This window comes from Vigna angularis, chromosome 6 (genome assembly GCF_016808095.1).
Source record: "Vigna angularis cultivar LongXiaoDou No.4 chromosome 6, ASM1680809v1, whole genome shotgun sequence".
In the NCBI taxonomy this organism is placed as follows: domain Eukaryota; kingdom Viridiplantae; phylum Streptophyta; class Magnoliopsida; order Fabales; family Fabaceae; genus Vigna; species Vigna angularis.
This window is the reverse complement of record NC_068975.1, coordinates 10964313-11036401: the sequence shown is the minus strand read 5'-3', so window position 1 is coordinate 11036401 and position 72089 is coordinate 10964313. Positions and strand designations below refer to the sequence as shown.

Sequence of the window (72089 nt, the reverse complement as noted above, 5' to 3'; positions counted from 1 at the left end):
ATAAATGTCAGATTCTCTTTTGACGTTATATTTAAAAATATGATGAAAATATTTAGCACGAAAGTGAAAATTTACGTGACATATGAATCATGTTTTACCATCTTATTTAAAATTATTAAGTTTTTGGTTAAATTATTAATTATTAATTAAAATCATTATTATTATTATAATTACTAATTAAAAATATATAAGTTAATAATGTCTAAAATACATAAAATATATACATTCGCAATTAATATTTCTTGTAATATATTGTAATACAATGTAATAGAATATTGTAATGTAATATCTTGTGTAACAAAGAAAGGGATGTTCTTGTGTCACATATAAGAAAAGTAGATATTTAAATGTTGAAATCGTAGACTTCTATATAGTCAGATAGATTTATCCTATTAGTTTATTAGTTAAGCGAGAGAATTATTTTCCTTTTAACTTTTTTGTGTGAATTAATGAAGGAGTGTCATTTATAAAAAAAAATTATATTTTGTGTTTCTATTTTGTTACATTTATATATTTAATTGTTCTTTGAATTAATATAGTTTCATGAAATATTATTACTAAATACATCCTAGTTATAGTTTATCTCTTCTAATCAAATAATATAAATCTATATCATCAACTTAGTAATTTAGACTAAATATATGACATGAAATCAATTATTAAAATTAGTTACTTTATTGTAACATCCCAAAATACAGTAATAATCATAATCAGAATTAATTACATTTAACAGTAAAACAGTGCAGTCTTTACACTAATATAAAACTTCCAAAACCGAACGGCTTAAGTACAGATATAAAATACCACACAGCAGTATTGCAAAGTTCAGAGATGAACGGTTTTACAAACATCAACCGAATGTTCAAAAAGCTAAACAGAGAATACTAAAGACTAAAACTTAACGAGCGCTTTAGGGTTCGGCTTTAACCTCTACTTCAACCAGATTGGCGTCTTCCAAATTTTCTTCTTCCAGTGTTTCTTCAAGCAACGCCTCTCCGTCTGCTCACATCCACACGAATGATCATTGCATAGACAGGACGGACGTACAGGTACGAACGACAACACAAGGAAAGAACACAGGGTAAGCTTATTGAATTTAATTCACAAGTCATTCATACAACTAACATATCAACATTCATGATAATATCACAACACATACAATCATTTCAAACTCTCATAAGACAGACCGTTCGGACTGTATGATTCTATGTATCTACAGGCGTTCTTGCACCCAGGTGATGTAGTAACTGGAAACATTCATCAGCTGCCACCCGAGGTTAGCCCTATCAGTCCAAAGTACTCCTAAAGACTAGAACCTCCTGCCGTTCCCACACATGACCTGCTCTCCTCTATGTGAGGACGAGCACTCACGGAACATCAGGATGAACTGCCATCAGTAGCTTTACCATAGTCATACTATACAATTCCAAATGTTCAATACATGAGTCGTTCCTCCACGGAACGCTCGTCCAAATTCCACAACCATAACTTCACCTCATATACTGTTCATTATCAATAACTTCCCAACTTAACCTCATTTTCATACTCCATTTTAGTTTCATAAAAAGACGAACGTTCAGCCCCCTTCATAATGAGGACGAACGTTACCATGACATAGAGAAGTTCTCGTTTCTGAAAGAAAGGAAACGAACGTCTTTCCAAGGACGGACGTTATGACCACTTGAATCAGTTAAATGAAGTGATTCTAGAACGATTCAAATGATACTTAGAATAATTTAAGTTCAATAACTATAGATCGAATCCAAATGGATAAATACACCGTAGGGCGTTTAGATACTGATACCGAGTACGATTTAATAAAAAGACTAACCGTCAGTCAATGACCGAACGTGGTAATATATATTTATTAAATAATTGGACGAACGTTATTTACATACATTTGATAATCAAGTGTAAGGACGAGCTTCGGTATAAGACCGAGCGCCACTCATAACGAACGCTTTGGGTCGAGACCCATCGCTGATGCGAAATATTGATAGAAATAGAAATTCATAAGATAACAATAGGGAAGTGAATTATTTAGAAATGACTAAGTATAGAAATTTGTATTTTTCAAGTTTCACAATTTCTCACATAACACTCAGGGCACCTACGTTTGGCCGAACGCTCAAACGTAAGACTAATATAAGAGGGCGTTCGTTCTAAATCAGTATTCTTTCCAAATGAAAGAATTCTGTTTTTGAAGGAAATTACAAAAATACCGAACGGTCAAAGACCGTTCGATAACGAACGTTCATTATCATAGCATTTCATACTCAAAATCTCACTTATAGTAAACTCATTTTTCAGTATAAACTTTCATACATTTTACTACTCATATCATAGCACATTTCATAAATTTCATATATCATCTCATCATCCAGATCATATACCAAAGATCAATAATACAGATTTCATACTTCATAAATTCACATACGTCATACAACACAACACATACGCATGAATTAAACTTAATAAGCTTCCCTTACCTGGATCAGTAGTGAACGAACGTCCTAACGTGCAAATCTGGATTCGCCCAACTATCACTTTAACCTCAGACCACTCAACTCTTCCGAACTAAAACCATTTACAAAATCAAAATTTGATTCAGACAAAGAGAATGCAGATAAACAGATTTGGTCTTGCATGAAACCTAATAATGAACGGTTAAGGGAAGAACTTACCTAGATTCAAAACTTGAACTTGTTCGGTTTGATGGAAAGCTTATGACGTCTGGATCACTTCTACGGTCTCTGAAATTGGATCGGAGAAGAAGAAAGTGAGTTACGGTAGAGAGAAGAATGGAGGTTTCTAGAGAGAAGGTGGAGAATTGGAAATCAGAAGTTTTGGGGAAGAAGACGAAGCATGCAGAAGAGTGGGAAGAGTGTTTTTCAGAAAAATTAATTTCTCTTCCCACGTAGGACGAGCGTCCATTCTCCTGCTGCCACTTGTACTCCACTAACGATTTCGAATGTTCCAAGAGTGACACTTGGCAGTTGCATGCAGAGTGGGTGTGAGTGCGTTTTAATGGCACTGAACGTGCGGCGTGGGTGCATTAAATGGTGGTCAGAGTGTGGGGTCGGGTGCGTTTCTTAATACCAAAAATCTGAACAGGGTTTTTGACATTAATGACGTGATTTGACAAGTGGAAGATGGTTAAGTTTTCGAGACCTTACACTTTATCATTAATCATCTTTATATCTTAATTCATATTTATTTTTATTAAAATTGAATGAAAACTATTATTATTATTTATTATATTATAAAACCATGACATGTGCTCCATTGTTTCAAGTAGAATGTTAATTGAAATGATTAAGTTTATATTTAAATTATTAATTATTAATTAATATTTCATGTAATTCTAATGAAATGTAAAGGGTTGTTCTCTTGCCACGAAAATTGATGTCGCCTTTGGAAATAATGAGGTTCGTTTCTTCGTGAGAGAATGATTTATTTATTTTAATTAATGAATGAGTGTTATGTGTTAGAAATATTCTTTTTGTGCTTCTTAATTTGTTACATATAGATTTAATTATTCTTTAAATTCATATAACTAAAATTAACTGAAAATTTTAATATTAATTGGAATTATTAAATTTTTATTAATTAAATTATTACCTTTATTTATTAGTATTAAATGCCAAGTATTTCATCAATATTTATTGATTTTTGTCTTTTTATAGACAAATTGTTAGTTTTTTTAATGGGGAGCTCCCATTCTTTTTTCCCAGACCTTCCACACCAACTTTATATGTCCTAAATGTTACTAGGAAAATTGAATCCGCTTCTCTTCCAAATTTTAGTACTAGAAAAACTCGTATATAATGGTGAGAGTGTGTATATACACATAAACTAGAAGGATTAGAAATTTGATTCTCTTCCATGGCTGAACTAGTGTTCTACTCTTCAACTCTTTTCTTCTTTGTCTTCTTAACCCTTATAGTAAGAAAATTAGGAAACAAAAACAAGAAAGTTGAGGAAACACCTTATAACATGCCCCATGGACCTAGAAAGCTACCTATTATAGGAAATATGCACAATCTATTATGTTCTCTGCCCCATAGAAAATTAAGAGACCTGGCCTTAAAATACGGACCCTTGATGCATCTTCAACTTGGAGAGGTTTCTACCATTGTCATTTCATCCCCTGAGTGTGCTAAGGAAGTGTTGAAAACCCATGATATTAACTTTGCCACAAGGCCTAAAGTCCTAGCTATTGATGTAATCAATTACAACTGCACAAACATTGCTTTTGCTCCTTATGGAGATTATTGGAGGCAACTAAGAAAAATTTGCGCATTAGAGCTTTTAAGCCTAAAACGTGTCAACTCATACCAGCCAATCAGAGAAGAGGAGCTCTTCAATCTTGTCAAATGGATAGATGCGCAGAAAGGATGTCCCATTAACCTCACCGAAGCTGTTCTTTCATCAATTTATGCAATTGCTTCAAGGGCTGCCTTTGGCAAGAAATTCAAAGACCATGAAAAATTTATATCAGTGATTAACAAAATAACCAAAGTTGCTGGAGGTTTTTACATTGGAGATTTCTTTCCTTCTACTGTTTGGTTGCAACATGTCACTGGCATGAGGCATAAGCTCGAGAGGGTGCATCAAGAAGCTGATCAGATAATGGAAAACATCATCAATGAGCATAAGGAGACAAAGTCTAAGGCCAAAGGTGACCAAAGGGAAGCGACAGATCTTGTGGATGTTCTCATACAGTATGAAGATGGTAACCAACAAGATTTTTCTTTAACTAGGAACAACATCAAGGCAATAATTCTGGTATGGATCAGAACCTCTTTCAAATACATTTAATGTTCAGAACCTTTGTTATACTTGCTATGAAAGTGGAATTAGTTAGATAAGGGTGAGTTTGATTTGTATTTTCAGAAACTGGTTTTAGTTTTAAAATCTTAAGAAATTACACACTCACCAAGTACATAGGGGAAATAGAAGAGCTTGATGAGAAAATGTCTTAGATGTTTTTATTTTTGGTTTCTAAAACACTCTTTTTTGGAAGCCATAATCAAAACATAGCATATTCTAGGGGAGAAATTGATTATTCAGTAGCTGTTGGATAAACGTTAAATGGATGGGATCCACCACTATGCTGATTGAGGGATGTGTCTTCACTTTAGCTAAAGTCTTCCGGAAAGTGCTCCTTGTTTTATGGCTTTTGTATTGTGCACTGTGTTTGTCATTTGTATGAACCTCACTTATAAAAGTGTAGGAGAATAATTGTAGGATGCACCACCACCGAGAGAAAGAGAAAAGGAAGAAGGAATAAGAAAGTTTGTGTGTGCCGAGAGGAAGAGAAAAACAGAGTGATGCTTGTGAGTTTTTAGAGTGTTGTGTTTACGTACTCCTGTATTTGAAAGTTCTAAATAAGAGATATATTTTTATAGATACCAACAAATTGGTATCAGAGCTGTGAGAACTTGAGTGTCCGAGAAATAAAAAAAGAGAGTGAGAAATGGCAAACCTTGCAAACAATGTGTCCCTTCCTCAATTGACAAAGAAAGTCAACTTTGATAATTGGAGTGTGCAGATGAGAGCTCTTCTTGGATCCTAAGACGTATGGGATGTAGTGGAGAGTGGGTACAAAGAACCCACAGACGACGAAGGACAGACGGCTGCCTAACTTGCAGCGTTGAAGAAAACGCGTGTGAAGGATAAATCAGCTCTATACATTTTGTACTGAGCTGTGGATGAATCTGGCTTTGAGAAGATAGTAAATGCAAAATCTTCAAAAGAAGCGTGGCAGATTCTGGAGAAAGTATACTAAGGTGACAACCGAGTCAAGCAAGTCAGGCTCCAAACTCTTAGAGGCGAGTTTGAAAGTTTGAGAATGGAGGAAAAAGAAAGAGTAACCGAGTATATATCTCGGGTGGAAGTAGTGACAAATCAAATCTGTAGAAACGAAGAGGAGTTACCAGCCAGTCGGGTTGTGGAGAAAATTCTGAGATCGTTAACAGATGATTTTGAGAGCATTGTGTGTGCCATTGAAGAGTCAAAGTACTTGTCAAAACTCTCGGTTGAAGAGCTTGTAGGATCTTTGGAGGCGCACGAACAACGGAGAAGAAAGTTGTATCAGCCACTTGATCAGGCACTTCAGGCAAAGTTTGATCTGAGGAGAGGAGCTCGGAACACTCAAGGCCGAGGTGATCCTGGAGGAAGAGGCCAAGGATGAAGAGGTCAAGGCCAAAGTGATTATGAAGATGAGGAAGAGCAAACCGGTTGGCAGAATTGGCGTGGCCGAGGACAATGGAAAGGCCGAGGAGATCGGTCAAGTGTAGAGTGCTTTAGATGTGGTTAGCATATGACTGTAGATCGGCTGAGTGCTATAATTGTGGTAAGCCCGGTCATATAGCAAAATATTGTAGAGCTGAGAAAAAGGAGGAGATGAATCTCCATACAGAGGAAGCGGAGAAAGAAAGTGAAGAGTTAGGAATTTTGTTGATGGCAAGGAGCCCAGACGCAGCGTTGCCGAGAAAGAGCCTGGACACTGCATTGAGGAGTTGGAGATCGAATGCTGAACTGCGTCCAAGTTGCGTGAAGATGTGGAAACCAGATGCCGAGATGCGTCTGAGGTGTGAAGAGTTGTGGAGATCGGATGTCGAGACGCATCCAGATTATGCAAAGTCATGGAGATCAGAAAGTCCAGAAAGGTGTTTGGTCAGTTTGTATAGCTCGAAGGAGCTTACAGAGAGCGTGGTGGATAGCTCAACAGAAAGCACAATGGAGAGTTTGCTGATGATTTTGCCAGATAGTGTAGAGGAGCAGGTGGAGAGTCCGGAAAGTCCATCAGAGAAAGTGGGAAACTCAGATTATGTTTCAGTAGAGAAATTTCAAGAGGTTCTTGCAGAGCTGGATCGAGAGCATCGAGCCCGTGTTGCCGCGGAAAATACGATGTCCAAATTGCATGATTCATTAAAGCAATTAAAGATGATGGATCAGGATGCTACAGAGAAGCGTGATAAAATTGACCACTTGGGAGATGATATTTTTCGTGAGAAGAAAGAAATGACGAAGCAACTAGAAGAAAGTGCAACGGAAAGTGTCGCACTGCGATCGGAGGCTGAAAACTTCAGCAGTATGGCGAATAGAATAGATGAAAGTGTAGAGATGAATCCGATTAGTGAAAAATCAGTTATGGTCAAGAAGAAGAGAGTCAAGGTCAAGAAGAAGACTACCGAAGCAAAAGAGATGTTCGACAGGAAGAATCCAAGTAATAATGGAATGAGTAAATTTGGTGTAGGATGAGAAAAACTCAAGACCCATTTACATTTACGGGGGAATTTTGTTGGATAAACGTTAAATGGATGGGACCCACCACTATGCTGATTGAGGGATGTGTCTTCACTTTAGCTAAAGTCTTCCGGAAAGTGCTCCTTGTTTTATGGCTTTTGTATTGTGCACTGTGTTTGTCATTTGTATGAACCTCACTTATAAAAGTGTGGGAGAATAATTGTAGGATGCACCACCACCGAGAGAAAGAGAAAAGGAAGAAGGAATAAGAAAGTTTGTGTGTGCCGAGAGGAAGAGAAAAACAGAGTGATGCTTGTGAGTTTTTAGAGTGTTGTGTTTACGTACTTCTGTATTTGAAAGTTCTAAATAAGAGATATATTTTTATAGGTACCAACAGTAGCATGAGTCTTTGTAAAACAAATTTAAAACCAAAAAGAGAGTAGGAAATCAAAATTGTTCTAAATGTCTGACACTTTTCCCCTCTATATCTTATTTTCCATTTGTATGAGCTCTTAAGAAGTGAAACATTTTCCTAATAACTCTAGAAGCATGGTGTCTATTTGATTATTACTATTAACCTTTTAGTTTGATAAACTATTTTTAAGGACATTTTTGGTGGTGGTGGCGAGACATCATCAACAACCATAGATTGGGCAATGGCTGAAATGATGAAGGATTCAAGAATAATGAAAAAAGCACAAGCTGAGGTTAGAGAGGTATTCAACATGAAAGGAAGGGTTGATGAAAATTTTCTCGATGAACTGAAATATTTGAAAGTAGTTGTGAAAGAGACCTTGAGATTACACCCTCCAACTCCTCTTTTGCTTCCAAGAGAATGTGGTCAAACATGTGAGATACATGGCTATCACATACCTGCCAAAAGCAAAGTCATAGTCAATGCTTGGGCAATTGGAAGAGATTCAAACTATTGGACCGAACCAGAAAGGTTTTATCCTGAGAGATTCATTGATAGCAGTATTGACTACAAGGGGAGTAATTTTGAATACCTTCCTTTTGGAGGTGGAAGAAGGATATGCCCAGGCAGCACATTTGCTATTAGAAATCTTGAACTTGCCCTTGCAATGTTGTTGTATCACTTTGATTGGAAACTTCCCAGTGGAATCACAAGTGAAGAATTGAACATGAGTGAGGTGTTTGGGCTCACAATGAGAAGAAAAGATGAACTGTACCTGGTCCCTTTTCCTTATCATCCTTTGCCTGTCATATGAACTTCTCTTCAGAAACTGAAACCTTTATTGTCTCTATAATGCAGACTGCACAATAAAAATCTACTGTCAATTGAAATAAGGCTTTGTTTCACTATGCTTTGCTGTCACAGTAAATGAAAAAGTTTGTAAAATCTCTTGAATTTAATTTGGATTTCAAGCATGATTGGTGAATCTTCTTAGAATTTTGCACTCATGGGAGATTGAATTGTTTCACTATAATTCCTAACTAATTCTATAGCCACTAACTCTTTTTAACTATCATCACATCCTAACCTCAAGTCCTTTCAAATTTGTGAGATATATCCAATTTGCATGCACCACACCTGAAAATATGAAAATAGAAAGATAACATTTAACAAACTTGTAATATCAGTAAGGAGTTTTCTCCCATCCCCTAACTGCACATGCAAAACAAACTTCGAGGCTCCTTAATTTAATTATGATATAAGTTATATCATATAATAGAAGTTGTCCTTAATAAAGGATACCAAAGATTTTATGCAATTACATAAAGCTAAAATAAATTCACCCCAATTAATCAATAATTTATACTTTCCAATTATTTGTTTAAGAACATATTGCGGACAATAGTTTCTCCCTACAAGTTGAACACAACTTAATGGAAGACTGCATGATCCTACTTATCATCCTTGACATTCAAATGAATTTTGGCCTATTTTCTCGAGTGTCATGTGGAGATCACCAATATTCGCGGCCCACAGGGTTCTTTAGTCAACAAGTTTGTGGGATACCAAAAACGAATTATCCACATGGTTTCTTTTGCAACTGCACAAAAGATATCACCAACTCCACCTAACACACGATTTTAGCCTATTGAAAGGGAATTCTTGCTATAAGATGAAAACACACAATGGAGAGAAAATCATGAGAGGTGTGAGCTTTGTTCACATTCTCCATTCAATATCTCTGGAGAGAAACCCAGAGAAGCCACTAAAGAGTGTTTATGGTGAGATCAGAGAGTGAGAGTGGTGCTCTTTTTGTTTAGTTAAATATCCAATGAGGTCTTTTCTTGTGTTATTATCCACTTTGAGAGGGAAGGAATATTTTCTGTAAATCCTTGAAAGTTCAAAAAGGAGTTTTGTTGTACTTATTAATTATTATTAGTGGAAGATTTTCTTGGACTATGTTCTGTGGGTTTTTCTCCATATTCGAGTTTTCCCATGATAAAAATTCTGGTGTCTCCTAAACTCTCCCTTAACTATTTTTGTGCTCCATATTATTTATTAGCAGAAGATTTAATCTGGGTTTTGCTTCCGCTTATTATATGTAATTTATGTCATTTTCCGAACAACTGGTATCAAAGCTTCAGTTAGGAGCTTTGGTTCGTGATCTATAAATTGGCGATAGTGATGATGTTGAAACCATGATTAAATTGGATTCTACCAGTTATTCAATATGGAAATCCCAAAACTGGAAGATCTATTATTTTACAAAGATCTGTATGATCCAAAAGACTATTGGTGTGATTCGGCAAAGGATAGATCAATTTGTTTAACATCATGTATCATACGAGACTCTAGCTTAAAACTTATGGAAGAGATTATACAAGTTGTTTTAATCTAAAAATTCCTTGAATAAGGCATTCCTTATTTGGGACCTAGTAAAATTGAAATACAGGGATGATATCTCAGTAGTTGAACACTTAAATAGTTTTTAGAATGTCGTGAATCGGTTGATCACTATGGAGATTGTATTAGAAGATGAGCTACTAGCATTGTTGTTGCTTAGTTCACCAGACAACTAGCATTGTTGTTACTTAGCTCACCAGACAACTGGGAGAGACTAGTGGTATCTTTGAATAACTATGCTCCCAAAGGAAAATTGATTTTTGACATGCTCAAGGATAGGCCCTTAAATGAAGAAACTAGGAGGAAGGATAATAGTAAGGATATCTCCTCTACTCAAAATGAAGCGCTACTTATTAAGTCAATAAGAGGGAAGAAATTCTCAAAGATTTAATAGTTACTTTCAATGATTCAATGATCGTAATAATTCAAGAGGGAAGTCAAGGTCAAAGAAAGACATCATATATTTCCATTGTAATAAACCAGGACATATGATCAAAGAGTGCATAATCCTCAAGCGATAGAGATTATAGGATGAAGGAAACAATAACAATATAAGAGAAGAAAAAGATGAAACAACTATTATAGTTGTGTTTGATGGTGAAGTTGTCATAATCTATGGAGATGACTTTATTCATCTCACCAACCGAGAGTATGAATGGGTTATTAACTCTGCCACATCATTTCATGTTACACGCCATAGTGATTATTTCATATTCATAGCAGAGAAGAAAAATACTCTCTATTAGACATCAACAAAATTGTCTATGCCTCAACTAAATGCAGTTGAGGATTGTTCCATGAAACTCTAGCATAAATAGCTTGGTCACTTGAGAGGGAAATGTCTTGTTACACTTTCCAGTCAGGGTTGCTTTATATTAAAGGTATATCTCTTGAAACTTGTTCTGATTGCCTTTATGGTAAGCAACATAAAGTTTTCTTTCACACATATCCTCCACATAGAAGACTGGATGTCTTGGATTTAGTTCACCCTAATGTTTGCACTATGGATGCTAAATCTTAGTGGTTCCTCTTACTTTTCACTTTTATTTATGACCATTTTAAAAAAGTTTGGGCTTTTGTTTTGAAGTCCAAAGACCAGGTACTGGATGTGTTCAAACACTTACATGCAAGTGTTAAAAGAGAAACATGTAAGCGATTCAAATGTGTTAGAGTAGATAAAGATGAAGAGTACAAAGGTCCTTTTGAACAATACTACAAGGAGCATGACATCAAGCTTGAGAAGACAATTCCAAAGATACCTCAGCACAATGTGGTTTCCAATTGAATGAACCGTATAATTAATGACAAAATTAGATGTATTCTCTCTCATGTAAATTTTTCTAAAGCTTTTTTAGGTGAAGCATTGAGAATTGTAGTGGACTTGATTAACCTTTCACCCTCTATTCCTCTTAATGATGTCACTAAGAGGGTAAGAAAGGGGAAATAAGTCTCATACAAGCATTTGAGAGTATTTAGCTACAAAGCATTTGCCCACATCCCCAAAAAGGAAAGATCAAAGCTTGATGGTAAGTCTAAATAATGCATCTTCCTTCGTTATGGTCATGATGATTTTGGTTACAGGTTTTGGGATCTAGTTAACAAGATTGTCAGAAGTCGAGATGTTGTTTTTCTTTAGGACCTAACCATTGAAGACATTAACAAGAAAGAGAAGCCAAAATAGGTTACTCATGGGTGTATTCATGTTAAGCAAGAACCCCTTGCTAGATTTGTTAATCATAAGGGACACATGGAGGTAGATTCAAAAAATGAAGTTCATTTGCTCGAGATTGAAGTCAATGAATCAATTGAAGTTGCTCCTCTTGAACCACCTATAGAGTTTCTCTTGAGAAGATCTACCAGAGAGAGACATCCTATATAAAAATATTCCCCTCATGAGTTTGTGTTGTTGACTGATGAAGTAGAGCCTAAAAGTTATGAAGAAGCAATGTTACGTGAAGATAAAGACAAGTGGCACAAAGCCATGCAAGAGAGATGAAATCCTTGCATGAGAACTGTTGAGACTTTGGCAAGTGTACCAAATCGTTTCAAGTAATAAACCGGTAAGACCGAATATTGTTTTCCAAGAGACTCGTGTCACCAAACAATCGTATAATTGCTAACTAACTTAGACTAAAGAATGATTCCATAATTTGGGTTTTAATGCAATTAAGGTAAAATATAAGACAAGAATAGTAAAAGTGAACTTTGGTAACTCAAACACTTAGGAATGGAAAGATTAAAAATGATATGGAATGGTATTGTTGGGGGTATGATTTCACCTACTTTACTCTTATTCATGTAAAATTATAGTTTCTTCATTAACTTACTAATGTCAATCTTCTAATTTACTCAAACTCAATCCCTTGGTAGAGAGAGTCTAGACTTTCTTATTAAACTCCAATCCCTTGGAAAACCTAACAACTTAATCTGCTTTAAGAATTGAGACCTAAAGCAACCAAAATTCCAAGTTCTATCCTTAGATACAATTCCCTTTGGGTAATTTGTTCTAGTTCTAGGTTTACACAATATTTCCCAATATCAAGAAAATCAATTATCATGTCATGGGTAGCAATTTCACAACAAGCATTAAGAGAAGGAACAAATACTAGTAATCAATGAAAGAAGCATTGAATATATTCAAATCAGTAGCAATTACATAAGAGTTTAGTGGCTACATCAATCCCCTAACAATAATGAAACTAGATCTCCATAAATGGAGAGCTTGAGCTTACAACAATGGTGGAAATGGAAGAAGGGAGAGAACCCAAAGAAGAAGAAGGATTGTTCCCACAACTCCTAGCTCGCCTCCAAGTGAAAGATATGCATATAAAGGTCACGTAGCAAAAATGAAAATAGAAATTGTAAAATTGTAAAATTGAAGCTACGAACTTGAACAGATGAAACAAAATTTGAAAGAAGCAATTCGGAATCAGATAACAACCTAGCAATCAAGGAATCTAAGGACTACTTCTATTCATTTGACAATTGAAACAAATCAGCAAAGGAAATGTCAAAGCGGTGAAACAGAATGGCTAGCATAAAAATAAACCAAGAGGGTGTGAAATGGTTTCTAATCGAAAATTTGTGCCTTTAACAATTTTCTCAATATTTTAATTTCATTAGCAATTAATTAAATAATAAAAAGAGTAAGGAAGAGACAAAATTGAATAGATAATTTTTATACTAGTTCATATCACAAGGGTCCTACGTCCAGTTGCTAATCACAAACTGAGATTAGCTTTCCACCAGCACAAAACCAACAAATTGTAACAATCACAAAAAAATACAAGTTTAAGGTTTAGAAAACACCTCTCTTCCCCTGAAGGCCAAGAGGGATCAAGACCTCCTCGGAATGATTCATGAAGGATGAACATTTCATTTGAATGTTCACAAAGGATGACAGGCTTCACTCAGCAACAACAACAACACTCAATCACACTCCTAGTGAAATTTCTTGCTCTATGCCAACACAAAGTTCTCAAAACCACAACACAAGGGTTACACAAACCCTAGAACACACTTTTCACAAAACAAAATTCTCATATATGTTTTTTTTTGTATTAGAATGAGAGTTTCAAATCAATATATAAAGATCGTACTCAAGAAAACCTCCAAAAATATGTTGCCAGGTATTTAATGGGTGATAATTGATTATCCACTTATGGTTATCGATTATGCATTTAATGAATGCACAACAGCCGAAAACATACCTAAAATCTCCAACGACAAGTCATTATAATCGACTATTGTAAGTCTTAATCGATTATGGATAATCAATTATCATAGGCTGGTAATCGATTATCATAGGCTGATAATCGATTATCATAGGTTGGTAATTGATTACTCCACATATAAAATGAATTTTTAGCAAACTTAAAAACCTCTATGTGATAATCGATTATCTTAAGTTCTAATCAATTTTTTAGAGTTTTTATAACTATTAAATGAATTTTAAAGCATACAATACATCGAACCAATCATAAATACTTCTTCACTTGCATACGAATTTTTTGGATAAGAATTTCTTAATTTCAAAAAAATTCAATTATATTAAATTTAAATTAGTTTCATTTGAGTTTTTTTTTTCAAATATTTTGTTTCAATAAGAAAATTATAATTTAATGAATTTTAATTTTTTTTGTTTGGATAAATATTTCAATCACCATCAAATTAAAAGAATTATTTATATATCAAATAATTGTTAAGAAAGTTAAAAAAAATCAATCTTGATAATATTTTGTAGCTGATTTTAATTGATTTTATTTTTTTTATAGTAGTGATTTTAAATTTTTAAGTAGTTGAATTTGACTATTAAATTTTAAAATTTTAATTAATTTTCACATAGGATTTAAAATATTTTATTTAAATAAATAATTTAATATTTGTAAAGTTTTAAATTTTATGAAAGAATAATACCAAACTCCATACAAGATTAAAATGGATTATGATTAATCAAAATGAATTAAATTTAACGAAAGAACATACAAGAGAGGATAGTCACGACGTATATTAAGCATATAAAGGGACAGAAGGATCATACATTGACACTACACATCTCTCCATAGCTAAATTAGTCCTCTATATTTGATTAAAGTCATGACAAAATTCACTCTGTTTATAAACTTCCTCCATTGCAACAATATTTACTGTACACGAAATAAAGACTCCAAAATTAGAAAAATACCAAAAAATAGAACCTAAAATGATAAAAAGAATTGAAAAAATTGAAAACAAGTCAAATAATCGAACAACAAAACAAAGCAAAACTGAAACGAATTGTGAAAACTTAAAAAACTCATGTCAATGGTGGTTTGGGCCTTCAACATGCTTCGAAACAGAAGTTGAGCAAAATGAATAATGAACGACAAAGGAGAAATGACAGGTTCAGGTTCGCACAACCCTCTCTCTCGCACAACCCCCTCAAAACTCATGTCAATGGTGGTTTGAGTCTTCAACAATACTTCGAAACGACGGTTGCAGCGATACGAACTGCGAACGACGGTTGTAAGTTTGTTGAACGACGTCACACAACCCTTTCTTTCGCACAACCCCTCTATCGCAAGGAAGAATGAAATTTTGAATCCAAATACCACGATGAAAATCAAAACTCTTAAAATCTCTAATTTCTCTCTTTCCACGTTATTTTCTTTTTTTTTTTTGCCCATCTGAAACAATCACCACCTGCTGGAGTTAAAAAGTTGTAAAAAATAAGAGTAAGAGTATCATTATCTTTCAAGTTTTAGGTTTTCATTAATAAAACTAATTTAGGGTCCATGACTAAATTAGTTCTTTAGTTTTCAGTTTTTTTCTCCTATATCTTCTTAAGCATAAGATTTATCTTATTTTTCCGAGTAACACATTGAAATGGTCAAATTTATTACACCTATAACAAAATTTGACATTCCCTTTTTATTTTAAATAGTTTCCTTTCATAATTTATATTTTAATAAATTTTAAACAATAATAAAATATGTTAGAAAGTGCTAATGGCATTATTTTTTTCCTTTATTCAATCATTAGTTTGATCGTTACGAGAAGTATTAGCACTCTCTGTAATTAAAAAAATTCATCGTATAAAATAATTTGTTTTAAATAAAAGATAAAACTTGCAAAATTTGTGACTTTTCATAATCATAAGTGGAATAAAGTTTAGATTGTGTTAGAACTTGTAACCTCTTCTCTTATTACCCAATTATAAAGGTTCCCCTTTTAGGTGGAGTTTCCGATTTAGCAGTTGTAAGTTTTTGTTTTCAGTATTTCTTGTAAGATTCTTTACTATTTTGGTGAAGACATTTACTTGAACCTTCAAAACTTGATCACAAGGTTACCTAATAGTTCTCTTGAAGATGAAAATATTAAAGAACTTGCCTATTATACAGAAAGGGCAACGTTCTTTATAGGTGTAAAAAAAATATGAAAATAAATTTTGGTCTTTCATGCAGCCACCATAAGTAACGAAAACTTAACCTTCGTCAATGTACTCTGCTTTTTTGTACTTTGAAATAGAAGGAGCTTTTATTTGAATTTCAAATGAACATTCAAGTTGGTCTTATTCCTTACAAACCTTGAAGAAGGTATATAATAACATAATGTTATTGATACCATTCCTTTTTGGATCCCTCTCAAATTTTGGGTCAATAGCAAAGAACACATGTATAGTGTTTAGACGAAAGTGCATTATGTACAAATAGGAGTTCAATTCAAAAACACTTACAGACATGTCAATATCCTCTCCTGCGTAGAAACACATGTTATTAGAGTAGAACTTTTGTTTTGTGTAGTATAAAATACGATGGCACTTTCACCAGGTTTGACCCTAACCTGATACAATAAATCAACAAATTTTTAAGATAATTATTTACGTGTAAATCTCCAGTAAGTGCCAAGAATTCACCTGTAACATCATATCCATGGTTACATCTCTGATGAGTCAGTAAAATTTTAAAGACACTTCTACTGTAATAGAAGAATAAACAGCAAGGAACATACAAGTTTAAGGGGAATGGAGGGAAAGCACTTATAAATTGATAATAAACTAGGAACTAAGGAATTTGTTTCAGATATGAAGTACTGAGACTAAATTCATTTGCAGGAAATTCAAGTGGGGATAGGTCCTTGTGGGGAGCTAAGATATCCATCTTATCCTGAAAGCAATGGAACTTGGAGGTTTCCTGGCATTTAGCCCACAAACAAGATTTATTAGCACAAACAAAGATCATTGATACAATGACTCCAGAATAAGGCCTGAAAACAAACACTCCTTTATAATGCAAGAAAGTCATAACATATATCCCTTTTGAAAGGGAAAGGGAAAAACATTATTACCTTTGGGTTGCACAGTTACAGCTAAAGGAGAAGTGTTACAACAGAGTGCGACAACAGCGGCGAACCTTCAACAATAGCGCTTCGACAACGGTGAGCCTTTAACGGCTGCAAAACTGAAAACTATTATCTACTAATCACCCTCACCCTCAAACTGAAAAGAACCTAGAGTAACCAAAACTAACTCACAGAAAAACTATTATACAACTTTTTTTATAGAAAAACTAAAGGAAGGAAAAAGGGAAGGGAAAGAAAAACCCAACGAGTGACTTCGCACCAACTTTAACAAAGGTTTTGTTCGCGCCCCTCAATCAGCCCCGTTTTGCAGCCCCTTTTTGCAGCTTCAATCCTTTGTAGGCAACCTCTGGTCTATGAATCGAACCTCCTAGTGCCTCTGGTCCATGAATAGAACCTCCTAGTGCATCTTCGCCAAGGAACCATGGAACTCTCTTCGCATTTCTCTCAACCCTCTCGAACCTAGCTTCGAGGGTTTTCAATTTGGGGAGGGTTTTCAATTTGAGGATGAAATTCTCTGTTAGGGAAAAATATGTGGTTAAAAGTTAACTACACTGAAATGGTATAAAGTTCAATTTTTTTATCTGAACTATAGAATAATTTAATTAATTTTTAGTTAAAACAAGTTTAATTTTTTTAAGTATAATATAATATACTTAACTGTAGTTTGATTGAGTTATTCCCGGATCTAAAGGGAAGTTTGAATATTAAAAAAAAAAAGGAGGAAACTAGAATTGAAAGGAAGAGGCTACTGGAGAGGAGGAGAAGAAGAGGAAGTCAGGGGAAAGAAAATCAAAGAAGAAAAAGAACTTGGAAGCAAAAGGAAAGCATGAGTAGAAAAGGGGAGAATCTGAAACAAGAGAAAGAAGAAAGGTTTCAAGAGGTATGTCATGAACTTGAACTTCTATGAAACTATGTATAAGTTATGGTTCAGACTCACTTTAGTAGTTGGCATATAATTCTGTGATGTTTTGCTCATATTATTGGTTATGATTATATCATTGATTTCATTCAACACCCATCCATTAGTGTCACCCAGTTTTTCCCGCGCTCGTACACTATTACTCTATCATTCATTTTACAGTTCCATTTCATTCATCTTCAATTCCATTCAATCCATCCATAATTTCATTCACAAGATAATCAAGATAAAAAAGTCCATTTCATGTCACACAGAGGTACCAATTCATCACATGAAAAACAAATCTAAACATCTTCCATTAGTGCAATCCGAAACCCAACCCACCTTCACCCGAATCCAATCTTTCATGACTCCATAATGCATCAAGCAAAGCGTGATCTTCATTTAATCTCCAGCTCACCCTTCCCCTGCATCTAACAAACCAATGGCGACCAAATCACAAACCCCAGGCCAAAATTGGATTCAATCAGGTTCAAAGTTTCTTTCATTGCCATTCTTTAATTCAATCATAAAAGAAAAGTGCAAGATAGAGTCTTCTACTCATCTAAGGTGCCTCTCACAGCACTGTCGTCCTCACCCGCCATCATCGACATCAACTTCTCCTCCTCGCAAACCTTGCCTTCAGTTACCGCCGCACCGTGCACCGTGGATGTGAGCCGCATCACCCAACTCGTAACCAATCAACCATACCTCCCTGCCATCACTTCACCGGCATCCTTGTTTATCCACTCAAACCTGCAAGAAGAAAGTCACAAAACCAGAAATGGCTAAGCCACTGTGAACCCTTCAATCCTTTTTCAATTTGCCGAACCACCCTCATCCTCCTCTTCGAACCATCATCAGCCACCATAGCAAATTTCCTTGCCTCCATAGCAACCATGAGTCACCGGGAGTTTGAACAAACACCTGAAACACGGCAAAAACCCAGAAACCAGATTTGAGTACCATTCGGACCTCGAATCGAGAGACCAATTCACCAGATAGTTGAAGGTTGCGTTGCGAGGAAACCATTACCGTAAATTCTCAAACCTAGGTTCATTCCTCCATCATCGTGGCACCGTCTTCTCCTTCATCACGGCAGTGCCGTGAACCTCCACTCATCTCCACCGCAACTTCCACCACATTTAAGCAGCTACCGTGAATTGCGCCTCAGCATCACCATGTTCATCTGCCCTGAACCATCGCGCCTCCCCTCCGCCTTCGCCCCTTCTCCAAGCCGTCGTCAGCCGCCGTAGCGCGCCTCACTGCCTCCATTGCGTCGCCGTCTTCTCCTTCATCACAGCCGCATCGTGAATCTCCAACCCACCTCCGTTCAACTCCACCATCTACACCACCTTGAATCTCCCTTACCGCCGCCAAGAGCCACTCTCCATTATCTTGACCTTCCCTCCGAATCTCGTCCAATCGGGTTTAATCATCGTCGCTCTCGCCACCCTCGCTGCCGGAAGGTCCCCGTTGGCTTCACAACCGCGAACTCTTCCTCGCGAACACGGTCACCGGGATAGGAAGGGTTGCTTCGGATGAACCTTTCTCTCGGCGTGAATCTTGTTGCTAAAGAGGAGGATCCTTTCCCTGCGCGGCTAGCCAAGAGAAGAAGGGATGGGGCAGCTTTCTTTTCCCTGTTTCTGCTTGAGAGGAATACCCTGAAATGGCATGGGCTTAGGCTCGTTTTCAAATCCGAAAAAATCAGAAATAGTAGAGAATTGATTTTAGGTTTCAGTCCATTTTCATTTCTGGAATAAAAGCGTCCTGTTCCCTTTTTAGAAGGAAATTGGGTTCAACCCTTTTCTTTCTCCTTTTTCTGTTTTACTTCCTTTAGTTTTGTTTTTGGTAGGTTTCTTTGTATATATTAATCCCCTCCTATATTCCAGACTCTCCTTTTGTGGGCCAAAAATATTCAATTCCTTCCCCTAGTCAGAAATCAGAAAGCATGTGATTAAAGGTAGGCACCGTGGCAGCCATCACGGATGTGGGAGACACACCTTAGTGTGCCACAATGAATGAAGTTGGCGGTCTTTCCTTAATAATAAAAAGGCTTAATACCTTATGCTCCCTACTTTCGTCAAGTGTATGATGGTTTCTATTTTCGTCAGGTGTAGTCAATTTTTTTATTTAATATTGTTTTAAAAAAGGTAATTTATGTTTAATTTAGTCATTTTTACAAACGACATTTAAATAGTTAACAACAAATAGTCTAAGTGTGCAAAACCCAAATAAGATGATATTTAACTCCTGACGTGGACACCTTAAAATTTAGTGAGTGGATTTTATGTTTTTTGAAAATGTATTTATGATATTTAATGAAACTCATCACTCTCCTATACTAACCAAACCCCAATCCTCTGTCCTCTTCCGCTTCAACTTCTCTAACTTGAGCCCGCCACCTCAAACACTGCCAAAATGCTCCCTCAGTTGCCACAACCCAAATCTACCCAAAAAGTTATGATGGTTACTCCATAGATCTCAACTTTGGAACTCCACCCCAAACCTCCCCCTTCATTCTTGACACAGGAAGTAGCCTCATCTGATTCCCCTACACTCTCCGCTACATCTGCTCTCACTGTCTCTTCCCAAACATTGACCCCATTAAAAAATTCCTCCACCGCCAAACTTCTCGGTTGCAGAACCCTAAAAATTGATATTAAAAGCATTCGAATGCACATTTTTTCAATGCTTTGATAACTGGGACAACAGCTCTGTCAAAGAAGGGGCCTGATAAGCGAAAGCAGCATAATGACTGGGGAAAAAAATGTAAACAAAAGAATGTATGGTGATTATGAAGTATTAATAGATTAGATGTTAGGCTGAAGTTCAAAATGGAATATTGATTACAAAGGAGATGTTATGGACATAAAAGGGCATTCTAATTTGATGAATTGAGATTAAACATAAAGAAATAAGGACATAAAGAAATGGGATCCCAATTAAAGATTTTAAACTCTAGGAAATTAAAGGGATGTATTGATTAATTTAATGTAGTTTATATTGTTTAGATGTAACTGGAAATTAGTTTTGTACCCATTTTCGTTTATGTGTTCAGAGGCAGCAATGCTAAACTGTAAATTCTTTGACAAATTACAATCTTCTGGGTTGTTTGCTGCAATCAAATTCTAGGTTGACATTGATGCTAAAGGAACCTCGTATGTTAAGCTTAAGTTATTTTTCCCTCTTCTCAAATTAATTTTCAATTATTTAATTATTTTAGACTTCACAGACCCAGTTTACTTGGAAAGAATGGAAAGTTAAGTCCTTAAAAATCATCATCCTTCCCTTGTGCAGACTCTAAGACCCCATCAAACCCAGAATTTCAATTCAACAAGCACTGGACAGTTCACCATACCCAAGCAGATGCAAAGTTGTCCCTAGAATCACGATTTTAGTTATAATCAATCCATTTTCTCTACAAAGCTAACTTTCGTCAAATTTAATCCTAATTTTGTTGGTTTCCTACACGATTTAGTTCTCTCTTAATCATGATTTCATTACACAGAAAACAAGCATCTATCAACTACTTGAGGAACGAGCATGACACTGACGGTGATTCCAGCCATGAATCCAGCGTAGGCAAGGGAGGAAGATCTTAAGCCACTCGAGCCATGTCATCTGCCTGAGCTTCACGGTCCATCGTGCGAAGGCGACGTTCGCCGGCGGAGACGAGGACGAGGTGGCGGTCCACCGCGTCATTAAATAAAGGACATTTATTTTTAAATCCAGCTCACTTTGTGTGAAGGAATCCACATATGCATTTAAATTTCATCTCATTACTCTTTTGCATACCTCGATGGTCTATAGTTAACTATTTAAACTCTGTTTGAAAAAAAAAACTAAACTTAACATAAATTATATTTTTTTATGGATATCAAGCCTAATAAAAAATTTAGGATAATGATACTTTGACAACATCTTTTTGATAATATTTTAATATTATCTACGTGTTATTCTATAATTGGTCCATGTTTGTGTTTATGATTATTATTATTGATATTGGAATAATTTTGGACCAATCACAGAATAACACGTAAATGAGGTTAAAATGTTATCAAAAAATGTTGTCTAAGTATCATTATCCAAAAATTTATTTACAGAATAATGTGTAGAGGACAGGGTGGGTGAAGAATCTCTCCTCTTCTTTTCAATATTTTATATTTTTTAATTTTATTTTTTTTTTGTTTTTATTTTATATTTGTTATTTTGACTTTTTGGTTTACTTAAAAGAGACAAAAAATAAAATGAAATAAAATAAAAACAAAAAAGAAAAATAAAGATAAAATAAAATTTAAAGAAAATCAAAATTTATTTATTAAGTATTATTTTATTGATTTTTTTGTGTGAAAATAAAATAAAAATGGAAATAAAGATGAAAACATAAAAAGTTTCACACATTATATTTTTTATTTTATTCAACCCGACAAAATTTGTGGGGTGTTGACAGGGTAAAATGTGTTTTAAGTATGAAGAAAACTTATTTTAGTCCATATTTGAAGTTAAATAATTATAATAATATAGATGGATGGAGAGTTGGGACACTGAACCAATATCCTGGGAGTAGATAACTAGTTCTGCTGGATGGTGGAAAAGATGTATAAAAAAGAGAGGTGGGAAAATGTGTTTGAAAGAGAAAAAAAGGGAAATAAGCCTGGTGTGTTTTGGAAGAGGTTTGGGTTGTAAAGTTAGAAGATGTGAAATAGAAGAAGAAATAAGGTGGAGCAGGGGCAAGAGTGGGTTGGTTTTTCGCACAAGAAAGTGTTGGTGGTGTAAGAAAGGAAAAACCAGTAGGGAATAAGGGGATAGAAATATAAAAAAGAAGTTTTGGTAGGTTTGCTGCAGAACCAAAAATGTAGTGAGTTTAACAATAGAAAGGAATATTTGGTGGAAGTATGGTGTGTATGAGAGAGAAAATGCGGAGAGAGAGACACCTTGCTACTTTGTTTGGAGGACTCACGTGAAAACTGAATCCAGGAGAAGATGTTACGCCGATAATTTTGGTTTGGTGAGTTTTGTTTAGTTTCTATAAAGTGTAAGGATCATAACCTCTTTCAAATACATTTTATGCTAATAATATTGTGTTCATAATTTTATCGTCTTTGATTGATAAACACTTTTTAAGGACACTTTTGGTACTGGAGGTGAGACATCTGCAACAACCATAGATTGGGTGATGATTGAAATGATGAAGAATGAAAAAAGCACAAGCTGAGAGGTTAAAGGGGTATTCAACGAGGAAGGAAGGGTTGCTGAACATTCTCTCGACGAACAATATTTGAAACTTGTATTGAAAGAGACCTTGAGATTACACCCTCCACTTCCTCTTTTGCTCCCAAGGGAATGTTGTGAAGCATGTGAGATACATGACTATAACATACCAGCCAAAAGCAAGGTCATAGTCAATGCTTGGGCAATTGGAAGAGATTCAAGCTACTGGACTGAGAACCAGAGAGGTTTTATCCCGAGAGATTCATCGACAGCAGTATTGACAACAAAGGGAATAATTTTGAGTACATTCCTTTTGGAGCTGGAAGAAGGATATGTCCTGGAAGCTCATTTGCGTCCAGAGTTGTGGAACTGGCCCTTGCAATGTTGCTGTATCACTTTGATTGGAAGCTTCCAAGTGGAATGATAAGTGAAGAATTGGACATGACTGAATTGTTTGGAGTGACAGTTCGAAGAAAGCATGATTTGTTCTTGCTTGCTTTTCCTTATCATCCTTTGCCTGTCACATGAACTTCTCCTTCAGAAACTGAAACCTTTGCTATCTTTATAATGCATACTGCACAATAAAAATATATTGTCAATTGAAATAAGGCTTTCTTTCACTATGCTTGGCTGTCACTGAAAATGAAAATTCTGTAACAATTCCATAGTATAAAACTGTTTTATTTTTCTTACCTTTGTGGCCCAGAAAGACTATAATGCTATTTACTCTTATGTTTATAACTTTCAGGTATTTTTGGTTTAATTAATATATTACTTTTAAATTAGTCTCCACAATTAAACGAAGGTTGTGCTAAAAATTCATAAATTTATTATTTTAAGATTATTTTATTAGAAATAGTGTCAAATCTCTTACTTGAATCTCATTTGAATTTCAAGCATGGTTGTTGAATCTCCTTAATTTGTACTTTTTGGAGATTCAGTTTCTTCCTTCGCCTATAGTTTCTAATTAATTCTACAGCTAACAACTTTTTGGTAACTATCACATTCTAACCCCAAGTTCTTTCTTTCAGTAGATATCCGTCCTGCATGTATTAGACCTGAAAACATATAGATAAGATAACATTTAACAAACTTGTAAGAATCAGGAAGTAATTTTAGTAAAGAGCTCCTTGTCTTTTTCATTATGGCACCATTAGAAAAGGTACAATTAATTGGCTAACAAAAATTGACATGGCTATAAACTTTATTTCTTATTAGCTACATTAGAATAATTTTAGTGAAAAGCTCCTTGTCTTTTTCATTTTTATTTTAATTATTTTGTTTAACTATAGATGCATTAACTCATTGAAAAAGTATTAATTCTTAATCTTAGCCAAACCAAAAAGATTTCGTAAACTTTGAAGTAGTTAAGGTGTAATGTGTTGTTGATGTTCTGCTAAGTAGTAACAGGTCCAACTCTTTTCGTCTCTAAAAGCCAAAAGAAATGAAAGTTGTGCTAAATACACTAAATTAAGAGTATCATTTCCCTTTACTAATATGATATGTTTTATTTTCCTTTTTGACTGATAAGTGTGGAGTTTTAGGTGAGACGATTTAAAGAGTCAATGAAGAGATGTTATGTGTGACATCCCAAAAATACAGTCATAACTATAAATTCAGAAAAATCACATTTAATAATAATCTCAAACAGTTTTCCACTAAAATTAAAAACGAACGAATGATCAAGGACGAACGTCCTTGAGTACAGTACAACATTAAGGGACGAGCGTGCACAACTGCACGTCCACACAAGAGTTTATAATTTAAAACCGAACGTACAAGAAAATCTGACCGAACGGTTTACAGAAACAATTACCGAACGGCCGAACTTAAAAGAAAACGAGTGAGTAGGTCGAATGACCACTCATGCCAACAACTAATAGCAGAGCGTCTCACTGCTCGATCTTCACTTCGACATCAACCAGGTTCTCTTCATTCAACGCATCTTCCAAACGCTCATCTCCCTCTGCTCACATCCACACGGATGATCATTGCAATGACAAGACGGACGTACAAGTACAATGGACAACACAAGGAAAACGAAAGGGTAAGCTTACGTAATTTAACTCATGCATCAACATGTAATTTCAGGTAAACAATTCAACATACATGCATATCTCAACATACACTTTCATTAAATGACAACCCACTTTAACGTATTCACAAATTAAACTCAACACGACTAACTGTCCGGACTGTATGAACTCTGTGTAGCTTCGGTGTTCGTGCACCCGGGTGATGTAGTAACTGGAACTCTCATCAGTTGCCACCCGAGGTTAATCCTATCTGTCCAAATAATCATCAGGACTAGGACCTCCTGCCGTTCCCACACATGACGTACCCCCTCTACGTGAGGACGAGTACTCACGGAACATCAGGATGAACAACCGGCTAAGCTTACCACATTCATACTTTACCAATTTAAATAATCAAATTCTGAGTCGTTCCTCCCCAGAACGCTCTTTCAATCATTCATAACTTTCCATTCATCTCATATACTCTTCATCATTTACTATTCATCATTTATCATTCATCATTTACTGTTCATCATTCACTATTCATAATTCCTTAGTCATCATTCCATAATCATTTTCATCATTAATAAGGAAGCCATTAAAACGAACGTTCTGTCCCCAATAAGACCGAGGACGAACGCTGTGAGCCGAGACCCAAAAAGGACGCTCGTTCGAATCAAAGAACGAACGGTTTAAGTTCAGAAATGTACAAGTCTGGTACTGTTCACTGGACGAACGCTATTTGTGGAAAATAGTACGAGCACTCAAAATGATACCGAGCACTATTCGGACGAACGCTCAATTCAAAACCGAGCACTATTAGGACGAATGCTCAGTGTGATACCGAGCACTATTTTGGACGAACGCTCAGCTCAAAACCGAGCACTATTAGGACGAACGCTCATTCAAGACCGAGCACTATTTGGACGAACGCTCAGTTGGAGACCGAGCACTATTAGGTCGAACGCTCAGTTGGAGACCGAGCACTATTAGGTCGAACGCTCAGTTGGAGACCGAGCACTATTTGGACGAACGCTCAATTCGAAACCGAGCACTATTAGGACGAACGCTCAGTGTGATACCGAGCACTATTTGGACGAACGCTCAGCTCAAAACCGAGCACTATTAGGACGAACGCTCATTCAAGACCGAGCACTATTTGGACGAACGCTCAGTTGGAGACCAAGCACTATTAGGTCGAACGCTCAGTTGGAGACCGAGCACTATTAGGACGAACGCTCAGTTGGAGACCGAGCACTATTTTGACGAACGCTCAAATAGAACATTTTAGAGTGAGGACGCTCGTCCTCAACTAAGGAAAACCGAACGGTCAATGACCGTTTAGTACGAACGTACAATTTCATGGGGAGTTCATTTTTCAGTTCCAGTTTATTTCTCATCAGAGACTTTCATAGTTTCATTCATTCACACCAAAACCATCTCATTCATATATCTCATTTCATCCAATATCTCATACATCATAAGTAGCTTAATCATGTTTCATTTTCATTCAATAAATAACGGACGTCCACATAAATCAATCACAGCAACATCATAGAGTCACAATAACGAACGTTCATACCATTCATTCCATCATGCATTATTTCCATACCGTAAAAATAACGAACGTTCATACACAGCATGCATCAAAAACAGTTAAACTAAGTAAGCTTCCCTTACTTGGAAAATGACGAACGTCCACAACCCCAGAGACACGACCTCTCAAAGACTGGTTGTCCTACTGTCAACGCTCGTCGCTCCAACTATGCGAACGAACCCCAAATACCAAAACTCAGACTTACCCCATTCTAAAATAACGAACGCACAACTCAGAAATGAGTTTGCGTACGTAGAAGACGAACGTTAAAGATAAAGGAAGGGCTTACCAGGCTTTACTGGCCGAACGTTCTCTCTGAAATCCTGCCTGACGTTCGTCCTTCCACGCTGCCGGAGTATAGAACGGAGGAGGTGAATGGTGGTTCCTTAGAGAGAGAATGTAGAGAGAAGGAGGAGAGAATTTGAGTTTCAGAAATGAAGGAAAGAGGGGTGCGTGCAGAGGGTGGAGAGTATTTCAGAAATTCTCAGATTTGCTTTCCATCCTGCCAGCGCACGTCCCGCACCCACCAGCGCACTTCCGCACCCACCAGCGCACTTCCGCACCCACCAGCGCACTCCACTACGCCTCAGCAGCCCACAACGGACGGTCGACCACTGCACTGTTGCCACGCGTTTTCCACCATCGCCGACGCACGTTCAGTCTGGCCGACAAACTGTTCCCCACTACCGGACGTCCACTCTGCGATCGCCACGTGTACTCCACTACGCCGGACGCTCGTTCACAGGCTGGCAGTCGGCGCTCCACTGACGCTGCTGACTCACCTGGACGTGCGGCAGCTGGCGTCCGTCAGTGGCTGTCGGGCACTGTTGTCGGCCATGCAGACTGCTGAGGTGGCTCGCTCTCCTGCCGCCACGTGGACGCACGTTTTTTTTTTTTTTTTTTTTTTTTTTTTTTTTTTTTTTTTTTAGAGTCCTCACATTATGTTTTCAAGAAAAGTCAAAAGCTAAAGATGATCAAAGTGTTAGAAGATAAAATGTACAATGTACATATAAAGTTTTATACTAAGTAAAAATGAAAAAATTAAATAACTATAAATAAAAAATTCGTAAATTTATTTTCTTAAAATTTTAGATTAATGTTAGATTTCTTTTATAGATTTAACTGCTATCCGATTAATGTATTTGAGAAAAAATCATTAGAACAAGAGTTCTAAGTAATATAAACATGATGTTGCTCATAACTACATGCAATTACTACATATGACTGATTTGTGAGCTTGGTGGAAGAAGCTAGTGAGAAAACATTTCAAAGTTGCTTTTATATATATATATATATATATATATATATATATATATATATATATATATATATATATATATATATATATATATATATATATATATATATTTATAAAACTTGATTTAGAAACACAATTTAGAACGAATGAGAATTTATTTTTGAAAACAGTTTTTAAAAGCAAAAGGTGAGAAGGAAATTAACCAGTGACCATAAATGTTGAATATTGACTCTTTCATGAGCTATCTTAATACATGGTTATAATAGGAAGAATCTCTTTGCACAAACACGAGAGTGATTTCATAAGATTGCATTATTCCATGCTGTGAAGACTTATACTGTGATTTTTTTGGATAAGAATCTCTTTGGATAAGAATTTCTTAATTTCAAAAACATTCAATTATATTAAATTTAAATTAGTTTCATTTGAATTTTTTTTTCAAATATTTTGTTTCAATAAGAATATTTTAATGAATATTAATTTTTTTTTTGGATAAATATTTCAATCACCATCAAATTAAAAGAATTATTTATATATCAAATAATTGTTGAAAGTTAAAAAAAAATCAAATATTGATAATATTTTATAGTTGATTGTAATTGATTTTATTTTTTTTACAGTGATTTTAAATTTGTTAGTGGTTGAATTTGACTATTAAATTTTAAAATTGTAATTTATTTTCACATAGGATTTAAAATATGTTATTTAAATAAATAATTTAATATTTGTAAAATTTTAAATTTTATGAAAGAATAATACCAAACTGCATACAAGATTAAAATGGATTTTGATTAATTAAAAGGAATTAAATTTATTAAAGGAACCGATAAGAAAGGATAGTCACAACGTATATTAAGTATATATAAAGAGATGGGAGGATCATACATTGACACTACACATCTCTACATGGTTGAATTAGTCTTTATATTTGCTTAAAGTTATGATAAAGTTTACCCTTCCATTGCAACAATTCTTACCGTACACAAAGTAAAGACTTCAAAATTAGAAAAATACTTAAAAATAGAACCTAAAATGATAAAAAGAATTGAACAAATTGAAAACAAGTCAAATAATCGAATAACAAATACTAAGCAAAACTGAAATGAATTGTGAAAACTTACAAAACTCACCCTATTGGGCCTTCAACATGCTTCAAAATAGTGGTTGAGCAAAACGAATGACGAATGACAAACGGCAAACGACGGGTGCAGGTTCGCACAACCTCTCAAAACCCATGTCAATGGTGGTTTGGGTCTTTAACGATGCTTCGAAACGACGTTTGCAGCGAAACGAACTGCGAATGACAGTTGTAGGTTTGTTGAACGACGTCGCACAACCCTATCTTTGGCACAATCCCTTTGTCGCAACGAGGAATGAAATTTTGAATCCAAATACCACAATTGTTACTATCGAGGGCGGACAACCGATCGGGAAGGCTTAGACAGTGCCTTAACATATGGAATGGACGCAATGTTATCAGTCGAGGTAGGAGAACCTACAATACGAAGGGAAGTCCCAAGCCTGCAAGATAACTATGATGAGCTTCGTGTGGAGCTTGATACTCTAGAATAACGAAGAGAAGTGGCAGTGATCCGAGCGGAGGCTCGGAAGAGACTTCTGGCAAAGCGTTACAACACCAAGGTTAAGCCTCGACAATTTGTTGAAAGAGACCTTGTGTGGAGAAAAACGACGGAAGCCCGACGAGACCGATCGGCGGGAAAATTAGCTGCAAATTGGGAGGACCCCTTCAAGGTCGTGGAGAATTTACAAAATGGAGCATACCGCCTGGAGCACCCGACAGGAAGGGCTATACCCAATACGTGGAACGCGTCCCATTTAAAGTTTTATTTCAGCTAAGAGTTTTGTACTTATCATCTTATATAAATAATACAGTGTTATCATGAAATTTTTGTCATGTGTTAACAGCCGAGCGGGTGAGGCAGATTTCTTTCGTGAACTCTCTCCTTGGTCTTAGGGCACGCTTCTAGAGAGCTCCTAAGACCTAAACCGAGCGGGTGAGGCAAATTTCTTTCGTGAACTCTCACCTTGGTCTTAGGGCATGCTTCTAGAGAGCTCCTAAGACCTAAACCGAGCGGGTGAGGCAGATTTCTTTCGTGAACTCTCACCTTGGTCTTAGGGCACGCTTCTAGAGAGCTCCTAAGACCTAAACCGAGCGGGTGAGGCAAATTTCTTTCGTGAACTCTCACCTTGGTCTTAGGGCATGCTTCTAGAGAGCTCCTAAGACCTAAACCGAGCGGGTGAGGCAGATTTCTTTCGTGAACTCTCACCTTGGTCTTAGGGCACGCTTCTAGAGAGCTCCTAAGACCTAAACCGAGCGGGTGAGGCAGATTTCTTTCGTGAACTCTCACCTTGGTCTTAGGACACGCTTCTAGAGAGCTCCTAAGGCCTAAACCGAGCGGAAATCTTACGAGGCAAACCAGGCACGAAACGAAAAGGCTATGCGCGAGAAGACAAGTAAAACAACAAAGTGCAATAACATGAAGAAGGCAAAATGGCAAAAAGACCTTGTATTTTCATTAACTTCAAAAATATTACAAGTAAAGCTCAAAAGCGGTAAAGTCCTAAGTCTAAACACTTAGGATTAGCCTTCAGCTTCAACGGTCTCCCCCACCACTTCGACGACAGCATCGACATTTTGGGCGACCGGAGGAGAAGATGAGGGAATGTGGATGGGAACTAGTTTGTTATCCACCACCATCATGCTTACGTCAAGGCGGGGATCATCGGTAGGCACTTGAAAGAGGAGGTTGAATTGGGCGAGGGCCTTGTCAAACCCGAGCACATGCTCGTTTACCACTTCATCACCCAGCAGCTTGGTTTCGGCCTCCAACTTTGTTACCTGATCGCGGAGAGAATCCCGCTCGGCCGTCAAAGTTGCGTTGGAAGAGGTGACCTTTTGGAGGTCAAGTTTAGCATCGTCCAAAGACCGTTGCATGCGGCGTTGAGTAGCATGCGCCTTGGCCAACAGAGTACTGACCTTCTTCTTGCCCTCTTCCGCGATTCGCTTAGTCTTGGCCAAGCGAAGGGTCAGATCCTGGTTAGCCTTGAAGGTGACATCGAACTTCGCTTGAAGGGCTTGAAGCTTTGTGGAAGCGGAAGCTCTCTTCTGAGCAGCATAGGCCAAGCACAAGACCGACCGCGCAGTCAGCTCTAGAGCCATATTGGAGGCTTCTTCCTCGGTCACCCCACTGACTAGGGCCTTTTCCTCAGCAAAGAGGTCAAAATGGATGCGCTTTGCCACACACGAGTTTGGACTCAGCAGACCGGGGAGAGGAGGCCCGTCGGGCTGACGCCTCTTAGCTTGTTTGGATTCAGCTGATGCCTCCCGAGCGGCTTTTCGTTTCCCCTTCTTCTTTTGGTGAGACTCGATCGGGGGAGCCTGATCGGGAACAACCTCAACTGGGGGAGGGGGGAATGGAAGTCTGCTGGGTTGGCCGGGAGGTTGTAGGTGCAACGGCAGGGGATGGGGCATGGGACGAGCTCCCGCCCGGTTTCCTTACTTCGCCTCCCCTCTGAGCGAACAGGCGGGCGAAGGTGTTGTTCTTCGATGGATCCATCTTGGACAGATAATCTGCAAGACAAAAGAAAATTCAGATAAGTTCCAAATGGCTGCTCAATAGAAGGCGGTAAAAAATAGCTTACCGAACACATCAGAAGGAAGGTTCTTGTTGCCCAAGAGACCGATCAGAACACGGCAAGAGGACTTAGGGGGTAGCTGACAAAGTTGATTTATCAAGTCCAGATCCTCGGGAGTCATTTGGGGCTTAGGCCAGGAAAGGACCTTCCGGGGATCTCGGGTCCAGTAGAAAGGAAACTTAGCCTCTCTGGTCGGGGAGCAAAAGCTCTGGTATCCGGTTTCCGTCGGCACAACTTTAAAGAAGTGATTTTTAAAGTCCTTGTAGGAGCTGTTGTAAAGGATTAGCAGGTGCTTGTTCCCGACCGTCCGGAGAGAAACCCAAGGTTTGGACGGGTGAGTCTGTACATGAAAGAAGTAAAGGAAGGCTGCAGGAGTAGGTTTAAGAGCTAAACCGGAGTAGATGGCACAAAACGCTTGCATGAAAGCCCAACCGTTCGGGTGAAGTTGTGTGGGAGCCAAGTTAAGCGTTCTCAGTACACCCATTTGGAAGTCAGAGAAGGGAAGAAGAACCTTCAAATCCTTGAACATTGTGGCGTAAACGTAGAAGAAGTCGGTGGGATAGTTGCCCCGATCGTGGTAGACGCGCTCGGTCCTCTGACAGATGGCTAGTTTAAAATGCCTAGCATCGGCAGCCGCCTTGACCAGACCGATATGGCGGATTAGATTCCGGAAGGCTTGGCGATTGTAAAAGGAAGAAGGAAATTGCCTAACTTCGTGAGGCACCCATTCGTAGCCGGGAACAGCTGGCCAAGCTCGGGGCTTCCCATCCCAAGTGCCAGTGGAGTCCATGTGAATGGCAACTTCTTCAGGAGCGTCATTGTCGGCCAAGAGATCGGAGGAATTCCCTGAGGGCAAGGCCCTAGCGCCGATGCCGGTAAGGGCAACCAAAGACGAAGATGGACTGGTAATGTCATCGTCAGCGTACCCCCTACCCTCATCGCCGGAGAAGTCAGAAGACATGGTTACCTGAGGAGTGGAAGACGAGCAGGACAGAGGAAGCAGAGAGGATGAAGAGGCTGGCGACGACGAGGAAATTGAAGTACAAAATTAGGGCAAACATAAGGGTATTTATACAAAGATAGGGACCGACTCAACGGGAACATTCGAAGCGTCAACCGCCAAAAAAGATCTGACGGCCCAAGTGACTTGACGGTTCGGATACAGAAAGATCTGATGGACCAGGCGATCTGACGCTTCGCTTTTCCGTATTTCCCGCCTAAAAATTGCAGTCATGACTTTACGTTTTTTGTCAGAGCAGGATTCAGACAAAGAAAGAGGGCCGAGCGGAGATCACTTCAAACCCTACGCAAAAAGGTACTTTTGCTAGGGCTTGGGGGACTTGTGTTACTACCGAGGGCGGACAACTGGTCGGGAAGGCTTAGACAGTGCCGAACGGGTAAGAGCAAGGCTAACATGTCCGATCGGGTGTCTCAGCCTGATATGTCCGATCGGATCTCTTAAAAGCGTACTATGTCTGGTCGGGCAGATATCTAACACTGTGGACCGGAGACAACAGTTGAAGGCTCATGAATGTGTAATTAAGGAGGTAACGGTCATTGTCGAGCATTTAAGATGCACATTGAAATCCATTAAAAGGTAAATTAATGGGTAATATTCTATAAATTCATATAAATAGCAGTCAAAGGAGAAGGTAAACTCTCTGTTATATGATAATTATATAGACTTGCTAAAGCCCATTCTGACTTGAGCGTCGGAGTGTTTGCTGTAGGTCAACCCATTTGCGTGGAGGACGAGCGCGAGGAGAGCGAGGGAAGAAGGACCGATCAGAAGAGGAGGAGTGTTTCCGGGCGGAGGCAGTAGGAGTTTTCCCGGTCCCATTCAGCAGAAACAACAATGAAAATCAAAACTCCTAAAATCTCTAATTTCTCCCTTTCCACGTCATTTTCTACTTTTTTTTAAATTTTGTCCATCTGAATCAATCACGGCTTGATGGATTAAAAAGTTGTAAAAAATAAGAGTTAGATTGTCATTATCTTTTAAGTTTTAGGTTTTCATTAATAAAACAACTAGGGTCCATGTGTAAGACCCGTCTAAATAAAATGATTTCTTACCTTAATTATTTTATTTTTGTGGTATTATATAATAAATTGTGATGAGAATCAATGTTGAAAAATATTTAAGGTAGGGATGAAAATTAAATTAATATTGGTTTCATAGTAAATTTCGAAAAAATTGAAAGAGTGTTTTAGTATAATTGTTTGCACTATTATATCAGTGAATGGAGTCTGGTCTAGTGGTTGATGTGAGTGTGCATGGAGGGTATGTGTGCTTGGTCCCAAGTTCAAACCCTCCTAAGACCAAAAAATGCTCTTAGCTCTGATGGCTGTAGAAGTGGCTCCAAAGCCTAATTCCACCTTGCTTTTCATCCATTAAATGATGAAAGAGTATTTGAGTGCTTGAATCATTGAGGGAAGCACTTAGGTTAATGCTTCCATTAATTAATTTCAAGAGGGAACTTTTATTCCCATTACTCCCTCATTTTTGTGAGTGCTTGAATCATTGCCTTCTTTTTCTCCACTTTGCTTGAGTGGACACATTTTTTGGGCACATGTCTTCTAGACTTAAGAGGCTTCTAAGTGACCTTGGGGAGGTTAAAGCTTGGAGAGAGGAGAAGAGAAGAGGGATTTAAGTTAGAATTTTCTTTGAATTTGAGAGTGAAAACAAGCAAAGGTGGTGGTCTAGGAGTATCAAGAGTGAAGAATTTCTTGCAAGGAGAAGAGGTAGGGGAGCTAATCCTTTCTTGTTATGATCATGAATATGAATATGTTAAAAATTTGGTAATGGTAGTTATCTATTGACTTGTGTAAAATTTGGTTTTCATGATTATAATTTCTTATTTTCGAGTTACTATGGTGAAAAATTTCTATTAATTGTTTTCACCGTTGGATTTAGCTAAACTTTTAATATGTGAATCTTAAGACATATTACTAAACTTTGACCGTTCGGATTTGAAAATATGAGTCTGTACTTGGAGAAATAAATCCTGTAAGTTTGAGTAAATTAGTTACCCTTGTAGTTCTGTTACTAAGTTGTCTCGGTAAAATATAGATTCTGACCTATTTGACCGTTAGATCAACCTCAAAATTGGATATAGGATCCCTAAGACATATTAATACACTTTGACCGATCGGATTTGTAATTGAAGGTCTATGCTTAGAGAAAGAAATTTCGAAAGTTTGAAATATTTGATGAACACTGTAATTCTGTTCTTAAGTTATAATGGTAAATATTTCATATATATTCCATTTACCGTTAGATTGAGCCCAAACTTTAGTATGTAGTTCATAAGATATATTAGGTGATCGTGACCGTTTCGATTTGGAATTATGCTTAGAGGAATTCATTCCGCATTTTGAGTTTCACCGAGAACCACTTAAATTTCTGTCTCTGAGTTACCTCGGTAAAACCTCCATATCTACTTAGTTAGCCGTTGGATTACCCTGAAATTTTAATATGTTGTTTCTAAAAGATAGTGTCATACTTTGACCGTTCAGATTTTAAATCGAAGATACAGATTTATAGATATTAGTTTCGTATCTTCTTAGGGATCTTAATACTGCTTAATTTATGTTTTTGGATCATTTATACATAAATTATGATTTCCGGCTCATTAACCGTTAGATTGGACTAAAACTTTTACCATATGATTTAAAAATATTGTTTGTTAGTCTGATTGGTTCAGATTTTAATTATTGTTATGAGTGAAGAGTAATCTTTCCACGAAATAGTAAATTTATTTGTATTGGATAAATTCTTGAATAATTATATTCTTAAATTGGATGTATAGTTGTATTTTGAAAATTTGAAGATAAGTAATATAATATATTCTATATTAGAATATAAAATTATATTGAATATTACTGAGTTGGTAATAATTATTTGAGTTAAATCATGAATTGTAAATAAGTTTATGGTAAAATTTGATGGGTAGTATAAGAATTATTGTCATAATTGTAAATTCGAAATTTATTATTTTCCTACGACTTTGATAAGTCGGGAGGGAAGATGTTTGAAGTCGGACGCTACTTTGGTAAGTAGGTGAGATAATGAGAGATTAATTTGGCATAAACCGTACTACTTTGGTAAGTAGGCGGAATATTACCTTGTTGTGCTACTTTGGTAAGTAGACAATATTACCTTATTGTGCTACTTTGGTAAGTAGACAATATCATCTTATTGTACTACTTTGGTAAGTAGACAATATCATCTTATTGTACTACTTTGGTAAGTAGACAATATCATCTTATGGTACTACTTTGATAAGTAGACGATATCACCTTATTGTGCTACTTTGGTAAGTAGACAATATCACCTTGTTATACTACTTTGGTAAGTAGATCACCTCGTTAGATTACTTTGGTAAGTAGTCAGTATCACATGGTTATACTACTCTGGTTAGTAAACAGAAGGATTGTTGACTGCTTTGCTTTGGTAAGTAGCAGGTTAATAATATGTTGCATTGACTCTAGTAAATGTATTTATGGTTCTGACTTGAGAAATATTATATAGTATCAATGTAATAGTTTGTTCTTGAGTATGTTCGAGATGCATGTATTGGACTGATTGTCACCCTTGTGATATTAGTAAGATTGTGGATAATGTATATTTCTTTATTTGGTTAGCTCACCCTACTATTTGTGTTTGTGTATGTGAATGCAATGATCGTATAATGTGTGATATTATACGGGAGCAGAAACTATTTCAGATGAATTAGCAGATGGTTCTGGACTTGCTTAGAAGATGAGAGATCTGTGGGGAACAAGGAGACATGGGGAATTTTTAAAATAAATCTATGTTTGAATTTCCGAACTGTGTGAAATTTTAAATTTCAGAAGTTTATGAACTGTGTGGAATTTTATTTTCAGAAGACTTGTGTTGTAATAAAGAACGTAATATTTTGTTGGTGTTGAAATAAAAAAAAATTATATATGTATTTTATGGAACATAAATTGTAACACCTAATTCGGGTGTTACACCATGACTAAAATAGTTATTTACTTTTAAGTTTTTTTCTCCTATATCTTCTTAAGCATAATATTTATCTTATTTTTCCCAGTAACATATTGAAATGGTCAAATTTATTAGACCTATAACAAAATTTAACATTCCCTTTTTTTATTTTAAAGAGTTTCCTTTCATAATTTATATTTTAATAAATTTTAAACAATAATAAAATATGTTAGAAAGTGCTAATGGCATTATTTTTTTCCTTTATCCAGTCATTAGTTTGATCGTTACGAGAAGTATTAACACACTCTGTAATTAACAAAATCCATCAGAAAGTATAAAATAATTTGTTTTAAATAAAAGATAAAACTTGAAAAATTTGTGACTTTTAATAATTATAAGTGGAATAAAGTTTAGATTCCAAAACCCCCCACTGTATCTTAAAGGTGGGTCAAATATAATTAAAGTTTAAAAAATTTCACCTATTTAGAGACTTATGTTTTCTGTTTTGTATTTGTCATCATATCCAATATTTTTCTTTTTCTATTCTTTTTTCATCGTGAATCATTACTCCCAATATATTATAATAACTTTTAACTTGATTTGGATATGAAATTTTAATATTGTAATTTATTTTTAATATTTGAAATATTTATAATAAAATGTTCTGTTTACATAAATAATTTAAAAGATTTCAAATTTTAGAATTTTATGAACCTCGTTAAATTATTTAAAATGTCCAAATTTCAAATTTTGTTTAACGGGTTAAAAAGAAGAAGAAAAAAATACCGAAACAAATATGTAGCATGCCTTCTTGCGAACATGAATTTCAATAACTTTTAAAGCAAAATAATTCATCTAATTGACTAACTTGAGGAGTACTCCGAATGCTGTTTTAACATAGAAACACCAGAAAATCAGCATAATTCACGATGTCATGGCATTGTACCTTGAACCTTCAAAAAACTTTATCACAAGGTTACCTAATAGTTCCCTTGAATATGAAAATATTAAAGGTCTTGGCTAGTATACAGAAAGGACAACGTTTTTAATAGGTGTAAAACAAATATGAAAATGAATTTTGGTCCTTCATGTCAGCCGCCATAAGTAACGAAAACTCAACCTTCGTCAATGTGCTCTGCTTTTTTGTACTTTGAAATAGAAGGAGCTTTTATTTGAATTTCAAATGAACATTCAAGTTGGTCTTATTCCTTACAAACCTTGAAGAAGGTATATAATAACATAATGTTATTGATACCATTCCTTTTTGAATCCCTCTCAAATTTTGGGTCAATAGAAAAGAATTCCTACATTCTCCAAGCAGTATAGTGTTTAGACGTAAGTGCATTATGTACAAATTGGAGTTCAATTCAAAAACACTTAGAGACATGTCAATATCCTCTCTTGTGTAAAAATACCTGTTATTAGAGTAGAACTTTCGTTTTGTGTAGCATAAAATACGAGGACACTTTCACCAGGTTTGATCCTAACATGATACAATAAATCAACAAATTTTTAACATAATTATTTACATGTAAATCTCCTTTAACTGATTTAAAGTCTTGCTAGTGAAAGTGGTTATATCCACAACAGTTCTCTCGTCACAAGTAAAAACAAAGGTTTAAATCTTCGGATGTTCCTCGTATTTGTACGAGAATCTTAAGTAGGTCCTTATTTTTTTGACTTTATCAATTAGGTCTATATATTTGCAAAATATCTCAATTGGATCCAAATATTTGTAAAATTAAGCTAATTTTGCCCTAATTGTTAAGTTGTCACAAACGGCATTAAAATGTGCTAAGATAAATATGTTGAGGTAGATATTTTATTTAAAAAAATATGCAGCATTAAATATGTCACACGGTTTTAAAATTGAGTAGACGACACTTCCATGGAGAACAAATCAAGCACAAAACAAAACATTCTAAGTATAAGAGAATATGAAGGAGTAGAAGACACTTCCGTAAAGAAGAAATCAAGCACGAAACAAAACATTCCAAGCATAGGAGAACGTGAAGATGATGATAGTGTCCCAAAGAGAAAGAAAAAGCAATAACTCTTGAATTATGGACAATGCTGAGAAATGTGTTTCTATAAACCGTCACCTACGTATAGATGTTCCTTTTTCCTTGTTTGGCTCTTTATATTCTTCTAGCATTAATCCTTGAAGAAAATAGGAAGTATCTACTCTGAACTATAAAGTTTTATACATGAAGATGATGACAGCGTCCCAAAGAGAAAGAAAAAGCAATAACTCGTGAATTATGGACAATGCTGAGAAATGTGTAGTTTTCAAACGCAATAACCCTGTGTGTTGGAAAAGTAAACTTCTAAGTGGAAGGAAATTATTGGTTTAATAATTTTATCTCTTGATAATTTCTGCCAATTTTTTAAGCATATTTTTGGTTTATTTGGGGTTATATATTGTGTGGTCCATCTTTGAAGGATCGTCACTCTCAGATTGGTTGGATACTAAGTGTTGTTGGAAATTTTCCTGATTGTACAAAGTACATACAATAATAAACTTCATTTGTTGTGGATTTGCTTAAGCAAAGAAGCACTCTAAAATCTGAGTCTGATTCCGTAAGAGTGCTGGATGGAACACAAGAAGGTGCTTTTCAATGGGTATGCATATGAACAAAGATATTTTTAACTTATATAAGTTACATGCTTTAGTGATCTCGAATGAATAGCTAAAATACATTTGCTGTAAAGAGCACTTCAATCTCTGAAAATATGTAGTAACAGGTCACTATAGAAACCATCTATAGTCAGATATATAAAAGAGAACTCTGTAGTTTGTACCATGAAAGGTGTGGAAAATTTCTAAATCAACATAAATGCTGAACTCCTCACAATGTAACTCCATGGTTTTTAAGAATTTAAATTTCAATCTAGTTTGATAATTCTCCGTTGTTGTAATGACATTGCCCTTTAATTTATGGGGAGTTGGATTTAATCACTGATTTGGTCATTAGCGATGTGAAAGCAAGACATGGATTGAATACTATTAGTTTGAGTAATTATAATATTATTATTGTGGAAGAAAGTGTCAATTATAGAAAAATGTATTTGATTTTTTTCCCTCCAGGAAAAATTTACGGAGAATCTTGTCCAAACATATCTTTTTCCTCCTTTTTCTATTTTGCTATTGTTGGTTTGTTATATACTAATAATTGAGTCCATTTACTGAAGCGTGAGTCATGAGATATACTTGCACTTTACACATCATACATATGACTCCGGTGGATTGTTGACAGTCGAAAGCATTGATACTTTTCTCAGCGGATTCTTTTCTTTTATGCATGCGCTTTTATATCATTTCCTGTTAGTGCTAATTTTAATTTCTAAGCTCTTAAAAAATGAAATTTAAAAAATTTATGAAATTCGTAGATTTCAAAATTTATCAAAGAGGTGTATTAAAGTTAAAAATAATATTTTAAGAATTGCAGGGCGAGAAATGGAGATGCAAGGTGAAACATCCATTTTCTTTCGTTTTGAGCGGGTGGGGCCCACCTGGTATGGGTTTTTTAATTGAACTTTGGGGTTGGTGGGTCGACGGTTTTGTAGTGGCAGTAACGTGATGAGAGGGAGGGAACTGTATTTAATTAAAAGAGAGAAGGAAAGATAACAAAAAATGTATATATACAACAGAATATAAATAGAAGATAGAAGGTAGTAAGCTAACAGAAAAGCGTGAGGAAAATATAACAAACCTGACGAGTACGTAAAAGAGAAGGGAGAAAAGATAGAACCAGGTAGTTTTTAGGGTTTGGGAGGAAAAAAGTTTAAATATTAGGAGAAACTAAAGAGGAAGAATGGTCCCTGGTTTCTTTAAAAGTCATTTGTGATCCAAGTACACAATAATAAATCTTGGGGCTTAATATCCTATTTTGTCTCCAGTTTCGTTCGAAAATGTCAAATTAGCTTATCCTTTAAAAATACGTAAATTACGTCCTCACTTAATAAAATTTGCATCAATTAAATCCCTTCCGTTAAATCCGTACAAACAACGTTAATTATCTTGATGCAAAATAATTAACGCCGTTTGTACGGATTTAACGGAAGAGATTTCATTGATGCAAATTTTATTAAGTGAGGACGTAATTGACGTATTTTTTAAAGGATAGACTAATTTGACATTTACGAGCGAAACTAGAGACAAAATAGGGTATTAAGCCTAAATCTTGGTTATTCCGTGGCTGAGCACAACTCCCGTTAAAACCTCGGATCTCATTCTCCAAAACACTCATCACAGAAGAAAAAAATATAAGATGAGTAACCCTGCAGAGAAAAAGCCACACGCAGTGTTGATCCCATTTCCAGTTCAAGGCCATATCAACCCTTTTTTCAGACTAGCAAAGTTACTTCATCTCAGAGGCTTTCACATTACCTTTGTCCACACTGAATACAACTACAAACGCTTGCTCAATTCAAGTGCTCTTAAGGCCTTTCATGTTCTCCCAGATTTTCATTATGAGACAATCCCAGATGGTCTTCCTCTCATCGATGCTGCTGCTAATGTCACTCAGGACCCAGTGTCCCTTGGTAAATCTGTGAGAGAGAACTCTCTCATTCCCTTCCGTGAACTTCTATCTAAGCTAAATGATTCTGCCATTGCTGGCCTTATACCTCCAGTTACAGGCTTGGTTTCTGATTTTTGTTTGACTTTTACTACAAAAGCTGCTCAAGAACTAGCACTCCCTATTCTTCTATTTTCACCTGTCAGTGCCACCTGCTTAGTTTCTATAATGAACTTACGTGATCTTTCTGATAAAGGTCTAATACCACTCAAAGGTATGCATTGAACTCTTTCTTTTGAAAGTACATGAACAAGTATTATTACTCTACTTTAGACCTGTCAAAGTAGTTCATGATTTATTTAAATTGCAATAACGTACAGGTGAGTTAAAAATGGTTTCATAAATTGTAGAGATAGAATTGTATAATATAATTAGTTAATTTATTAATTAAAACTGATGAGAATAATTGTAGATAAGTGTAGTTAAATGCATGAGTCGGAAAGTGGATAGAAATGAGGGTATTTATTTTTATCACTTCTCTTTCGTTTGAACGCAAAAACTTTGATCCATGTTTATTTTTTATAGTTATTCAAAAATTACATCCAAAAATAATTATGATGTTTCTTTAAAACATATTTTTTTTTTCTTCATTTTAGTGCTGTAATTCATTATATTTTTTCATGTTTTTGTATAGAATCAATTTTTTCTTATCTTTTTTCTTTTTCTCTACATATCTAGTAATTTAAATAAAACTCATTTTTCTTTTTTCATGATCTACCTGTTTCCATTAGCTGTTACAAATGAAGCGTTAGTTGGGAAGAATTTTTTGCAATTTTTGTTTTGGGTGTGGGTGGCGCAGAAATGACGTTGATATTTGGTGAGATGGAAAGGTGAAAGGAGTTCCTAGAAGCGGCCACGTGGATGTGTGCTTAAAGAACGTGGTGTGTGGGTGTCGTCTTTCGTTCACGGACAACTTTTGGGGGCTAGGGGCTAACCCGGCCCCAATTCAATTCTAACCCACTTCATGGGGGTTTGGGGGTAGGGGCTTTAGAAAACCTCCTCAGATGTGGGTCAAAGAAAAATGGGCTTATTATAAGGAAGGCCAGGGCTGGTCCTCGGGTTAAAAAAAACTGACAGCTCTACTCTACTTTATCTTTTCGTTTTTTCAGAGAAGTTTTATGGCATAATTATAGCATCCAGTAGGTGAAAAATTTTCAAATAAGTTTATGTTTGATATTATTCTGAACTTTTACATTTTGGCTCCAATTTTAGTCTTTCTTTACTATTTTTAACTGATGAATACATGCTAACGAAGAAAATGTTCATCTGTAATGTGGAGCTTGTAACTATTGGCTTTGTAATCATGATTGCAGATGAGAGTTATTTGACAAATGGGTATTTGGACACCAAACTAGACTGGATTCCAGGTTTGAAAAACTTCAGACTGAAGGACCTCCTTGACTACATAAGGACAACAGATCCAAATCACTTTATGTTAAACTATGTAATTGATATGGCAGATAATGTGCTCAAAGCTTCTGCTATTGTTATAAATACTTCTGATGAACTTGAGAGTGAAGCATTGAAGGCGCTCTCTTCTATGCTCCCTTCTGTTTACCCGATTGGCCCTTTCCCTTCATTTTTGAATCAAAGTCCACAGAGTCACTTGGAATCTTTAGGTTCCAATCTTTGGAAGGAAGATACTGAGTGCCTTGAATGGCTTAAATCCAAAGAACCTAATTCTGTTGTTTATGTGAATTTTGGTAGCATCACAATTATGGCTCCAGAACAACTTTTGGAATTTGCTTGGGGTTTGGCCAACAGCAAGAGACCCTTTTTATGGATCATTAGGCCTGACCTTGTCATTGGTGGTTCAATGATTTTGTCATCTGAGTTTGTGAATGAAATATCAGATAGAGGCCTAATTGCAAGCTGGTGTTCACAAGAGCAAGTGTTGAATCACCCTTCAATTGGTGGATTCTTGACTCATTGTGGATGGAACTCAACAACTGAAAGTGTTTGTGCTGGTGTGCCCATGTTGTGTTGGCCAGTTTCTACTGATCAGCCAACAAACTGCAGAAGTATTTGCAGTGAATGGGGCATTGGAATCGAAATTAACACTGATGTGACGAGAAAAGAGGTGGAGAAAAATGTGAATGAATTGATTTTAGGAGAGAAAGGAAAGGAGATGAGGCAAAAGGTCATGCAGTTGAAGAAGAAGGTGGAAGAGGACACTAGATCTGGTGGTCTTTCATACAGGAACTTGGACAAAGTGATTAAAGAAGTCTTGGTCAAACAAACTTAGATTAAACAGCTACTCTTTTTCCTCCAAATTTATACTGTGATGAGTCATTGATCTTTTCTTGAATTTGTTGCTTTGTGAAGCAAAAATGATGCCTCAAGCTATATCTTTTTACTTTGTGTGTATGAACATCATCTGGCATGAACTACGGTAACGATGAAATGTTAGAATGTAAATCAGGTGGAGGCTACTTGTACTGCTAGTTTTACTTGTATCATTATTATAGTGCTATCTTTGGCTTAATGTTTTTTTCATTTTCAGCTTATGAAATGGAAAAATTGATTAAGCACTAGTTTATTTTATGTCTATTCAAGAATTTAAAACAAATAGAATGTCAGCAAAATATTATCAAGATCAATGCACACATCATTAATTACATCAGGAATATCCATGTGTTCTACCGCAAATATTGAATCCAAAATGTGAGTGTGTGCATGCATATCAGTAACAGGATCCAAGACAGGTTTTATTGGTTCAAATCTTAAAAGATCAAAAGCTGAAAACAGAAACAAATTTGTACATAACAGAAACTGAAAACACAAAGATAGCAAGAATTGAACAAGAACAAAAACAAGAATTAAAACTAAAACTACAAAACTAAAAAGAACATTTTCAGATTGGCCACAAATCAAAATTAATTCTCTTTATTTTTATGTAAAACCACGTATTTTCTACTCTGCTATTTGTAACAATTCCTATATCATGCAAGTTAATAACAAAAACCTATTACTACAAAAGAAAGGATGGGTGAAGAAATGGCTTATTGGTATTTGTTTTGCTCCATGGCCAGCCAAGGTGTGCATTGTCTCCTTCCTAACTCTCTGCTGCAGCAATAACAGCTCTCCATCAAAGGCTGGCAGCTGGTTCTGCACTCTCCAAACACCTTGCTGCAGAAGCCAGGACTCCTCATGCAATTGCTGCTGATTCTGTGTGTTCCAGGTTCCTTGAGCAGCTTTGACATCGTCTCCTGCCTCCACCAGGACTGCCTTTGTTTCTGCAGTTTCCTCTTTGTTTAATTCTGCAAGGCAATCACTAAGTTCGAAGTCAGCATGTATAAATGAATCATCAAACATTGCAGCTTCCTCAAAAGTAAAGTCAGAATCATTTTCAATAAACGACAAAGCATCCAAAGGTGGACTGTTACGTACTTGAGTACGTGAACTTGCCACTCACAACCTTTCACACTCCCACAGGCAATAAACAATGGTATTTGACTGAATAAACCTCTTTATTAAATGGAAATATCGGTATCACAATAAACAACCAATAATTGGGAGCAGGGTCTCGTGAAATACGCTCGCGTGCTGATCCAAAATTTGATTCATGTCATGATTATGCTTCTTTGTCATCTCCGGACCGAACGGTCCTTCTCCCTGATCGTACGGTTTTCTTCCCTCGTCCTTTTTTGTCTCCCCAAACTCCCACACCAGCAACCAGGCCTCCACTTCTTTCATTTTGAACAATGCTTCGGGTTCCACCAATCTCCAAGTTAAAGTAGGATCTCCTTTAATGGTCACGTTCCTCCCTGCTTGACCGAACACCATGGTTAGCTTGGCCCAATTTAATGTTACTTCTCCCAGCTTAGCCAGCCATTCTACCCCCAGTATCACGTCAACTCCGCCCAGTTCAAACAAGTGGAACCATTCGGTGATCAGCGCCTCTCCCATGCGAATCATTACTTCTTCACAACACCCCCTCGTCTCCTTTCTCTGCCCATCTCCCAAACTCACCCTATAGGGTGGTGTATCTACTACGGGTAATGCCAATTCCTCTACCAATTCTTTTCTTATGAAGTTGTGGCTGGCGCCACTGTCAATCAAAATCAGTACCTGTTTCGTCCTATCTGTCCATGCAATTTCATCGTTCTGGGCTGGGTGAGTCCCCCTGCCGAGAATGCCGATAGCTCCATTTGGTCGAGTTCGGTCTCAGCTTCTTCTTCCCCGCCTGATTCCTCGTCCTCTACCAGTATCAGCATCCGAAGACTCCTTTCCGGACAACGATGGCCTGGACAGAACGATCCCCCACACCTGAAACACCTCCCTTCTTCCCTTCGTTTGACATATTCAGCGTACGGTAAATCCCGCACGTTCCTTCCTTGGTTGTTTGAGAACGATCGTTCTCCTTCTTTCCTCGGGATCCCTTCCTTTCCTCCTGTCCGCCCCCTCTCTGCGATTCCCGTTCGGTTCTAATTATGCCGACTGGGGTCCGTCCTCATTACTGAACCGCTCGATTTTCCCCACGTCTGGCTCTTGCTTATGATTCCACCTCCAGCCTTTGTACCCCCTTGGAACTCTTCCACGTCCTTTGCCAGTCTCATTACGTCCATCAATTCCCTCGGGTCAAGCAATTTGAGTTGATTACGAATCCCCTCCTGCAATCCTGCCATGAAGTATCCCATCAGCTGTGCATCAGGTATTTTTTTTTTGCTTGGCCGGCCAATACTTCGAATTCTTTGATGTATTCTTCCACGGTCCCTGATTGTCTACAGGCCGCCAGTCTCTCGAAGACAATTCCCCGGCTTCTTCCTCCGAAACGGATCACCAACGACTCCTTTAATCCTGTCCACGAGCGGTTCCTGGCCTTCTCCCTCCAAAAGCTGAACCAGTGTCCCGCGGTTCCCTCCATGCTGATATAGGCTAGGCGCAACTTTTCTTCCTCTGACACTCCTTGTAGTTCAAAGAATTTGTCCGCTCTATAGATCCAATTCAACGGATCGCTTCCTTCGAAGATGGGTAAGTCTACCCTTCTCCTCCAATACGGTTGCTCCTCTCGGTGTCCACCATCTAGCCTGCTGCCATCTCTCTCTTCCTCCTCATCCCTTCTTCCGTTGACAGACCCCTGACTTCCATCAGAATTTCCCTCATGTGTCAACCTCACTCTCCCATCACCTTCACTAGTTCCTAAACGGCTGCCTCCAGTCCTCCCATGGAAATTTCTATGACCTCCAATCTTCCTTCGATAGCATTCACTCTTCCCTCCATGATGTCTTTCACTCGTCTCTATTAGGATCCGGCAGGTCAAACCAATTGTTACGTACCTGAGTACGTGAACTTGCCACTCACAACCTTTCACACTCCCACAGGCAATAAACAATGGTATTTGACTGAATAAACCTCTTTATTAAATGGAAATATCGGTATCACAATAAACAACCAATAACTGGGGGCAGGGTCTCCGTTAGTTACCTGAGAGCCTAACCTCTCTTACAAAACTCCATAATAAAAACATATCCCCTAAACCCTAGGTTCCTCCTTTATTAATACTAATTACTCCTTCCCAAAAAGGTAAAGAATAATAGTAATTATGCCTATTTATTATAATTATCTGGTAAGAATATTTCTATCCTTATTTACTATATTTACTTGAGAGCTTAACCTCTCTTACAAAACTCCATAATAAAAACATATCCCCTAAACCCTAGGTTCCTCCTTTATTAATACTAATTACTCCTTCCCGAAAAGGTAAAGAATAATAGTAATTATGCCTATTTATTATAATTATCTGGTAAGAATATTTCTATCCTTATTTACTATATTTACTTCTATGTAATAATATCCTGAGGTACGTCCTTAATTTCTAATGAATTTCCCGCCCATCCTAACTGTTGTCAGTTAGGACGCTCGTCGTTGCTTCCACTCGCTTAGGACGCTCGTCGTTGCCCCCACTCATTCAGCCCTCTTTTTCTCTTCCTCCTACCGTTCGGCCATCGTGCTCCCCCCTTTCAGCCGTTCAGCCCTCGTGCTCCCCCCTTTCAGCCGTTCGGCCCTAGTGCTTCCCCCTTTCCACCGTTTGGTCATCGTGCTCCCCCCTTTCAACCTCGGCCCTCGTGCTTCCCCCTTTCCACCGTTCGGTCATCGTGCTCCCCCCTTTCAACCGTTCGGCCCTCGTGCTTCCCCCTTTCCACCGTTCGGTCATCGTGCTCCCCCGTTTCAACCGTTCAGCCATTGTCCTCTACCGTACGAACCCCTTCTCTCTCTCCTATATCTTCTTCTCTCGTAAACTCGCCAGCCCCTAACATGGACAGATATCATCCGTGAAAACAGTGGGGGTATGGATATGTTCAATCTCAAATGCTGCTTTAAAAACCTTAGAATCAACAATTACGTCAGTGCTAGCAACAATCTTTATAGGATCTATGCTTAGACTATCAAATGTATTAAACTGTATAGGAAGCTCAGATATGGCAATTTGAATTTCAAGGTTAGAACACACTTGTGTTGGCTCTTCAAAAATAACCTTACCAACCTCAACAGATTCAGCGGTTGCATCATCCAAACTATCATAGAAAATACTATCAATATCAATGCACACATCATTAACAACATCAGGAATATCCATGTGTTCTACAGCAAATATTGAATCCAAAATGTGAGTGTGTGCATGCATATCAGTAACAGGATCCAAGGCAGGTTTTATTGGTTCAGTTCAAATCTTAAAATATCAAAAGCATTAAAATCAATTTAAACCTCAGGCACATGAATAGAAATGTCAAGTTCAGAATAAACCTGCACTATTGGCTCATCAGCTACCTCATCATGATTCTCACCAGATAGCTTGCTCAGCAACTTCCTTGCCTCTGTTGGGGTCTTGTCCAGCAGAGAGCCTCCAGCTGCTGCATCAACCAACACCTTGTCTTTGTAAAGCAAGTCCTCATAAAAGTAGACCAGAAGCCTGGGCTCTGAAATCTGGTGGTTGGGGCATGTTGTGCATAGATTGCTGAATCTTTCCCAGTATTCAGCCAGACTCTCTTCTTGAAACTGCCCAGTGGAAGTAATTTCCCTTCTGATGTTGGCCGCTTTGGTTGCTGGAAAGTATTTATTCACAAACTTCTGTTGCATCTCTGGCCAACTCCCAAAAGGTTGTTGTTGGTAGACAAATCAGTCTCTTGCTGCACCTTGTAGAGACATTGGAAATTTAACTACAAAGGGAAAATTAACACTATTTTTACAAAAACCCTATTTTTATCCTAATTACTCTAAACTATACTATTTCTAATGAATTAAAAACTAAAATATCCTAAAATAAGAGTATTAACACAGAAAAATGGAGAAAAATAGAAAGTTAACACACCCCCATACTTAAGAAACTGCCCTCCTGAGCAGGGAAAACTAAAATGAAAACAAAGACTCTATCTACAAAATGAAAGACCCAAATCAATACTCAGAAACAATCAGATTTATTCCCAACTCAATCCATCCGGCCAATTTCATCATTTCCCAGCCATTTCTTCAAAACAGAACTGCACAATCATATTTCTCAACATTAAATCTCAGTATCAGCAATCCAAGCATTTAAACAACCACATTCAGCCAATTTCAACAATGAACATATTCAGAAAAACAGAAATCAGTTTCAGCTCACAGGAACAAGTGTTTACACTCAGATTCACTCAACTGTTTGGGCTGTCTTGTTTCACTCACTCATGTCACGCTAACCTCAACTCTCAATTTTGAAAAGATTTTAAGTAACAGTTCCGTTCATGATTTCATCTAGATCAAAAAGGTCTTAATGGCTTGTAATGTAAATGGTATGAAGGGTTAGAAAACACATGGCTAATGGAAGTAGAAACTGTGACGAAGAGGAGGGAAGAACCCAGAACTCAGTGCACTCTTTGTCTAACTTTGGCCAATCCAAATTTTTTTTCTCTGGTTTTCAATTCTGCCATGTCTTATCTTTCAATTCTTTTTGCATTTTTCTCTTTTTCCAGACCAGCTTTTTTTTTCTCTTTTTTCCTGTAAATGAATGCAAAGAAAAACATGAATTCTGAATGTATGAAAAATATAATCAACCAAGGCACACTATCCGTATACATGGTCTGGAAAATAAAATCTCAATGCAAGGAATCTAAATTTTCATATAACAGAACTAATTGACAAAAAACAAGGGAATTCAACATGCAAACTAAACTAACTTAAGCTCTATGCAACAGAAATACTAAAAATTCAAATGACAAACTAAAAACATCAGGTGAAAGCAAAATTCAGGGGCAAATATGCATTAGAATGTACAAAAGAAGCTCAATTACTTTCAGAAAGACATTCTGAAAATTTAAGCCCTCTATGGGATCTTTTAAGTTCATATTTCAGAACTTACCGTTGTAATTCTCATTCAATCCCTTTAACCAAAGATATCAGAACCTATCTACAATACACAACTCATATGAAAATATCCTATACCTAAACTACGTTCAACAAGAACAAGTAAAAACTAAATGAACATATCAAAACAAAACTTAAATTTCAGAAAAGTAAATCAAATTGAACAGAATAGATGCGAAAAACATAAAGGTAAGAGATAGGAATCCTAAAATAACAGAACTGGAAATTTAAATAGCAGAAGAGTAAATTAAAACCATGGCAATCAAAACTATAAACCGAATCAACAAACTGAAATGTAAAAATTCTTATTACAACTGAAATTGAAAATACAATAGATACCAGAAATCAAAGATATCGGTCACCCAATGTGATCATCTCCGACTTCTAGTGAAAAGAACATAGTTCTACCTCTATGAAAAGTGCAATGCCTGTCACCCAATGCACATACTGTGTTCATTACAAGACTTCCCGGAAAGTCTAAAACAGAAAAAGAAATAAAATGAAAAAAAATAGGGGAAAGGGGAAAAAATTACAACTAACTCGGAAGCTTCTCGATCAACTCCAACTAATTCGGAAGCTTCTCGATCAATTCCAACTGACTCTAACAGATTCTTTAACCGTTCGAGCTTCTTCAACCAATTCCAGCTTGTGCTTCCGATCATCCTTCTGGTCCGATTAGCTTTCGGAGCCAGCTTCCTTTTGGGCCGAAGATCCTTCTTCTTCCTGCGCTGACGAACCCTAGACGCATCCTTCTTTTCTTCATGAACCCTAACTATGAGTGAGAGAGATGGGAGGAAAGCCCCCAGATGATTCGAGCAGATTTCGCACAAATGATGCACAAAATAGAAACCCCATCAGCTTTGGACTTCTACGCAGCGTTTCATTAAGTTTTGCTCAAAACGCTCAGCTTCGGCCATGCCTAAACAGCGGCCCAATCAGTGTTTCAATCAGCAGCAGCATTGTAGAGAGAATTGCTCCCTCCACAACCACCCTTCCTGCACATCCCCATGACAAATTTGCCCTTCTGCAGTAAATTTTCACCAAACATTAACTTACTTCATTAATTACATCTGATGGTCCCTTCTATAAGAAATGTACCTCCACACCGAACTTGCACACGGAAATCATCTATCCCTTTCTTTCTTCTTCTGTGTTTCATTGTTGTGTTTCATTGTCCTGTGAGATTGTGGTGGTAGGCAGTGGTTGGTGAAAGGTTGCAAGTGGTGCAGGAACCGGTGGTGGCATAGCTCGTGTTTATGGTGGTGCTTATGAGAGCAGTAGAGCGAGCTTCGTAATCTTTCAAAATAATCCCTCAACGAATATCAACATTCGTTCAAGGGGATATTCCTTCTCCTTCAATATCTGTTGACGGAATATCACACCTAATTAAAAGATTATTATTACATTTTATTATTTTAGTTTTATTGTTTATTGTTATTATGAGCTCATAGCCGACCGAACGGTAAAAGTACAGAAGAGTCATCCCGACTAATGATACCTCTCAAGTCAGTGAATCGATCGGTTAAATCAGCCGTTAAGGTAATTAATAGTAATAACTGTCGAGGAGTTAATGAAAATAATTGTCATTTATTAACAATTAATATTGTCATTCATTGGTGGTTAATGAGTCAGACCTAACGGTAAGCTTATTATAATTTAAACTTAGAGCTCTGATAACTAATCTTGATTACAAGATTACTACGTGAGGTCACTGACTTGAGCGTCGGAGTGTCTTTTGCAAGCACCCTCTCCCGCGGCTTGGACAAGGAGAAGAGAGAAGACAGCACAACTGGACATCGGAGCAAACAACTTTGAATGTTTTGGATTAGGGTTCTAAATCCTGTCGAAACAATATTTATTTTTCTACAGGTCTTACAGACAACATCCATCACACAGATAATCAGAGAAAGCAGATACTCATGGAAATCATTCAAGCAATTCAAAACATGGCAAAATAATCAATCAACTCGAGAGTTGATTCAAAAGCAACAAAACCTCACAGATGCACTATCATTGTTTCTCTCAAGTTTCTAAGGTAAGGAATGTCAACTCAATGCACTCAAGAAAGCAAACACAAACAGACTTGGCAAGCCTCTAAAATCAACACTCAAAACATATGCATGTTCAAATCAAAAGGTCTTTTATGGATGAAATGGGGCGAAGGACAAGGGAGGATAAATATGGATAAGAAGCTACAAACCAAAAAGAATAGAGGAGCAATGGGGAACAAGTGAAAATACAATGAGGGCTCCAGAAAAAGGTCAGCCAAGCGTGATACAGTGTATTGCAGCGTTGAGGGGCCCTAAAGGGGCGCTTAGCATTGCTGCGATCCTCCTTTCTGATGCTTGTCCATCTCTTCTTGAGTTCCAACTCCTTACTACTCCTTACCCATCAATGATCAACCAAACAAAGATGTAATCATGCATACATGGAACTACTCCTCACCAAGAAAAAATGTTTCTCTCCAACACACAGGTGTATATAGAGGTGACTCATTCACTCTACTATCACAATGTCACATAAATCAACTTTGCCTTTCATTTAACCACAATTAATCCACTCATAAGCAAGTATCATCACAAGGGCTTTTCTATGGCTTGTAATGTGGTTAGACTAAGAAGGAAATTAGTTTTTCCGAATCACAAAAACCTTGAGTTAAGAGAGTCATTCATAATTTCATCATTTAAACACAATCTCTCATTTCAAGAAACCATTCTCACTTCTTCCCAACTTTCCCTTGCATTGAGCTTTTCTTTTTCCTTTGCTTTTCATTTTCTTAATACTTAGCTCAATGCTCATTCTCTTTATTTTCCCTTTTCATATTTCCCAACAACCCCAAACTTGAACCTTTATCAATACCACACAAATATTCTCAACCTAACTCAAGGTAAAGATTTTCAAAAAGGGTTTTCATATCATGTTTAAAGCTAAAGGTTCAAAGGAGAGAACACATTGTGCTCTCTTTTATTGGGCTAAAATCATGCATTGGCTAAAAAGGGATAACAACAGATGGCCTTGATCATATGACACATGCAAGCAAACGATTCAATCATAGAAACCTAGGCAAAATCATTCATGCTTTCAAAGTAATATATCATTCACAAAAAAAAAAAAAACTCTAGAGTTCAATCCTGATGGCATACTGCCTCATGAAATTACCTCATTGTTCTCTTGTATTTTTTTTACATTTTAATGTACATCCATTTCATTTCTCTTGGAGTACGGGTCACTATAAATACCCGTCTCCACCACTGTATCACTCACTTTTGAGCATAATGAATTGTGATTTCTGTAGAGAAAATCCAGACACAATTCTTTCTTGAAAGTCAGGCTAGAGAGTCCAAAAGATCTGCCTCTAGCCACCTTCCAAGCACATTCATCGTTCTCTCATTTCTCCAAAATTCCATTGTGCTCTCTCTCACACTCCATGCTGACGCATCACCCTCCACTGTGCACGCATCAGCGCCACATCCTCCTTCGGCACGCATCAGCAGCCACATCTTCATTTCTCCTTCACATCACAATCGCGACTTCCATTCTTCTCTCGCACATCCATCCACATCTCAGCGCGTCCCATTCTCGCTCTCAAGAGCTCCATTGTCTCCAACCATAGATCTGTACTCCATACACGTCTTCGAAGGTATCTTCTCTTTGTTCACCACACTTCCTCATCTTCTTCTAGGGTTTCCACTCACTTCCACCATTTTCCACCGATTGAAACTTTATCCTTCACCATTTGAACCTTTTCCACCGTTCAATCTCCATTTATCTCCGTTTAATCGGTCCAAATCGAGTCTATCCCTACTCCTAGGGTTTCATTCGTGCCTCTCGGGTGTCCACAGATTAAATCCTAGATCCTAGGGTTCCATGTGTTCGACCTCAATTTTCCCTTTGATCTCTAACTTCTATTCCATTCCGCTGCGTCGTTACTCGTCGGAGAAGCTTCGAGGATCCATATCGCACTCTTGCTGCCTCAGTCGGTCCGAACTCCTCAGGCTCTTCCATCATTTGGTATTCAGAGCTCAGGTTCGAGCACGCTTTAGAGGTAAGTTGTCTCGCGTTCTCTGTCTTCAATTTTTTTTTTCGCGTTGTTCATCGTTTTTTTTTCCTTCACTGTCTTGCTTTGATTCAGTCTTCTGTTGAATCTGTTTCGATAATGTCTTGGTGATTCATCTTGTTTTTCTTGGTTTGATTTTGATTCTTTGCATTTTGTTTCGTCAATTTCTGAGTTGTTCATCATTTTCCGTTAATGTCTTGATTTGTTTTTCTGATTTGAGTTGTTGTGAATCTTGTTTGTGTTTCGTGTATTAAATCTCTTCATATCTGTTTAGGTTTCGAAGTTGCTTTCCTGTGCCTTGAGTTTTATGTCATTTTAATTCGGTGAATCTTCTTATTTGAGTCTTTTAAGTTTTAAAATCTATTTATGTTTTGTCTATGTCATGTTGCTTTGTTTTAATTGTCAATTAAATCTAAGTTTAACTATGATTCAATTGAGTTTTTGCTTTGAGTAAGATCTGTCCATCATCATAAGCAGTGAAATTCAATTGAATGAGCTTGATGCAGACTTCAACAACAGTTTTAATGTCATTTCATTTATCTGAAGCTGTCTTGAGTTTTTGATGCTGACCATTACATGTAATTGTATTGCACTTTTGAAATTCTGTGAGCTGAAAGTTGAATCTGCTTGTGGATAGCAAATGCACACCAATTAAGCTATGAAATGTTGCATTGAGCTTGGGTGCAAGATGCTTACAGCAGCATCAGTCTCTCTTTTGGCCAACTACACCGAACTGGTTTTTTTTTCTTTGAAGTCTGTGTTAATGTTTTGAGTATGTGTCTGTTCCGCTTGGTATTAGTTCATTACTAAGCTTCTAGTTTAATCATATTCTACAGTCATTTGCGTTTTGAATTTGGTGTTGTTATAAAAATCAAAATTTCTGTAGTTTTCTTTGTGTTGAATCAATTGTTCATGACTCATATCTTGTGAAGTTAAATTGGAATAGAGTCAAATTATATGTTATGAATTGTAGCAAAAGAAAGTGAAAGTCTAAAAGCATGAGTTCTTGTGATTTGAAAAAGAAAAAGCAATTAGAAAAGAAGTATTGATTGAACCACATAAAGAGCCAAAGTGGCAAGTGCAATTCACAACACAGTTTCACTCTTAATGTTTCTCTCCTTTTTCTTTGGTTCATCATATGGATTGGAGTGAACATTTTAGAGCAATTGGCAATGCATTTCCTATTTCAATTGCAAATCTGTTTGGTCATGTATGATTCAACTTGCTGCGATTTTCTTGTGTTTTTTAATCTGTTTCTATTTCTATTCCTTAGGTTCTATTTGCTGCGCTTATTTTGATCAAAAGCTTTGTTTCTTGCTTGTCATTGTTGAATGTTCTGGTTTTGTCTCAGTGCAAGTGTAAAATCTGCTCTATTGTTCATAATTGAGCTTTTGTTGCTTTTATTAATCTGGTCTAGAGTTGATCTTGAGTTAGTTTCATTATCTGGTGCTTACATTGTTGGTGACTGTCCTATATTGTCCATTACTCTTCTTAGCCTAGCCTTTTCTAAAATGAGAAGCTGTACACTCTAGATTTTTTGCAATTTGAAAGAAGGTTTGTGTGCTTGGTAGCATCTTAGGTGGTGGTGGTCTGAAAGACTCTCCAGCTTTGTACTGCCAAGGGAGAATCTCCCTTCCAAACCTTTCCATTTTTTTTAGTGCTTTGAGCTTCCAGAGAGACCTGTTTTTTGTGAGCTTTGTGTGGCTACATCTAAAGCCAAATATCCTTGTTGAGAGTGTGTTCGTACTTCAGTTCTGAATCTGAATTGTGCTTACCAATTAGATTTGTGCAGTTTTTGTTTTGATTGCCATTTATAGGTGGTGTTGTGTCAAGAGTGAATTACAAAAAGCTGCAACAGTACACAAGTTGAACAAGGAGTCTCATGAAACGTGAACTGAATGGGCTTTGGGAGTGCAGACCAGAACCTTCACTGATACAGTTGTAGAACTTCAACAAAGTGTAGATTAAGGAACCAGAGGCAGAAACAGTTCATGTGGGAGTGTTGAACTAAAGGGAGTCTTTCACCTTAAATTTCTTATGTTTTGGTTGAACTATTCCTGTTATAGTTTGTATTGCTTCACATTATTTGAAGGTTGATATGGAATGATAGTTTTTGTAGACTAGGATTAGCCATTCTGAATTGGAATTGTTTTTGCATTGCATTGGATTGGTCAGGTTTTGATTAGTCTGGATGGTTGTTTAATCAGTTTGGTTCAGCTTTGACTTACACCTATTTGCATCTGGTTTAATATCCATTTCCATTTGTACCTTGCTGAAATTTGGTGTGAAATTTTAGTGTGCAGAGCTGATCTGTTTGGGAGTTTTGTTGGAATTACATAGCTAAAAGCAGTCTTGTAAATAGGGAAGTTGCTTAGCTTACCTAACTCTAGTTTGCTTAGCTATTTCTGAATTTCATTTGACATTGCTTTGCATTGTGTACTTTGCTGAACTAGTTGTGAATTTTCTGTGTAGTTTGGGAAAAGCCATACTGATTGTACTGTAGCAGATTGTAAATTGTGCGCTCAATCTATGAGACAAGTAGCATTTACATCTTGCTATGCAGTTTTGAACTAAAGGGACATTCTTCTACCTTAAACTATTTCTGTTTTGATTGAACTGCTCTTGTTATAATTTGTAATTGGTTGCAATAAGTGAAATGTTGATTTGATTGGAATTCAGTTTGTGCAGGAGTTTAATTGAGCAGTAGTAGAATCTCGGTGGCAAGCTTGGGTTGAAAAGCTTGTGCAGCCAAGAGAAAGGATTATACTGGCTAGGAGATTCAAAAGCATTGATTGCAGAAGCAACAAAGTTGAACCAAGACTAAGATGTCAAGAAGCCAAATTGGACACGTGATTTTCCTACAGCATGAACAGGATCGTAGCATAGGATTGTTTGCTTTTGTAATTGTTCTCTTGTATTTTTTTTACATTTTAATGTACATGCATTTCATTTCTCTTGGAGTACGGGTCACTATAAATACCCGTCTCCACCATTGTATCACTCACTTTTTAGCATAATGAACTGTGATTTCTGTAGAGAAAATCAAGACACAATTCTTTCTTGAAAGTCAGGCTAGAGAGTCCAAAAGATCCGCCTCTAGCCACCTTCCAAGCACATTCATCGTTCTCTCATTTCTCCAAAATTCCATTGTGCTCTCTCTCACACTCCACGTTGACGCATCACCCTCCATTGTGCACGCATCAGCACCACATCCTCCTTCGGCACGCGTCAGCAGCGACATCTTCATTTCTCCTTCTCATCACAATCGCGACTTCCATTCTTCTCTCGCGCCGTTTTTGGTGCCATTTTTCGGTGTTCATAAATTTGTCATCAAGTTTTTGGCGCCGTTGTCGGGGACTCATGGTTTAACTAGTTCATTTATGTGATTATTGATTATCTTTGACTTGTTTTTAAATTTTGAATTTTGAAATTTGAATTTCTGTTTTTATTTTCTGTTTTTATTTTTCGGTTTTTATTTTATTTTATTTTATTTTCTGTTTTTATATTTTTTCGGTTATTATTTTATTTTATTTTTCTGTTTTTATTTTTTCTGTTTTCTGTTTTTATTTTGTGTTTTTATTTTTTCCTGTTTTTATTTTATCTTCTTATCTCTGATCTTATATCTTTGTCTATATCTTCTTGCGCTAACAAATTTTTGTAGGGATTTGTTTTCTTGTGTATGTAGGAAGCAATCCGAATTAGAAGCAAGAAAACTGCAGAACCTCTTCTTGAAGGATTAGACGAGAGTAGACGAAGTAGAAGAATCCGTACATGTAGAGAACTTTTTCCTCCTCCGGAAACTCTGTTACAACCATCACCACAAGGTTCTGACCATAGCACTGAGGAGATGGAGAATAATAATGCCAGAAGAACTCTTGCAGATTACACTAATGTAGCTGGACCTTAGCATTTCAATAGCATAACAAGACCAAGAGTCAATGCAGCTAATATGGAGGTGAAACCAGCATTAATCCAACTGGTTAAGAGTAACCAATTTAATGGGTTGTCTCACGAAAGCCCATATGAACCTCCCAACGATTAATGAGATTTGCAACACAGTATAGATAAATGGGATGCCGGACGAAGCAATCAAACTTAGCCTGTTTCCATTCTCATTAGGAGTAAATGCTAAGCTTTGGTTGAACTCTTTTCCAGAAGGAAGCTTTACAGAGTGGGAAGCAGTGGTGACAAAGTTCCTAAACAAATACTTTCCACAATCAAAGGTAAATAGAGGAAAGCAAGAGATTTCATCTTTCAGGCAAGGCATGGAGGAATCACTAGGTCATGCATGGGACTGATATAAAAGCTTATTAAGAAAAACTCCCACGCATGGTTTTGACGAAGTGGAAGTAGTCCTAATCTTCCTTGGAGGTCTTGGTTCACAAACCAAGATGATGCTTGACGCCTCAGCTGGAGGAAATATCAAATGGAAAACTCCAGAGGAAGCTACATAAATAATTGAAAATATGGCTACAAATGATAATGAGCTGAACAGTGAAAGAGGAGCTCCTATTCAACAAAAAGGAGTTCTACAGTTACAAACCAATGATGCCTTGCTAGCTCAGAAGAAGATACTAACTCAACAATTAGAGACTCTCACAAAAACACTTGCACAAATGCCAAAATAGTTAAAGACTGTTGCACAGGTTCAATCACAGTTGTGTGAATTATGTGGGGGTGACCATATCAATGGTCAATGCGCCTTTCCAGCAGAAACTTTAGAGGATGTTAACTTCATGGCCAATCAATTTCCATACCGTCAGGGGAATTTCAATCAAGCGTGGAAACCACACCCAAGCATTGGTCAAGGACAAAGTGGGCAAGCTGGACAAACTGGGCAATTTAACAAGCAACAACAACAACCAACCTTATGGCAAAAAATTTCTATACTCAATGAAAGATCAATAAGGATGGAAGAAACTCTTCATCAATTTATACAGAAAACTGAATCTTCTCAAAAGAGCACTGAAGCTGCTATTAAGAACCTGGAGATTCAAATGGGTCAGATTACCAAGCAGTTGGAAGAAAGGCCTGACAAAAATTTTGGGGCTAATACTGAGGTTAACCTGAGGGAAGAATGTAAAGTGTTGGAGAGTACAAATGATGAAATAGTTGAGTTAGACAGAGAGAAAGAAAAAGGAGAGAAAGAAAAAGAAGAGAGAGAAAAGAGAGAAAAAGCAAAAAAAAAAAGAGAGAAAAGAGAAAGGAGAGAGAAGAGAAATAAAGAGTAAAGATATGCTTCCTTTTCCAATAAATCATGAGAAACAATTTGATTTTACAGAATTATTCAATATGGTGGACAATGATGTACCTTGGAAGGAGATATTACAGCATATTGCAGTTTATACAAAACCTGAGGAAGAAGTCTCTACAAAGAAAAGACGTAGAGATGATGATACAAAGAAGTATAAAGTTGTTAAAAAGGAGCCATTCCTTCCAAAAGCAAAAGATCCAGGAGGTTTCTCCATTCCATGCACAATAGGGAAGAAAAGGATAAAGAAGGCTTTACTTGATTTAGGATCAAGTTTTAACTTGATACCTTATTCTTTACTTGAGCAGATTGGTGATGTTGATGTGAAGCCTATAAAGGTTAATTTAGTAATGGCAGATGGATCCTCAAAGAAACCCTATGGAATAGAAGAGGATATTATAGTTTATGTAGGCAAACTACAGTTCTTGGTAGACTTTGTGGTGATGGAGATGGAGACTGAAAAGATACCTATTATTCTCGGAAGACCGTTTATTAAAACGGCCAAAGCCATCATTGATGTGGATGAAGGTATAGTGATGCTCCAAGACCGAGAAGAAAGAGTTGTTGTAGATGCCTTCAAAGAAGAGAGGCAGATGCAGGAGGAAGAAGCTAGTCATAAAGCTGCATATCAAGATGTACTCATGACTAGCCCTGAAGATGAAAAGCCCAAGGTTAAAGGTAAACATTGTTTGTTGTTTCAGGTACAGGAAGAACAAAAGATTGGAAGAGGAAGAAAAGTCCATGATGACTGGATGAAAGAACGACTCCAACTTGGTAAACCTGTGAGATTCAAAAACAAGTTGTGGGTTGTGAAAAGCTACAAAGAAAATGAGATGATAGAGATAGAGTCTCCACATTCCAGAAGAGTCAAAAAAGTGGACAGGAAGCAGTTCATGAGTTGGTGTGATATGAACATCAACCATGAAGAAGGAACTTGAACTTTATTGGGTCAAGCTAATGACGTTAAAAGAGCACTTGCTGGAAGGCATTCCAGTGAATTGAGGACATTTTTATTTCTTTTGAGTTTATTTTGGTTGTAATTTTTAATCAGTTGGACATGATTTCTGTAAAATTTTTGAATATAGCATCTACTGAAGGATGCTTAGTGGTTAGTATCTACTGAAAGATACTAGGTTTGTTACACCTACTGATGGGTGAAGGTAAGAAATATTTACACCTACTGATGGGTGTTGGTGGATTTTGGTGCAGGCTCGTGACGTTAAACAAGCGCTACTTGGGAGGCAACCCAGTTGATTGATTATATTTTTTTGTTTGTTTTACTTTAGTTGCATAATAGGGATTTGCATGAGTAATTTGAGAATTTTATTGCAGGGAGCAACTGAGGGGTATGTTTAGGAGGCCTTTAGGTTAAGCTAGGAAGAAGAAGAGCACTTCCCGAAAGTGCCACTGAGCGGCAAACTATCGCTGAGCGGTAGTGTCGCAAACTGGGCTTAGGTTGCCCCTTAGCGGAACCCGAGCCCATTAGGTTATTTTTATACCCTAAGCTGCGCCTTGGCCTCTCTTTTCAGATTCTTCTCTGCACACACACTCCTACATACTTTTTCAAAGGTTCTCTACAACTTTTCCCTCATCCCTCTTGAGAAAATCTCCCTTCCACTCACTTTCTCACTAGTTTTCTATTTAAGTTTGGGGTGGGAAGAGAGCATCATTATTTTTCATAGCTTGAAAGCATTCTCCATTCAGCCAGCATCTCCACCCAAGTAAGTCAAGCATTTTTCATTCTAGGGTTCTTGAGTATGAATTTGATTGTTGAACCATGAATTTTTAGGGGTTTTGATTTCTATGCATGATTTAATGATTTAATTGATGTTTGAACCGATTGAAATAAATGATTTTGATCTGGAAGACAGAAAATTTCATGTGGGTGGAGATAGGATAGGTTAAAAGTGCATTTTTCAAAAATCTTCAGAGTCACCGCTCAGGGGTAAATTGCCGCTGAGCGGCACTCTGACAGACATGTTATTTTTGCTGAGTTGTGTTCTGGACAGTTGCACTGGTGGCGTTGAGGGGTGATTTTGACCCTCAGCGGTGGTTTAGCTTCGAAATGAGGTGTTGTTTGTGGTTTACTAATGATTAACAACATGTTTTGTGGTTTTGTAATCTGTGTTTGATGTAGGAATGTCATCCTCTTCAGGCAAAAGAGTGAAGACCATGGCATCCAAAAGAAAAGAAAAGGAACCAGAACAACCCCATTCTAGTAGGTTCCTATCTCGCAAACATGAGAAGCACTTTAAGGTGGTCCAAGATAGGAGACTCCTTGTGGAGAGGAAGGTTGGAATGATACCTAACTTTGCTCCTCAATTTGGAGAGCAATTGTTGGGAAATGATTGGAGGAAGCTAGCAACATACCCTACACCTGCCAATATAGCTGTGGTGAAAGAATTCTACACCAATGCAAGGAAGATTGGTGATTATCCGGCTGAGAATTACCTAGGCTATGTTAGAGGCCATTCTATCAGGTATGATCCTGATTCCATCAACAACTTCTTGGGTATTGTGTGGGCTGGTGAGTAGTGCCAGTTTGCTCTATGTATGGAAGAAGGCACTGATTTTGATGATGTGGAGAGAGTTTTATGTGTACCTGGAGGACATTTTCAGAGGAATAGAACTGGCTCTATGGTGAACATTAGGAGGACTGAGTTGACTCCTCTTACAAAGTATTGGATGACATTTTCTCATGCCCATATTCAGTCATGTTCTCATGTTTCCGACATCACTCTTAGCAGGGCACTCCTCCTTTACTGTGCAATTAGGAACTTGAATGTCAATATTGGACATGTAATAGCTGATGAGATAAGGGTGTGTGCTAACACCACAAACAACAAAGCACCATTAGGACATCCTTCTTTGATTACAGACCTCTGCAAGATAGCTGGGGTGGATACTTCTGCTTCACCATTTGAAAGGCCAAGGAAAGCAATTGATGAGGCCTATTACAGACAATATTGTGGAGGTGAGGAGACAGCTCAGCCAGTTCCACCACGCCGTACTCGCAGAGAAAGAGGGCAAGCATAGAGTCAGGCATCTGCTGAGACACATGAAGCAGAACCTTTCCAAATGAGGGACATGTATATGTCTCTTATAGGTGCACAGTTACAGTCTATCCATAGAGGGCAGGTGGCCACTGCTGAGATGATTGTTGGAATGTATGATACACCTCCAGCACATAAGTGGACTATGGAGGAGTTCCATAATGTGGTAGCTTGGCCAGAAAAGCAGGTACAAGGCGGCAGAGCTGGAGTAGCTGAAGCTCCAACTATGGAGATGGATGAAGATGATGCTGATGATGATGAGGATGATGCATTTGAGGATGCCGAAGATGAGGAAGAAGAGGAGGATACAAATGACAGCTCAGACTGATGAGGAGCTGAGATAACATTTACTGATGAATGCTATCATAACTAGAGCAGGACTTATGCTTTTGTTTTATGTTCTGAACTTATTTACTTGTGTTTTTAGAATAGGGTTTGATGTACTCAATTGGAAACTTTGTCTGTTATGATGGTTTGCTTATGATTGTGATTGTTTGATAAGTAATGCTTGATGATGCTTTGATATGGATTGATGTTGAGATGTGCACATCACATGTTTATACAGGTGGTTCACAAGCTTTATGAACAAATGCATGATGTTGTGATTGTGATATTAAGTAGGATGTGTATGTCAAATGTGAATGAGCTTATATGTGAGGTTTTGAGCTCTAGAGTTTTTGTAAATGAATGCTATTACTTTGAAAGCATGAATGACTTTGCCCAGGTTTTCTATGATTGAATTACTTGCTTGTTTGCATCATATGATCAAGGCCATTTGTTGGTAACCCTTGTATTAGCCAACTTCATGAAATTAGCCACTAAAAGAGAACACTATGTGTTTTATCCTTTGAACCCTTAGCCTTGAACATGATTTGAAAACCCTTGTTGAAAAGCTTTACCTTGAGTTAAGATGAGAATATTTTGTGGTATTGATAAATGTTCAAGTTTGGGGTTGTTGGAAAATAGAAAGGGAAATTGAAAGCATTGAGCTAAGAGCTAAAAATTAAGTATGTGAAAAGAGAAAGAAAAAGAGAAAAAAAAAAAGAAAAGAAAAAGCAAAGCTCAATGCAAAAGAAAGTTGGAGAAAGTAAGAATGATTGTGTTTATATGATTCTCTTAACTCAAGGGTTTTGTGATCTAGAAAAACCAATTTTCTTGTTAGCCAAGCCACAGTATAAGCCATTGAAAAGTCCTTGTGATGATGCATGCTTGTGAATTTATTTGATTGTGGTTAAATGAAAGGCAAAGTCAATTCATGTGACATTGTGATAGTAGAGTGAATGAGTGATTACCTCTTATACACTTGTGTTTGAGTGAAACACTTTATTTAGTGAGGAAATATTCCATGAGCACATGAACATCCATGCTTAGTTGATTGATCATTCATGAAAAATAGCATTTTTTGGATACTAAGTGACTTTGTGAACACTAAAGCATGTGTATGTCTTGATTGAAGTCTTTGTCATGAGCTTAATTGAAGTCTTTACTTATCTTGAAAAGAGTATTTTTGAATAAAGTAAACCATTGTATTGATTGGTAGAAGATTGAGTTACATCTTGTTTGCTTGAGGACAAGCAAAGTTCTAAGTTTGGGGTTGTGATAACAGTTGAAAAACTGTTATTTTTATACTTAAAATTGGTACTAAAAGCAACCTTTAACACTTAGAAACTAGATTGGAATCATGTTTTTGTTCATATTTTTGGAAATAAGAGAGCTGGACAGGTTTATGCTTGATTTCAGTGTTTTATGCAGGTTTCAAGGTGAATTTGGTGAAAGAAGTGAAGAAGGATAGAGATGGAATCAGAAAAGAACTCAAAAAGTGCAAAAGGAGAAGCCGCAAGTACCGCTCAGCGATAGTTTACCGTTGAGCGGCGCTCAGGAACACCCGTTGGCTCCGCTGAGGGGTGAAAATGCAGATGAGGGGAAAAATTGATACGCGCTGGTACCGTTGAGCGGCAGTTTACCGCTGAGCGGTGGTCTTTTGGGCTTAGTCCCACTTTTCTGTAATATTACGAACAATATATAAGCTTTAGGTCTTCCTAGGGTTTGTATCTTTGGCTGAGACGAAGCAAACACTCACTTTTCCACCCCTTGGAGGAAGATCTTGGATGCTCAGGCTACATACTCATCTTTCTAGGGTTTTATCTTTCATTCTTTCATTATTGTTCATCTAGATTCACCATGAATATGGTGAACTAAACCTTGTATTGTTGTTGGGGGAATCAATGTAATCTTTTGAAACTCTCATATATGGAACTTGTGTTTAAACATCTTATTTGAGATACATGCTTTCTTTCATCATTAGTTAGGGTTTTTCCTCTTTGCTCAAAGCATGCATTGTTTAACTCATTCGATGTCATGATTATTGGTTTTGTCGATATGGGAACGTACGGGGAAATCTAGATCCGGGGAAATTCTCCCAATAGCATATTGCCTAAACATAGGAATGTGAGGGGTTGTTGCTTTTAAGCTTCTATGCTTCAGAATTAATTATTAGGGATGCTAGGAATTGTATGAACTCGTAATTAAGGATATGCCTTCTTGCAAGGTGATTTAGAGAGTGGCATTAACATTGATGAAAAGATTGATGAATTCCTAAAAGTATATGAGAGTAGATAAGATGAAATTGATAACCCCAACAACATACTCATCCATCTATTTCATTAAAGTGTTTGTATTCCTCTTTTCCATTGATCAAATTCATGCATACATGTTTAATTATTGTCTTTTGCATTTAAAACCTACAATCAATTGTTCACAAGTCTTAAGTAATCAACAAATCATATAGCTAACTAGGCTGTGAGTCCTTTGGGAGAACGATACTTGGTCTTACCGAGTTTTATTACTTGATACGATTCGGTCACACTTGCCGAGGGTTAAACAAGTTTTTGGCGCCGTTTTTCGGTGTTCATAAATTTGTCATCACCGGACGTCTATAATATTATAGACGTCGGGGCCTTGTAAGCACGGACGTCTACAGTCCCACTTATTTACGGATATGCCACCGGTCAATTATGTACGTTGGGGTTTTTGTGGACGGACGTCTATTGGGTGACACTAAAGGCCAATTCTGCACTAGTGCTTAAACTCTTTCTGTTTTGATTCAACTGCTCTTGTTATAATTTGTAATTGGTTGCAATAAGTGAACTACTGATTTGATTGGAATTCTGTTTGTGCAGGAGTTTAATTGAGCAGCAGCAGAATCTCGGTGGCAAGCTTGGGAAACTTGGAAAGCTTGTGCAGCCAAGAAAAAGGATTATACTGGCTAGGAGATTCAAAACCATTGATTGCAGAAGCAACAAAGTTGAACCAAGACTAAGATGTCAAGAAGCCAAATTGGGCACGTGATTTTCCTGCAGCATGAACAGAACCGTAGCATAGGATTGTTTGCTTTTGAAATTGTTCTCTTGTATTTTTTTTACATTTTAATGTACATGCATTTCATTTCTCTTGGAGTACGGGTCACTATAAATACCCGTCTCCACCATTGTATCACTCACTTTTGAGCATAATGAATTGTGATTTCTGTAGAGAAAATCCAGACACAATTCTCTCTTGAAAGTCAGGCTAGAGAGTCCAAAAGATCCGCCTCTAGCCACCTTTCAAGCACATTCATCGTTATCTCATTTCTCCAAAATTCCATTGTGCTCTCTCTCACACTCCACGCTGACGCATCACCCTCCACTGTGCACGCATCAGCGTCACATCCTACTTCGACACGCGTCAGCAGCCATATCTTCATTTCTCCTTCACATCACAATCGCGACTTCCATTCTTCTCTCGTGCATCCATCCACATCTCAGCGCGTCTCATTCTCGCTCTCGAGAGCTCCATTGTCTCCAACCACAGATCCACACTCCATACACGTCTTCGAAGGTATCTTCTCTTCGTTCACCACACTTCCTCATCTTCTTCTAGGGTTTCCACTCACTTCCACCATTTTCCACCGATTGAAACTTTATCCTTCACCATTTGAACCTTTTCCACTGTTCAATCTCCATTTATCTCCGTTTAATCGGTCCAAATCGAGTTTATCCCCACTCCTAGGGTTTCATTCGTGCCTCTCGGGTTTCCACAGATTAAATCCTAGATCCTTGGGTTCCATGTGTTCGACCTCAGTTTTCCCTTCGATCTCTAACTTCTATTCCATTCCGCTGCGTCGTTACTCGTCGGAGAAGCTTCGAGGATCCAGATCGCACTCCTGCTGCCTCAGTCGATCCGAACTCCTCAGGCTCTTCCATCATTTGGTACTCAGAGCTCAGGTTCGAGCATGCTTCAAAGGTAAGTTGTCTCGCATTCTCTGTCTTCAAATTTTTTTTTCCGCGTTGTTCATCGTTTTTTTTTCCTTCACTGTCTTGCTTTGATTCAGTCTTCTGTTGAATCTGTTTCGATAATGTCTTGGTGATTCATCTTGTTTTTCTCGGTTTGATTTTGATTCTTTGCGTTTTGTTTCGTCAATTTCTGAGTTGTTCATCATTTTCCTTTAATGTCTTGATTTGTTTTTCTGATTTGAGTTGTTGCAAATCTATTTTGTGTTTCGTGTTTTAAATCTCTTCATATCTGTTTAGGTTTCCAAGTTGCGTTTCCTGTGCCTTGAGTCTTATGTCATTTTAATTCGGTGAATCTTCTTATTTGAGTCTTTTAAGTTTTAAAATCTATTTCTGTTTTGTCTATGTCATGTTGCTTTGTTTTAATTGTCAATTAAATCTGGTTTAAGTGTGATTCAATTGAGTTTTTGCTTTGAGTAAGATCTGTCCATCATCATAAGCAGTGACATTCAATTGAATGAGCTTGATGCAGACTTCAATAACAATTTTAATGTCATTTCATTTATCTGAAGCTGTGTTGAGTTTTTGATGCTGACCATTACATGTAATTGTATTGCACTTTTGAGATTCTGTGAGCTGAAAGTTGAATTTGCTTGTGGATAGCAAATGCACACCAATTAAGCTATGAAATGTTGCATTGAGCTTGGGTGCAAGATGCTTACAGCAGCATCAGTCTCTCTTTTGGCCAGCTACACCGAACTGGTTCTTTTTTCTTTGAAGTCTGTGTTAATGTTTTGAGTATGTGTCTGTTCCGCTTGGTATTAGTTCATTACTAAGCTTCTAGTTTAATCATATTCTATAGTCATTTGCGTTTTGAATTTGGTGTTGTTATAAAAATCAAAATTTCTGTAGTTTTCTTTGTGTTGAATCAATTTGTGAACAACCACCTGTATATCAGCATCATGCATCATCTCAACATCAAGCAATATAATCAGCATCATAAAGCAACACTTATCACAAACATCATCATCATCAAACCATTGCATCATAGATAAACTTTTAAGCCAAGTATATCACATAGCAGAACTCTAGAGGGCCCTGAGCGCCAATCAGTGCAACCCAAAAACAACCCTTGTTGGCCTTAAGCACTATCCAATCACTTCCTACTCAGTCCCAACCATCAATAACTAAATTTAATCGGTTCAAACAGCAGCAAATCCAGCAAATCATGCATAGGCATCAATATTCATCAAGAATCAAACTTGCAAATTCTTTAAATCATGAAATGCATGAACTTACTTGATTGAGGATGCAAAGATCAGTGAAGAATGCTCAAAGAGATTGGAGAAATCAAAACCCTAGTAGCACAACAAGCAAAAACCCCAAACTTTGATCGAAGAATGATGCAAAGTGAGTGGGAAATAGGGTTTCCCACCAAAAACTTTCTTCACTTCCCCCTTCATTTTCCCACCAAATATGTGATAGAGGATTGAAGATTACATTTCAACCTAAATATTGTCTGATCAACAACGGTTCAACTGTTGAGGTGTTACTTATTGGAAAAAGGCATAATAATATCTACATAATCGACTTCAAAGATACGTCATTCAAGTTTGTCGTTTGTTTGATGACTAAGGAAGATTATGTCTGGTTGTGGCTGATAACGGTTGAAAAACCGTTATTTTTATACTTAATTTTAATATTAAAAACACCCTTTATGACTTAGAAACTAGCTTGGAATCATACTTTTTTTAAATTTCGAAAATAAGAGAGTTGGATGAATTTTATGCTTGTTTTTCCTTGTTTTGATAGAAATTAGGATGAATTGGATGAAGAAGTTGAAGTAGAAAGGATTTGGAACCTAGAAAAGGAAGAAAAAGTGCATAATAGGAAGAAGCCACAAGTACCGCTCAACGCCATTTACCGCTGAGCGGCACTTTGAAGACCCGCAGACACCGCTGAGGGGAAAAACTATAGCTGAGGGGTAGAATAAGAGACGTGCACTTACCGTTGAGTGGTATTTACCGCTGAGCGGCATTCTTATGGGCTTGGATCTGTTTTCTGGCATTCTTATGGGCTTGAGCTTAATTTTCTATAATATTTAGAAGTCTATATAAGGAACTTATGGGCTTGGGCTTACTTTTCTATAATATTTAGATGCCTATATAAGGCTTTAGTCTTCCTAGGGTTAGCATCTTTTGATGGCTTAAGCACATAAACACACTTTTCACCCCTTGAGGGTAGATTTGGAGATGGTGACAACTCTCCTCTTCTCTTTCTCGGGTTTTTCTATCTCTTTCATTCTTTCATTCCATTATTCATCTAGTTCTTCCATGACGATGGAGGGCTAACCCTTATTATTGTTGGGAAATATGTAACCTTCTTAAACTCTCATGTATTGAATTTGTTCTTCAAGATCTTTTATAAGATACATGCTTTCTTTCATTAATTGTTAGGGTTTTTCCTCTTTGCTCAAAGCATGCATTGTTTAACTCATTTGATGTCATGATTATTGATTTTGTCAATTTGGACACATACAGGGAAATCTAGAACTGGGTAAATTCTCCCTAAAGCAGTATTGCCTAGACATAGGGATTTGAGGGTTGGTTGCCTTTAAGCTTCTGTGCTTCAGAATTAATTATTAGGGATGTTAGGAATTGTATGAACTGATAATTAAGGATAGACTTTCTTCACCGAGACATCGGATTTAAGGTAATTAGGGAGTGACATTAATATTAATGAAAAGAAAGAAGAATTCATAAATGAATGAGAGTAAATTAGGTGAAATCTAAACCCAACAACAATATCATCAACTTCATCCATTCTTTCTTGTGTTTAACCTCAATTGATCAAATTGCATTCATCTTTATTTTATCGCATTTGCATTCAAAACCCAAAATTATGTTCTTTAGAGTCTTAATTAGTTGAGTAATCACATAATTGTTTAGTCTCGTGAGTCTCTTGGGAAACGATACTTGGTCTTACCATTTTTTATTATGTGATACGATTCGGTTACACTTGCCGAGGGTTAACAAGTTTTTGACTCCATTTTCGGGGATTGAAAATTTGTTCATCAAGTTTTTGGCGCTGTTGCCGGGGATAAAAGTATTTCCGTTGCCGGGGTTCGAAAATATTGTCATCAGTGGCACAAGAGACTAGCTCACATCAACATGGGTCAACTAAACAAGCTAGTATTAAAGGATCTTGTCATTGGTCTTCCCAACATTCGCTACGCTTCTGAGAGATTATGTGATGGATGCCAAAAGGGAAAACAAGCTAGGCAGTCCTTCAAGAACAAAAGGGAGATGTCAACTTCCAGACCTCTACAACTTCTACACAGGGACTTATTCGATCCCTCAAGGGTGAAAAGTCTAGGTGTAAATTCTTATGGATTAGTGATAACAGTTGAAAAACTGTTATTTTCATGCTTAAAATTGATACTAAAAGCAACCTTTAGACTTAGAAACTAGCTTGAAATCATACTTTTATCCATATTTTCAGAAATAAGAGAGCTGGACAGGTTTTTGCTTGATTTCAGTGTTTTTGTGCAGGTTTTAAGGTGAATTTAGTGAAATAAGTGAAGAATGAGAGAGATGGAATCAGAAAAGGAATCAAAGAGTGCAAAAGGAGAAGCCGAAGGCACCGCTCAGCGGTACTTTACCGCTGAGCGGCACTCAGAAGGTCACGGGAGGTCCGCTGAGGGGCAAAATGGCCGCTGAGGGGAAGAAAAGAGACGCGCACTCACCGCTGAGCGGTACTTTACCGCTGAGCGGCACACTTATGGGCTTGGGCTTAGATTTTTTGTAATTTTAGAATAGTATATAAGCTTTAGGACGTCCTAGGGTTTGTATCTTTGGCAGAAACGAGGCAAACACTCTCTCTTCCACCCCTTTGAAGGAGGATCTTGGATGCTCAGGCTACCTCTTCACCTTTATTGGGTTTATTCTTTCATACTTTCATTGTAATTTATCTAGGTTCACCATGAATATGGTGAACTAAACCTTGTATGTTTGTTGGGGAATCAATGTAATCTCTTGAAGCTCTCATATATGGAATTTATGCTTGCATCTTAATCTAAGATTTATGCTTTCTTTCATCATTAGTTAGGGTTTTTCCTCTTTGCTTAATGCTTGCATTGTTTAACTCATTCGATGCATGATTATTGGTTTTGTCGATACGGGAACGTACGGGGAAGTCTAGATCCGGGGAATTTCTCCCAATATTATGTTGGTTGTCGTTAAGCTCCTGCACTTATGAACTGATCATTAGGAATGCTAGGAATTGTATGAACTCGTGATTGGGGAGAAGCCTTCTAGAAAGGTACTTTAGAGAGTGGCATTAACAATGATGATTTGAATGTTGAATTCCTAAAATATATGAGAGTGGATAAGATGAAATTGACCCCCAACAACATATTCATACATAAATTCCATTGAAAGTGTTTATCTTTTGCTTTTTACCATTGATCAAAACTTCATGCATACATGTTTATTTTCTGTCTTGCATATTAAACTCCAAATATTTCGTCTTTAAGTCTTAGCTAATCAAGAAATCACATAACTAAACTAGGCCGTGAGTCCTTTGGGAAGAACGATACTTGGTCTTACCAAGTTTATTACTTGAACGATTCGGTCATACTTGCCGATTGAAAAACAAGTTTGTGACATCATATTTTGGTGTTCATAAATTTGTCCATCAAGTTTTTGGCGCCGCTGCCGGGGACTCGTGGTTTAACTAGTTAATTTGTGTGATTATTGATTATCTTTGACTTTAAATTTGAATTTTTGTTTTTATTTTTTCTGTTTTTATTTTATTTTATTTTATTTTATTTTATTTTTCTATTTTTATTTTATTTTATTTTTCTGTTTTTATTTTATTTTATTTTTCTGTTTTTATTTTATTTTATTTTATTTTCTGTTTCCTATCTTCTTATCTTTTCAATTATATCCTTTGATTTTTTCTCTATCTTTTTGTGCTAACAAATATTTCCTAGAGTTTTGTGCCTAATGTTTGCAGGATGCAATTTGGTCAAGAATTTAACTATATAGGCACTCAATTCTACCAAAGTAATCTCAACCAATGGTGGGAACCTCACTCAAGCATGGATCAAAGCCAATTTTGGCAAGCTGCCGGACAATTTGAGAACCAACCACAACAACAATGCCAGCAACAAAGCTTTAAAATCAACAAAGGGAAGCAAGAGATCTCTTCATTTAGACAAGGCATGGAGGAAACACTAGGTCACGCATGGGACAGGTACAAAAGCCTATTACAAAAGACTCCCACGCATGGATTTAACGAAGGAGAAGTAGTCGTAATCTTCCTTGGAGGTCTTGGTTCACAAACCATGATGATGCTTAACGCCTCAGCTGGAGGCAATATCAAATGGAAGACTCCAGAGGAAGCCACAGAAATAATTGAAAACATGACTACTAATGACAATAAGTGGAACAGTGAAAAAGGAGCTCCTATTCAACAAAAAGGAGTTCTACAGTTGCAATCCAATTATGCCTTGATAGCTCAGAACAAGTTAATAACTCAACAATTGGAGAATCTCACAAAGATACTTGAACAACTGCCAAAAGAGTTAAAGACTGTTGCACAGGTTCAATCACAGTTGTGTGAATTTTGTGGAGGTGACCATATAAATGGTCAGTGTGCCTTTCCAGCAGAAGCTTTGGAAGATGTGAACTTAATGGCCAACCAGTTTCCGTACCGACAAGGGAACTTCAATCAAGGGTTGAAACCACACCCAAGCATTGGTCAAGGGCAGAATGGGCAGGCTGGACAAAATGGGAAATTCAACAAGCAACAGCAACAACCAACTTTATGGCAACAGTTTTCTGCATTTAATGAAAGGTTCGTAAAGATGGAAGAAACTCTTAATCAATTTATGCAGAAAACTGAATCTTCTCAAAAGAGCACTGAAGCTGCTATTAAGAACTTGACGATTCAAATGGGGCAGATTACCAAGCAGTTGGAAGAAAGGCCTGACACGGATTTTGGGGCTAATACTG

General features: G+C 37.1%; 3 protein-coding genes, 1 long non-coding RNA gene and 1 pseudogene across 9 annotated transcripts; 3 read left to right on the top strand and 2 right to left on the bottom strand.

The window, feature by feature from the left end:
• The first annotated feature begins 3778 nt into the window (after window positions 1-3778).
• Window positions 3779-8643, top strand: LOC108345694 (cytochrome P450 71D9). Its single transcript, XM_017584378.2, has 2 exons — window positions 3779-4788; window positions 7860-8643. Exons 1-2 carry the CDS (start codon window positions 3886-3888, stop codon window positions 8481-8483), a joined length of 1527 nt encoding a protein of 508 aa, XP_017439867.1. The 5' UTR covers window positions 3779-3885; the 3' UTR covers window positions 8484-8643.
• A 7453-nt stretch (window positions 8644-16096) lies between these two features.
• On the bottom strand, window positions 16097-19814 carry LOC108345695 (uncharacterized). Of its 6 annotated transcripts, XR_008249932.1 has the most exons (6): window positions 18846-19814; window positions 18156-18737; window positions 17172-17426; window positions 16898-17002; window positions 16394-16743; window positions 16097-16306 (listed from the first exon to the last, which is right to left on the bottom strand). It is a non-coding gene; the product is annotated as an uncharacterized LOC108345695 (long non-coding RNA). The 6 variants fall into 6 exon arrangements; XR_001833723.2 differs by lacking the exon at window positions 16097-16306 and having other exon boundaries at window positions 16430-16743; window positions 16898-17010; window positions 17158-17426; window positions 18846-19813; XR_001833724.2 differs by lacking the exon at window positions 16097-16306 and having other exon boundaries at window positions 16430-16743; window positions 16898-17010; window positions 18846-19813.
• A 2620-nt stretch (window positions 19815-22434) lies between these two features.
• Window positions 22435-23668, top strand: LOC108344099 (tabersonine 16-hydroxylase 2-like; annotated as a pseudogene).
• Window positions 23669-40715: 17047 nt separating this feature from the next.
• On the top strand, window positions 40716-43642 carry LOC108343919 (7-deoxyloganetin glucosyltransferase). Its single transcript, XM_017582364.2, has 2 exons — window positions 40716-41317; window positions 42417-43642. Exons 1-2 carry the CDS (start codon window positions 40795-40797, stop codon window positions 43346-43348), a joined length of 1455 nt encoding a protein of 484 aa, XP_017437853.2. The 5' UTR covers window positions 40716-40794; the 3' UTR covers window positions 43349-43642.
• A 257-nt stretch (window positions 43643-43899) lies between these two features.
• On the bottom strand, window positions 43900-50787 carry LOC108345076 (uncharacterized). Its single transcript, XM_052879406.1, has 3 exons — window positions 49783-50787; window positions 47851-48239; window positions 43900-44363 (listed from the first exon to the last, which is right to left on the bottom strand). The coding sequence occupies exons 2-3, from the start codon at window positions 48181-48183 to the stop codon at window positions 44358-44360; spliced, it is 339 nt and encodes a 112-aa protein (XP_052735366.1). The 5' UTR covers window positions 48184-48239; window positions 49783-50787; the 3' UTR covers window positions 43900-44357.
• Between the last annotated feature and the right edge of the window lie 21302 nt (window positions 50788-72089).

Bases quoted from the DNA above. Each gene is read 5' to 3' on its own strand.
- LOC108345076 (XM_052879406.1), bottom strand. From the start codon at position 48,183: ATGCAACAGAAGTTTGTGAATAAATACTTTCCAGCAACCAAAGCGGCC.
- LOC108345694 (XM_017584378.2), top strand. From the start codon at position 3,886: ATGGCTGAACTAGTGTTCTACTCTTCAACTCTTTTCTTCTTTGTCTTC. The intron at 4,789-7,859 runs GTATGGATCAGA...ACTATTTTTAAG, and splicing joins ACATCAAGGCAATAATTCTG to GACATTTTTGGTGGTGGTGG.
- LOC108343919 (XM_017582364.2), top strand. From the start codon at position 40,795: ATGAGTAACCCTGCAGAGAAAAAGCCACACGCAGTGTTGATCCCATTT. The intron at 41,318-42,416 runs GTATGCATTGAA...TCATGATTGCAG, and splicing joins AGGTCTAATACCACTCAAAG to ATGAGAGTTATTTGACAAAT.